Source organism: Manacus vitellinus, unplaced genomic scaffold, assembly GCF_001715985.3.
Source record: "Manacus vitellinus isolate BGI_N305 unplaced genomic scaffold, ASM171598v3 scaffold_2_pilon, whole genome shotgun sequence".
Taxonomy (NCBI): domain Eukaryota; kingdom Metazoa; phylum Chordata; class Aves; order Passeriformes; family Pipridae; genus Manacus; species Manacus vitellinus.
The window spans coordinates 38,894,203-38,966,291 of NW_021940208.1; the positions used below are offsets into that span (position 1 = coordinate 38,894,203).

Below are 72,089 nucleotides of genomic sequence, written 5' to 3' on the forward strand. Positions count from 1 at the left end.
TTCCAGTGGTTTGTTTAAGCCAATTTCCTGCTTAAGGTAACTATCTAAGCCCATACAGAGATCACAAGTTTTATGCAGTTTACGTAACCAAGAACATGGAATTAAAACCAAATAGTTTAAGAAAGGAATTTGAAAACAGTGAGGAAAACAAACACAGTCAGTAAATTCACAGCCTGCTTTCAGGTCTGCCCATGAGTAAATTAGGTACATTAATTTCACTAGATTTACACCAGGAAAAAAAGTATTTATTTCCCAATTACATCATCTGTATTAGAGGTTTAAAAATGCTAAAGATGTAAAACAAAGCTACGGAACCTGAAATTTTCCTTTTTTTTCAGTTTTTGGATAGGAATGTACAGCTTTTAGTTTAAATTCTTTATATGGTACAGCAAGCAAAATATGACAGTAAATGTAACATTTACTTAAAATAGTATAAAATTGTAGAATAGTATAAACATGCAGTATTGGTTTTATGTATGTTTATTAGGATAAAATTAACCTAGTTCTGAAATCTATCTACTCTAGAAGTTCCATAAGAAATTTTAAAAATTTGAATAGGTTTTTACAGGTGAATAAATGTAAAGATAAATACCTTGCTTTCTTATTTGCTGGCCACTGATTCAATAATGAATGAAAAACAAGATTAAAATTGCTAACAATCCTGCACTGCTTGCCTTTGTGCAATTACGTTCAGACTTGTCTGAATTCAGATCCCATCCTTCAAGTCAACTTTTCACAGAACTGTGCTTGCAAGAACTGTTATTACCAAGAAGATTCTTTTCTTGGCTCATTTTCATAGTGGAGCAAAATTTAAACTGTTGTAAACTTGCTGACTAACAGCAATTAAGTTTCTTTTTTTCCTAAAACAAATCTGAAGCAATACTTTCTTTTAAATGTAAATTTAAAACTATTTTGACTACATGTTATTTAGAGCACTATTACTGTTTCTTTAAATACAGTTCTTTGACAAAAAACCACTTTTCTGCAGGATCCAGAAAACAGTGCTAACCATTACTGTCATTGCAGACCCTTAAGGTTTAAGAAGGTCAAACTGAAAAAGTAAATCTTAAAACTAGCATTAGTGTTTTAGTCAACAGAACTTGTTCATCTAAGTAATAAAGTCTGAAAAGTTCTGAAAGAAACATTTCTTACATTCAATATATATTCTGTACAAGAGAGTACAAGAGAGATATGGACTTACTGGAGAGAGTCCAACAATGGGCCACCAAGGTGATGAAGGGACTGGAGCATCTTTCCTTGAGGAAAGTCTCCAAGGTCTTGGACCCTTCAGCTCGGAGCAGAGAAGGCTCAGAGGGGATCTCATCAATGGATATAAATACCTGAAGGGAAGGTACATAGAGTATGGAGTCAGGCTCTTCTCAGTGGTGCCCAGTGACACAACCAGGGCAATGGGCCCACACAGAAACACAGGAGGCTCCCTCTGAACATCAGGAAACACTTTCTTTTTTTTTTACTGTGATGGTGACTGAGCACTGACTGCAGTTGCCCAGAGAGCTTGTAGAGTCTCTATCCTTGGAGATATTCAAAACCTCTCTGTTTATGGATAGCCTGCTCTAAGTATCCCTCCTTGAGCAGAAGGGTTGGACCAGATGGCCTCCAGGGGTGCCTTTCAACATCAACCATTCTGTGATTCTGTGGTTCTTTGATTTGAAGGAGCCTTAGTGCTTGCCAATTACTTTGCATTATGGATTAATATTATGCCATAATCAAAACCTCTAGAACCAGTTAAAATATACAGATAACACTGTTTTGAAAATACAAAGATTTGAAAGAAATGCATGACCTTCCTCTTTTAGCCTTTTACCAGTACAATGACATAACTTCCTATCCAATTACATAACTTTAAAAAAACCCTGAAATGTTCCAGAAAGAATAAGAACCAAAGAAGGACATATTTAAAGCCTAAATTAGTCACATGGCCTGTTTTGATATGTCCCATAAGTACACTGATAATATTCCCAAAGAAAAAGAAGTTGAGTCTCTGTATATAAGCTGTATCACCCATCCAAAATTTGTCCCTAAGTATGAAACTCGCTCTCCACATACAACTTCAGTATCTCTTCTAAATCTACCCCTGTCTCTACTGATTCTTTTACCAAGCACTATGGAATATTTTCTAATTTCCCTATTAAATACGTTCTGGTTCTTGCCAACTGCCCTTTTTCCCTTAAAAGACATGAATTGCACAAGTTCAGAACTGAAGGTTGCATCTTAATAAATGCTGACTCAATTGTATTCCAACATTTGCAGACTCAAATTCCATTTGGCAGCTATTAACTATAGCCCAAGTCAGAGTTTCTAGGACAGTGTATTCCACAGAACTGAGATACACCACTTAAAAACCCATGGAGATCAGGTGACAACTTGTTGGGCTGAGATGTCACATGTAACACTTCAGAAACAGTTTACTTTGGAGATATTTGTTGCTAACAATATAGAAGATGCTAGAAGTTAAACTGATTACACTGATTACATGAATGGTCCAATTTTCACATCCCATGAAATCTGGCAATATAATTAAGAGATTTTCTTCTATTTGGTAGCTGAAGCACACTGCAATACTCTGTACAAACTTTCTTAAACTCAAGATGACCCTTACTAATAACTGTTCCTTTTAAGACAGAATAATTAAACATAGAAACATTCATTATGTATAGAAGTAAAGAGGCAAAAGGAGAAAATCCTGTTAGGAAAATAATAACATTAATCCATTTCTAACCTATATTTCTATGCCAAGTTTGTTTCCTAACTGCTAGGGCTTTTGATGTGCAACAGGAACATAGCAAATGCAACAAACAGGATAAGCCTGAAATTTTCGAACTTTTTTTTTCATAGCTGTAGTAACTGCTGCATTAGCTAGATACAGGCTGCAAGCAAGGTCCCAGGCACACACAAAGTCTCACGCTTCCACCTCCTCCTCCCTTATAATCCTATCTTCAGTCCCACCCCCATCTAGAAACATAACTGTGAGCTCACTCTCCACTTCTCTGCCCTCCTACGCACACATATTGGGACTTCACTCTCTCAAGGCCTCAGCCAGCTCATCAGTGATGACTGCCTGTACACCACCACTTTACCCTGCTGCTCAGGTCAGCCTCCACGCTGGCAAGCAGCCCACGTAAAGGTGATGACCTGGGCTGCAAGGTAAAGTTCTGCATGCTGGTCATTAGAGAGAGCGAGAAGCCACTTTCATGAGAGTATTTGCCTTGAAGATCAGTTATGCTGCATCACAGACAAACACTCCACTGCTGCCAAGAGTTGCATCTATGGCTATTCTGAAATTGTTGCCTACCACAGCTACACATCTGGCAGCCTGGGAATTTAGAAATGAGTCAGCCTCCTCTAATATACCTTTATGGCTGAAGGCATTTTTCACTGGTTTTATTCCAGGAGGCCATAAGCATCTAAACATTTAGAGTTTTAGGAGGAAGAGAGAAGAAAATCACATTTCTTGTCACAGAACGGTGCTTTGCCTTCACAAGAACAGCAGGCAAACGGCCTCATGACCATTAATTACTTGAGGTAGATGCCTATTCAAAATCCTTCTCCGGGTCCCCAAGATGCCTTCTGTGCCATATCGTACTTCTTCTCGCCCCGTGATGACAAATATACAGGCAAGGTCCTGGGCTTGGGACGCAACAGCCCTCACAGGACAGAGCCGAAGCGTGAAGAGCCGGGAAAGAAGATGACAACGACCCCTTCTCAGCACCCCCGAGAGAAGCGCGGGGAGCGGAGCGTCGCCGGGGCCGTGCGGAGGAGGAGGAAGAGGCAGAGAAGGAGCAGAAGCAGAAAGCAGAGACGTACGGACGCCCCAGCCCTGGGAGAGCGAACGCGGCCGTCACTCCGGCGGGCCGGGCCGGGCCGGGCGGGGGGCGGTGCCTGTGCCGGCTCCGCGCCGCGGGGGCGGGCCGGGGGCGGGCACAGCGGCACGGCCGGGGCGGCGGCGGCGCCCGGGCGAGCGGCCGGGGGAGGACAGGAAAGAGGACCGAGTGAACGCGGGGCTGGGTCGAGGAGTTGCGGCCAGGACCAGGATGAATCACCACCAGCCCGCCAGCCCGCACGCAAGTGTTGAGTGCGGAGCCCCCGGGAAAGGCCCCGGTTTTCTCGGCCCCCGCCGCCCCCCCTCGGGCCGGCGGCGGCGGGCGCGGTGCGGCCGGGGCGCCCTTTGGTCCCGGCCCCCGGTTCGCACGCTCCCATGCTGCGGCGGGTCTTGGCGGATCACTCCGGCGTTCCTCCAGCGCCGGACCGGGACCGAGCGCGCTCCGTCCCGCCGCGCGGGGTCTGACAGCCGGGCGCTGCTTGCCCGTGGGCGCTGCCCCCGCCCGCCCCCCGGCAGCCGAGGGGGCGGCTGCCCGGCTGCTCGGCAAACGCGCCTTTGCCCGCCCCCGGCCCTCCCAGAGAGCTCTCCCGCGGTGCTCGGTCCCGGCCGCGGGGCGGCGGGGTTTCCCGAGCGCCTCCCTGCGCCGGGGAAGGGGTGTGGCTCCCGGGAGAGGCGGCCGGAGCAGGACAGCGGTGGCGCGCTGGGCTGGTGCGGAGCGGCTGCGGAAGGCAGCGTTAGTTGTCTCTGGTTAGTACGTGCCGGGGAGCGAGGCTCTGAAACCCTGTGGTTTCTAATAGCCCGTAGCTGTCTGGCGTAGGGTAGAGTGTAAGGCCTGGATGAAGGTTGGATGGAGGGAGCTGTAAAATGCAGGAGACTGACCTTCAGCCGGGCTCTGTGTCTGTGTGCGTATGCACATATACGAGCACACTGCCTTAAGAACAGTCTTCAGTGCTTTGCAGTTCACTGAGGCCAATTTAAATGCCCGTTCTTTCGTTCCTGAATTTCACTCCAGAAATAATCATTTAGGATGTAAAGATTTTCCTCCCGCCCGAATTGACTGCCCTGGTTGTTTCTTGCAGTAATTAGTTTAATGTCAGTTATACTCAAAATATATAAACTTCTTTGATTATTGGGTGGAAAAATGACTTAGGTGCAGTCAGTGTCCTCAAAAGCTTCAATTTTATCCTTTAGTTCCTTGTACTTGATGGCTTTGCTGTCGATCTAAAGGTATGGAAGTCTGAAATCTTTGCTGCTGTCTGTAATTCGAATGTCTATTGCAACCTTCTAGCTAAATCCTGATTTATTTATCTTGGGGCGTTCATGTTTTACAGATCGAGCAGTGAAAAGAGTGTCCACAAAAGTAAATCACATTTACTTCTGTGCATGTGTAAATACTTGTATTCAGATTCTTCCTAGGTTAAGATTTAAGAAAAAATACTGGCAAAACCCTTTATTATATTTGGAATATTTATTTGGATAGTCTTACAGCATTGGAAATTTCTCTGTGCTTTTGAGCACTTATATACAGAGATTGTCATATATCTGATGTGCACACCAAGCACCCCGTGACTTCTCATGAGTGATGTGTGCCTTAAGATTGCCTCTTGGTTGCCAACTGCTTTACGGGTCAGTGCTTTCTAGCACACTTCTTTTCCTGCACCATGCTTCCGTAACTTGAAATCAGTAGGAATTCTAAGTCATTCCTTCTTGCAACGGAGAACGAAAATGCTGGCGGAGCGTTTTCTCAAGAGCCTACTGACGCTATTTTCCCTGAGGCCTGCGTATGTGTTAGTAAGTAACCTGGGTATGTTTTAAAAGGCCTTAAAAGCATATGGTATTAAACTTCAGGCAGATAAAAGTGAAACCTTAATTCAGTTCCTCAGAGGAGTTAACAAAAACATGGTGAGGTGGAATGAAGAAATAATATGCCTCTGTAATATTTCTGTGGTAGCTTTGTTAGGAACTTCCAGTGATAGTGCTGGTGTCCAAATCTGGGTAAACGTGCTTTGATGTGGCCTTCCAGAAGTTCTTATCTTAACGTTTGACTGCGTGAGTTGGCCTCCCCAGTTCACTGTGTATATTAAACTGCCACTGTGGTCAATTTGTGGCATGAATTTTGTTATGGAAATGTTCTCTGAAGCCTTCACAATTACAGCATGTGAAGTTTCATCAAATTTTTTGTAAATTAGTCTGACGTACTCCAGAGTTTTAAACCTTCCTACTTACTGTCCCATAGGAAAGAGTATGTTGTTTTATTTGCTTGGTTATATCTGACTGCTAGAGATTGAGATTTTTGTTATGTTATTTATTTACTGTTTTGGGCCAGAGAATGGAAGGAACAAAGCAAATGCAGATATACTTAATTAGCACCTGATTATTCAAGCATGTGATCTTAAGTGTTGTGGTGTATTTACTTAGATAGATCATTTCAGATTTTGTGGTTGTGTCCTAGTTGTTAAGGACAAAATATAGAAGAAAAAGACGATTTAATGTAACTAATACCACATTTTATGAATGTTTTATGAATTTAGTTTTATGTCTATTCAGCTCCCTAGTGCTAAGGTTGTGGAATCTGGCCTGTTCTCCTGTGCTCCCTGAATGTCTTTTTTTTTTTCTTTTTCCTCCCATGAAAAATAATAAACACCTTTTTTTTGGTTCTCTTTGTACCCATTCTGCCTTTACTTCTAACTGATCTGCTTGGTTCTATTCAGGGCAAATTCTCATCTAAATAGAAAGAATTGCAGATGTATGTTATTATGGAAAGAATTACTGACTTAGATTTCTGTGCCTAGCAGTGACAGTAGCACTTCAGAGAAGCTGAAGGAGCTATCTTTCTCTTTCTGTTTGTGGTTTCTTCAAGTAACTTAAAGTCTTAAAGACTGGCAGGCAATTTGGTGTTGAGCTTTAGCACTAAAAGCTAGTTTTATGACTTCTTACGAAACAGAAAATGTCTGATCATAAAGCTAACCCTCCTTTTTTTTTTTTTTTTTAAACTCTGTCGGAAATAGCTCTGAAGCTTCATTCTAACATCTTGTTTTTCCTGGGGTGTCTGCATTTTATTTACAAAGCAGTGTAAAAATGTTCAAACCAGGCAGCTGTTAAAAGCTGGTACTTGGAATTGGAGCAAAGTAAGTGTTGTGAGCCAAGAGCAGGCAGTACGTCAGCATTACGTAACTATTTGCCGCGGGCGTGTGTGATTTGTATTGCTTTCTGCCCCTCCTTTTTTGTCCTCTCTTCATAGGACGAAAAGACAACTAATTGACGGGTAAGAATTTGTAATGCTTCCCTGCAGGAATGTGACATTAGAAGTAAATTAGCCAGCCTTTGTCTTGCTTTACTTCCTTTTCTTTCGTCCTTAGACAGTTGCATGACTGCAATCCTGTTGGTAAACCTTGGTAAACATTTTGCATTCCACATTCCTTGCAGGTATAGTCAGTTCAGCTGTGTCATTTCCTTATTGTTGTATTTTTCTGTTTCTTCTCCGATTCTGCTTTTTGTTGCATAAGGCATCAACTTTAGGAAAATTATAATAAAAATTCTTCAGTGGACATTCTCCTGATTGTTTTTACCTTCTAGCTCTTTGTCATCCGACCTTAATTTGTCCATTACTATCTTGTTTGAAATGTCTGCTCCTAGTCCACTCTGTTTGCCAAAAAAGTGATTGGAATGATGCTTTTTGAATCTATACTGAAACAAAGAAAAAGAAATGCAGCTGTTTTTTCCAACGCATAAAAACTGGGTGAGCAACCGAACATTAAAGCTCAGGATTGCCTTTTTTACTGTGAAATGTGGTTTTCCAGATAACTGAGTCATGAGGGAAGACTACACGTGCATACGAGTGATTCAGGCACAGAAGTCGTATTGAAGGCTGCAGGACTTATATGCTGTGCTGCTCAAGAATTATAACAAATTCTTCGCTCCCCACAGTCTTTCTTGATTGAAGTTTTGGGCAACCAATTTGGGGTCAGGTAGTCATGAGTCTTTGACTTAGAGTTTTGTCAGAGCTAGATAGGTGAGTGATAAAATGGGTAGGTAACAAACCAGTTTGGATGGAGTCAAAGGCAGGATGTCAGTTTAGCTGCTGCTGAAGTTGCCATGCTGCTGTAGCACTTGGACCTGGTGGGATTTGTAAGTGATGTGTGAGGCAAGACTGAGATGACAGCCTGCTGTTGTACAGCACGGTACAGGGATAAAGAAATTGTGATTTTTTTTTTTTTATTTTTTTTTTTAAAGGCGTGTTAATCTTGTATGAATGTAAGTTGTGTGTGCTTTTTAGAAACAGGGTTAAGAGGTGAAAATTTGTACTGTAAACACTTTATAGCAAAACAGAAACTCAGATAAGGTTTTATTTTCTGTAGCTGTTAACTCCATTGTTGCGGACACTTTACTCTCGCAAAGTTATCTGGTTAAAAACCTTTATCAAAGTCAAATTGTCTTTGTAGCTCTCATGAAAGTCAACCTACACAGGAAATGTGAACAAAGAACAATCTCTTCCTCCTTCCCTTCTTTTCAGAGGACTTAACCTAATAGTGATTGGCAAATAAACTCACAAATATAGTTTATTCTATGCCTTTTATATAAGACCACTAGCTTATATCTAGCATATTTTCTACAGTATTTATTGTCTTAGGAAAACTCTTACGTCATTGGTGTTACTGAACAGATCAAGCTAGCTTATGTTAGGGAAATTCTGTTGCTTTACACAGACATGAGATGATGTAACTGGTAGATAAAATACTGCATCTAGAGGACTAAGTTTATAGTGCTGAAAAATACTGAGTAAAGATGCATTAGCTGATAAACGTTACTGTAGCCTGCTTGTGACGGTTGCCCTGATATTTTTAGTGAGCCTTAGTTATTGAAGATACAATTTTTTGTGGCACTGACTATTTGCATATGAAACACCTAGCATAGACTTTTAATAGTTTAGAAAAGCACCTGAGGATCTCCTGTAATGAAATAAATGATGCTTTCAGACAATGGTTTGCCCATGCTTCTTAGTTGCTTTTTTGGAATGTAAGAATAGACATTTTAAATTCTGAATTTATTTTTGTAACAAATTTTATCTGTAACAAATTTGTCTATTAAACAGTAGTTTTACTCTTGAAGGAATACCTTTAATATTTTCACCAACTTTTTAATGTGTTTTTTTAATGAAGAATCCTGCTACAGACGAAGAAGAAAAATTATAAATGTTGAGATATGTTTGCAAATACAGTAGTGATGCAGTTAATACTTAATGGAATACATTTTAAATTTTTTTCACTTTTTAGTTGTTTTTAATACATTTTATACAAACAAGGAAATAAACCTCAAATCTCTGTGTACTGGACAGGTACAATCCTTTCTCTCTATTCTTGTTTGTTAATTAAGCAGGGTGGTTTAACTTTGTGCGTTGCCATCACGAATTTTTGAATTTCTTTTGGAGGGCCACACACATGAAATATCCAGCTCTGCAACTGATTCATGGGAATAACACTGGCTTACTGGTACATCAGGAATATCAGTGTTACAATAGCTTTCTGTTTTTTTATATGGGCATAGGTTGTGGGATGTGGGCAGTTCCTTTTTTTTTTTTTGGTGTGAGCACACAAGGACATAAGCTATGTTGCACACAAATTGATTTAGTTATAGAGAATACCAGTTTTACCATACTGAACGACAACAGAAAAAAAAAAGAGTACATAGAACCAGCAAAGCACGCCTGGGTTACTCCATTTGGGTTTTTCTCCAGAGGTACTGGTAGGCCAAAATCTAAGGCTGAATCTGTGCGAGGGTAGTGCAGGAGGAAAGGTTAGGAACAGGAGTGGCCTTTGTGGTGGCAGCAAGCTGTTGGTGTGGCTAAGCCTGTCTTGTGAAACTGGGATTTTGAGGTTCTTGAAAGATGCATAAAGCCCAAAGAAAGAGGTACCTGATCTGTGCAGTTATGTGAATTCAGGTAATGTAAAAGGGCAGCTTCATGCTGTGGCATGCATGCTATATCTTATAAGTCTTCAGTCCTATTAGGAAAGTTCAGTAACATGAATAAAATGGCTTCAAATAGCAGGGTTCTTAGCAGAAGAACCTCTCAGCTGTGTTGTGGCCAAGCTGGATGTTCTTTTCATGCTAGTTTAAAAAGGAGAAACTGTAAGCCCGCTCTCAAGTTGTTCATATGTGAAAAATGTGGTAGGAACAGCATCACGATAATCCCAGAAATCAAGCACTATGCTAATATGAAATGTTAGTAGCAGTCTTCTAGGTGGGGAAAATGAGTTACTTTTGAGAAAAAGTTTCAAAATAAGGCTAGAATTAGCTTTCTACCCCATGACAGTGTTGACAAAACAAGGAAGATGTGGCAACTGGTTATGTCATTGCACCTAACTTTGTGAGATCTCAGTGCTCAATTTACAGTTATAGATTTGAGTATTGTGTTAAGTTTTGTAGCCTCGAACCTCCTCCTAAATTTCAAGTACATCAACTACTTTGGAAAGGGGAATGACCAAATCGGTGTATGCCAGTACACTCAATTTAGGCAAGCCATTTTCAAACAAAGAAGAAAAGTAACCCTGAGATTATGAGTAAAAAAAGAATAAAAAATTGGTTAGGTTGGAGAGGCACTGCCAGCTTTTCCTGCTGAAACTGAACTACTGCACAGCCAAGACTATGGGTTTGAGCTGCCTCAGGCTTAGATCTCCCACTTCCTGGGCAAGTACTGTTGCAACTAGCTGACTTTAGTAAAACGAGCACCCCCTTCACCAGCTGTGTTTAATGAAAATGTCTAACTTTTTCTGTTTGTGTTAAAGTCATGTCAGGCTTGCACAGCCTGCACTCAGAGCACGTCGAGGTCTGAGATTTACAGTGGAAGTGGAAAATATATTTCCGTTTTAACATTTAGCTGTTTATTCCACCTAAGCATCATTTCCATTGTTATAGGCTAAGATAAGCTTAAAACTGAGATAGTCTAACTTACTCCTCAGTAACTCTATAGCAAAAACATTAGATATTGAGTCATCCCCCCAGCCTCAGCCCTGGCTGTGTGTCCAGCTATGTTTGGAATGGACAGAACAATTTAGAAAAAAGTCCTCCAAACTTTGAGTGGTGTAGACAAAATAAAATCTGGTCAATAAGCTGTATGTGACTTTATTTTTGTTTGTAAACCTATTTTTCTTAGAGTTACTAGGTGCTTGGCAGAGATTTGTTATATTCCTTCTTGTAAAACATGGATTTTCAGTAAAAAAAAAAAAAAAAGAAGAAAAAATTTGGTCTCCTCACTATTGTGTGGTAACATATTCACAAACATAGTTTGTCAATTTTAGCTTTGAACAGTATTTTACCTTTTGACAGTAATCCTCTTAGTGTTCACTGATTGTTGATGTAGGAGAGGTCAGAATCATGTCCTTGGTAGATGTATATATAGCTAGAGCTATTGAATGTGCTTTTGCTTTTCCTGGGTTAATCTGAAAAGGTTATGTAGAACAGCCTTGAGGAAAGATTATTATTGACAACTGCTACTGTAAGCATGGTCTTATCTCCTCATTGCCGGAAATAAGTTAAGGGTTCTTTAAAGGAGCAGGAGCTCGTGGTTAAACATTGCTTTTGTGATGGTTAGTGTAATTAACACTTGTCATCTTTGAGGAATAGGTGGTGCCTTTGGTAAAGCATGAAACAATTGGGATAAGTGTCTTGGGTGATACTGAGGCCAGTTGTCTATTTTCATCCTGGTACTTTGAATTGATTGTCATATTCTGAAATTTAATAGAAAAAGTCCCTAAGATATTTTTGAAGCATTAACGCTCTTAACTGAAATCTTCGGAGTTGTGGTTACAAAATTGGCTTGCATCAAATGCATGAAATAAATGATTAGGAAAAAGATTTGTTCTTTACTGTTTAAAACCTGTTCCAAACTCTGTGTGCATAATTCGAACAACTGAGCTGGCCATGCTGCAGTGCTGGGCCACAACTGATATTGAGCATTGTGGTATATGTTCCTTTCTTGTGTGCCTCAACCTCTACTACTTTTTTTTTCCCCCTCCTTAAAATGCTTCCTATGATTTAGCAATAGCACTGATTTGGTCATGTTCTGCTGTCTTCCAGAGAGGTGAACTTCCTGGACTGCTGCTTTTTTATTTTGTTATTCTGGTTTTGTTTAGCTGCCTTATAATCAAACAATCTGCTGGAAAGTACCTGTTTTCAAATGTGTGCATCATCTATCTGGCAATTGAGAGGTCCAGAGAGTGGTTCTTTTGGCCACATATTTTGTAGGATTGCTTTAAAATGATGAGTCAGCACTCTTTAATAACAGGGTTGAAAAAACTCCATACTACCTGATTACACATAAACATGCTTTCTTTAAAGATAGGGCATTTAATGTTTATTGGTGTTTGTGAGTTGTGTTTGTCATTGCTATTTAACTTTATTAAAACTGTGAGTCTCACAATGGATGGAAGGGAAAGAAGATTGCAAATCAAAAAGAGAATCTTTTCAGAAGAGTCTGTTCTTGCAATACACAATAAGTGTGTTTAACTAGTGTTGTGTATGTGTGTGGTTTTTTTAAGCTGTTGAAATTTGTGTCTGTATTATTTCAGTAAATCAAGGACCTCAGGTACTCCATTTCCAGTTACTAAGAAAATGAGTTATGCTGAAAAAGTCAAGTGCGATTGACCCACTAATAAGAATAAAGCTTGCTCTTATTGATTAATAATATCCTCTGAATTATATTTTATTAAATTATTGATTTCATTTTGGGCTACTGTGTACTGTTGAGTAGGAAATTGTTCTGCTTGACTGGCTTTATTTATGTACATATGGGATAAATCCCTGGGTTATGGATAAACTTGAGAGTTTTGAAATTTTTCGTAGTTTTTCTGAAGAACTTTCAGGAGCACTTATACATGGTACAGGAGACACAAACTTGAGTCCTTTTTTTCTACTTCTCTCAAATCAAGGCCTTAAGGTGAAACTGTGTGCTGCTTCTGCAGTTCAGTTTCCATGATACTTCTTCAGGAAGAAACTGCTCTTTATCTTTGTTATTCCCTTGTACATTTGTCATTTTTAGCATCTTCCTGCATTGTCTTTGTACTTGAGCTTTCCCGCTCTACCTTAAGTGAAGTATGCATAATATATTTAGAATAATTCAAATGTTGAATTTTGCAGCTGAAATGAATGTAGGCTAAAATGGAAGCTGGAACTAACTGTTGAATACTGAATTGACTCTTGGTGACAGCCCTGTCCCATTTCTTAATTTTACAGGCCTTCCTGTTCCCTCTACTTTTACAGTTTATATGTTGTATATGTTCTGTGTGACTTCAGAGTGACTGGGATCTACTTTCTGTACTGGTTTCATAAAGCTTATGGTAAGTAAAGACATGACCTTTTGACTTGCAGTTCTGTCACTGGTGGCTTGCTGAAGCTGTTGGTTAGTGGCAGCTGCCAACAAATCCTGATGAAACATTGTCCATCATTAAGGAAGATAGTGAGAATGAACAGGAAGCATTGTATGAAACATGGGACCTGCCCACATGTTGAGTACTGTATGCAGTTTTGGCCTCTCATAAGAGGAGCCTAGAGGAACTACAGAAGGTAAAAGGAAGCAGACTTCTTAAAAGGGATGTCTGAAATGGGTGGTGGGAGTTGGAAGTGATCAATGCTTGTAGAGTCACGAAGGCACTGGATAGAGCAGTTGTGGAACTTTTATTCACCAAAGTGTGCAATTGTAAAACTGGAGAGCACTCACTGAGGTTTGATTTAGAAATTATGCAAGGAGAAGTGAACATATGCAGTTTGTTAATACATAAGATTTTAGAGGTAGATAATACTATCAGATTCAGGAAAACAAATTCACATGTGTCAAATCCATACCAGATGCAAATTGCATTGGCAGAGATGCACACTTTTCCAGCTGTAGTATAACTGCTGTGAATGGTGGGGAGTCTGAAGAAAATAGGTGGCAAATAAGTGACTAAGGCTCATGTGCTGTTCATCTATCTCTTGATGATTGTGTTGGAGACAAAGCACTTCCTTTGACTGCTGGTCTCAGTAATATGCTTCTGTTTTTTAGTGAGTGTCTTACTTCTATCTAGAAAGCGTTCAAGGAGGAGAGCCTCATTTTATACTTTGTCAAACAATGACTTGAGAACAGCTTGAGGAACTGGTTTCAGTTCTGTAAACAAAAAGAAGGCTATGTGATGGGTGGTAATGTCTTCAGTAACTTCTAGAGTAGATCAGAGTTGCGATACCTCGTTGTGTACAAGCTTTAGAGTAAGCTTTTAACAACTTCTTTCTAGAATTTTTTTATACTTATGAGTGAAGATCTGAAAATGTTAGGCCCAGCCATAGTCTTTATTAGTATTTAGAGATACCGGTGTTTTGTTGACAAATTTCATTATCCATTCGTATAACTATGCAATTGGAAAAACTCTAGGAAACGATGTCCAGTTTATAATTTTACAATCAATATGAAGCATATGCCCGTTTGGATCATACAAAAATTCCAGTACTAAGAAGTATTGCTGAATAATTCTTCAGTAGAGAAGACACCTAAAAAAAAATTGAGAGAAATGGATATATTTAAAGAATAAGACCACACTTCTAGTGGCATTAGTCTTAGAATATTTACTTTTCTAAAAGAGTTCTCATATTCACTTTACTAAGAGCTCCATTTTTACCAATAATATGGGGGATTGGAAGGAATAGAAGCCATAGGGAATGAATGCAAATGTGCATGCTGTGCTGCTAAATGTATAATTAATTGTTTCAATCTGGATCGTAATTCACAAAAAATGAACAAGCAAAATGCTATATATAACATAGCCATTGGGATGAAGAGACAGACACATCTGTCGACACACATTATAATGTTTTTATTTTTTCCTTCACAAAGTGTTGATAATCATTGTTCTTCATTTTGTTTTTAATGAGACTTATAAGCTTCTTTTGAAAAAAACTTGGGAAATCCAATAGACTAAAGATTCCTTGTTAAAGAGATCTGACTAAAATAATTTAACCCACTTGTGCATGTAAAACACTTTCACTTGCTACAGAATACTTTATTTTTATACCAGGAGATTCATTCTGGTAGAAAAGCCATTCTCTTGCAACTTATTTTTCACCAACATTTAGTATAAATCTCTCTGGATTCTTTTCAGTCAGAGTTTGCCTCCAGAGGTTGTGGGTTTCCATGGTACCTAATCCTTATTTAGCAGACACACTTGGTATTTCTACACAGCTGTGGAAGGGCATCAATGGATTTCTGTTCTTCCCTGGTTCTAGTGCAGATTTTACACCTTTGACCTTCTGACATATTAACTCTGGTTGAAAACTGTCTGCAGAGATGCCTCTGAAAAAAAAAAAAAAAACAAACAAAAAACCCCAGCAAAACAAACCAATCCACTCCATTGTCATGAAGGGACATTGCTAGATCCAGGCGTGTGATAGTTGATGCTTGCCAATTCAGGGGAAGTTGAGGAAAAAAAATAGGATCTACATCTGTTCTGTGCAGTCAGAGATTCTAATCAAATCTGGTCACTTAGTTTTAAATACATAAAAGCAAAAAGTAACTGAAAGTTGTACTGGAATATACTGAAGTGCCTTATGAGCTTAATTGCTTAGTACTTCAGTATTTGTTAATCTGAGGGATCGCTAGTCTTTAGAGGTTGCTGTTTGTCTGGAGTGTTGTGGCTGTGACCAGGTCTATATTTCAGGAGAGTGTGCATTTGGTACTGAACTGCAAAGAGTTGCCTTCCTACAAGTTGGACTACACAGGTTTGTGGTAGGTTGGTGTTAAAACAGGCATTTAAAAAAAGGGGCATGATGTAAATTACCGTATTGGTAAAGGATAAAAAACTGATAGTGAAGAGGAAGCTAGTAACTTACAATACAATGTGGTTTGTTGGGCTTATTTTCTCAAGAATTCTTGGATTCTAGAAAATTGTAAATATTTCTTTCAGAGACTGATGTGGATATGTTTGTTTTTTTTCCAAATAAACAGGAAAATGAAACATTTTTTTTGCGGCAGGATTTTTCTCTTCTGCTCTTCAGATTATTTGCTGAGTGTAATTACAGATTATTGGTTTTAGTTTTGATTTTTTTCTGTGACTACTGAAATTCAGTGGCTACCCGAATTAGAGCTGATTGATCTTAGCACTTGCCCTCAGCAAGCTTGCTAGTGACACCAAGCTGTGCGGTGCAGTTGACAAGCTGGAGGGAAGGGATGCCATCCAGAAGGACCTTGACAAGCTTGAGAAGTGGTTGTGTGCAAAAAAGAATTTCAACAAGGCCAATTGTGTAAGGTCCTGTACCTGGGCTGGGGCAATGTCAAGCACAAACACAGTCTGGGCAGAGAATGGATCGAGAGCAGCCCTGATGAGAAGGACTTGGGATTCCTGGTGGAAGAGAGGCTGGACATGGTCCGGCAATGTGCACTTGCAGCCTGGAAAGCCAATCATGTCCTGGACTGCAACAAAAGCAGAGTGGCTACCAGGGCAAGGAGGTGATTCTGCCCCTCTACTCTGCTCTGGTGACATCCTACCTGGAGCACTGCATCTAGCTCTGGAGTCTCCAGCACAGGAAGGACACTGACCTGTTCGAGTGGCTCCAGAGGAAAGCCACCAAGATGATTAGAGGGATGAAGTACCTCTCCTACGAGGAAAAGCTGGACAGTTGGGGGTTTGCAACCTGGAGAAGAGAAGGTTCTGGGGACACCTTAGAGGAGCCTTTCAGTGCCTAAAAGAGCTCTACAAGAATGCCGGAGAGGGATGTTTTACAAGGGTGTGTAGTGATAGAACAAGGGGAATGACTTTAAATTGAAGGAGGATAGGTTTTGTTTGGATATTAGAAAGAAATTTTTTTCTGTGAGGTGTGTGAGGCACTGGAACAGGTTGCCTAGAGAAGTTGTGGATGCCCCATCCCTAGGAGTGTTTAAGGCCAGGCTGGATGGGGCTTGGAGCAACCTGGCGCAGCTCCCTCAGGCTGGGGGCTTGGAACTAGATGATCTGTAAGCTCCTTTCTGACCCAAACCATTCTATGATTCTGTGGATGGTGTTTCTGGTTTGACAGTATAAGTTTTACGGTTTTTCTAAAAATAAAGTAATAGTTGATTAGGTGGCATTCAGAAACGAGAGGTGAATAGACAGAGGTCAAATCCATTTTCAACATGAAGTATTTTTGTAACAGGTTCAGAATTAAAATTTATTTCAGGATCTTTTTTTGTTTTGTCTTGAAAATCCCAAGATTAAGATTTTGCTATTTACAGAGAAATTAATCTATTTTTAGACTAGTAAAGCTGAAAAATGCAATATGTGGTTACAAAACAAGCATTTAATTTGCAGCCTGTATTTGTTTCAGTGAAATTATTTTTATGTAGCAAGAAATCTATGCTTTCATGCCTCATTTGTAGAGAGCAGTTTAGTTAAACTTACAAATCATTACCAGTAGGCAGGTGTAAAAGGACTTAGAATTTTTCAATAAATGAAAACATTGGGTGTATCACAGAGAGGTGAGAAGGTCTCTTTAAGCTTAATGAAGAAAATAGCATTTTTTTTTAACCTGCTGTTGGTTACACCTCTTGTATTTAAAACAGTATGATTTCTGTGGAAAAAATACCTGTGTATGGAAGATGTCAGGAATCTAATGCAGAAACATCAGACTTCTTTTTGTGCACTGCACGGGCAGTCTTGAGTCTGCCATGCCTTTCTCTCCCACACTAGAAGCTGCAATAAGTGGATATTTTCGGTTGGTCTTTGGTTATTATTTGAAAAATTGATAATAGAAAACCCAAGTGACTTGTGCAAAGTGAAGACGATGACCCTCTGTTGCCAAGAGTGTTGCTTTATGTGAAGGAACTGTATCAATGGACTGTACATAGAAAGGTTGAACTTGTGTGATGTACTTGGTTGTCTCCATAGCATTACTTAAAGCAGAGTATTAAGTTCAGCATTATGGAATTTCTGTGCATTATATTAGTTAAAATGCAGTTTGGAAGAACCCATGAACTGGTCAGCATGAGGTCAAAACTAGAAGAGTCAAAGCTTCTTCAGAAATGTAATATCATTTGAAAGGTAGAAGGGTTTGTTAAAAGTGCTTTGTAATTTATGATTGCTAATTAGAGTTCTGTATAGCTCTATGGTGCCCCATACAGAACTATCACTGCTAAAATTTACAACAGAAGTTTATCTAAAAGTCACATTTTGACAAGGTTAACTAGTAATAAGGGTGTTAAAGGAAGCAGGAAAAGAAAGCTGGCTAGTTGTTTGGGGGTTTGTGGTTGTTTTTTTTTTTTGTTTTTTGTTTTTTGTTTTTTTTTTAAACCTGTATGCATAATTTTATACTACGCTAAAGAAATTATATAAAGAGCATGAAAAAAGCATATGTTTATGACAAAGGGATTTTAAAAATGTATATCATGCTCTTAATTATGTTGCAATAACTTTATAATATACTGGTTTCCCTAAGTCATATTTTATGAAAGGATTAAAGAGCAGCTTTTGAAATGTGCATAAAATTAGGTGGCAAAAATTGTGAGTGGGGGTGTGTGTGTGTTATGCTATGACTAGATTAGTGTGCTACTTCAATATGCTTATCAGAAAACATTGTTCTAATCTGGTGTACGTATGGTAGACATGATATAAGACGTCCTTTTCCCATGATTTTTTTTAAAATGACATAATTTAATAGCCTGCTTGTATTGCCACTCTAGTACAGTCAGTTCATCAGAAATGAAACCAACTTTGTTTTTCTAGGAAAACAGAGTTTTGTGGGTGAAACAAAGTTACTATCTGCAGGTAAAGGAAAAGTAGAGAATGAGATCTTCCAGTTTAAGTTTTTATTTTGATAAGCCTAAATGGTTAAAGTATATGCATCAGTCCCCTCAGTAAAAGCTTCTGTACTAAGCACTTTCTCATGAGTCATGTTTCTTTGTAGGCCGTCAGCTGATTTCAGACAGTGCATCTGATTCCATTGGGAATAATTACACAAACAAAATAACAGGCTTAAGGAAATCAATTAGAAGGAAGTATTAGAATGAATAATTGTATAAATTGTAGAAGAATAATTTCTTCTTTAAAGAAATTATTACTGTTAAAGTAGTTAGAAAAGAAAGGTATCTGTATTTTACACAGTATTTTGGTGCTGAAAGGTCTGGCATTGATTTTAACTTCTTCTGAAATGAAGTAGCAAATCACTGTTTTGTAGACCTTTTGCTAGGAAGAAAACCGAAGACTGTGTATGATAAAAAAATCGTATGAAGGTAATTATTATATTACTGTACCCCCTTTAGTAGTTACCATAAGATTGAGTCATTGGTGGCAGAATAACCATTGCTCCTCAATTGAACTTTGAATTTTACATGTCCTTACATAGGACATCTTGAGAATATGAGCCTGTAATGTTCTGTAGGTTGAGGGCTGCAAAAGCAGGGATTGAAATACTGACATAAACAGTTTAAGAGTAATATGTCTAATAACAAAGTACTTCCTTTTTTTTTTTTTTTTTTTTTTAATAATAAAGCTCCATGTAGTCAGCTGGATACTGTAAGTACAGACTAAGATGTGAAGGAAAAAAAAATTTGTGTGTGACTTGCTTTTAAAATGGGAGGGTGGGGATCAGGGGAAGGTACTAATTTACACTTGTCTGTGGTTTAACAGGTCTTGGCAATTATTTTGACCATAATCTTGACAAAAGCAGTTGTGTTGCTTTGAACTAAATAATGGCTCAGTTGGGGCTTGGGAGGGACTGGGATGATGAACTGTGAGTTCTCCTTAGTCCTTTAAAAAGTAGACAAATAGTCTTACTATTGGAAAAATAAAATCTTGGATAGTGTTTGTATACTTTTCATGTTAAATGCTTCTTCAGGTGACATTTTAGTACATAGCCTAAGTAATACCTTGAAACAGATGTTTTCTGTTCCATTCTGGGTGTTTTTATCTTGGTTTCTATGGCAATGAAACCTGTGTGGAGTGTCAGGCCTCTTCTTCCCCTGTCTCCAAAAATAACTTCTAAATTTATCAGCCAGTATAAGCCAAAATTAAATGTAAATGGGAAGCTTAAAGGTAGACAGATTCCTACTGGTTTTAAGCAAACTGGTGACTCCACAGAGGAGAATCAGTGCCCTGTGAAAATGAGACAGAGTTGCTACAAGACAAAATTATATAAACCACTGCTATCTACCCTGCTGGCCTGGGCAAAATTTCCAGTTTGCTGGGGCAAGTTCTGCTGCAGTTGTGGGGTTTTATTACAGAATCACTGAATATGCTGAGTTGGAAGGGAACCACAAGGATCATTGAGTCCAAGCCTTAGCTCTGCACAGGACCATCCCCTGGAGTCACACCATGTATGTGCCTGAGAGTATCATCCAAACACTTTTTGAACTCTGTCGTTGTTTTACTTTCTTACCTCAGCGGATTAGTCCCCTGAGAAGAACTGAAATTACTGCCTTGAGGAGAAACTAGGAGACACAGGACACAGTGAGAACTAACAAAAGCTGGTTTCTGTTCACGGAACAACTTGTGTTTATTATTGTAGCTGGGAACACTCAAGCTACTTAATCCAGTTCTTGTGATTTTTTTTTTTTTTTTTTCAGTAAAGGAGTCAGGATTTTTTGTTAAATTACTGCATTACGATAACCTTGATGCCTTTCAGAATTTCTGAGAGGCTTGTATAATAGAAGAGAGGATGAAGATAAATACTTGGTTTCTGAATATGAGTCCTGCAAAATAAAGACTTTTTGAATCCACTAAAGACCATAATGAGACTCTTTTGTATGGAGCCCTTAGGATGGATTTTTTCCATTTCCAAACTGCCGTTGCTATAACAAGTGAATGACTTGTTGACTTTGTCTTTGAAAACAAGAAGTCTCATGTGCATATTCTTGTCCGATCCTCACGTTAACTTCATCAGTTCCTAAATTGCTCCACTGTTACTATATTAGAGATAATATGGAGAAAAGTAATTTTCAAGAAAGTACGCAGAAGACATAAAATTACAGTTCTTGTAATGGCAAAGTGTGGGGTTTTTTTAAGCAGTAATATGCTTTTTGACCAATGAAATGCTAGAGGACCTCTATGTCTCCAGAATAGTGACAGTACATACTGGCTTGGTAGGGAGAAAAAGTTGCAGGGATTGAAGTAGAAGGTGACAGGAGGGGAAGAATGGAGGTAACAGACAGATGTCAATTAACTTGCCTCTGCTGCTTCTCCTGCCTGTAGACCAGGTTGTTGTTGGGGGGTAGTCAGAACTACACACATATCCCATATGAGTGTCAGTGTAACAGCATCAGTGTAAAAAACTGTGCCAGTAATGTCTGGTTATTTGTATCTTTTCTAATCAAATGACAGTTTTATTTAAGAATGAGGGTTTTTTTTTTATTTGTCCATTGCAATATTAGATTTTTCTTGTGAATGTACTGAATTTAGAATCATAACATTTGTAGTTCTCAGGTTGTTCTTCTGACCCATTTGACCTTTTTAGAGTAGAGTGATTTGTATTCTCACTTGTTTTCTCTTTCACTAAATATATTTTAGTTATTTTGAAGTACTTTTATTTTCTTTGGCTTTAACTACTCTAAATGGCTATTCATAGTTCTCTGATTACTGCTACTTTTGGATCACTGATTAGCCGTTAAATGACCTGATTGCTCAGTACCCAGAAACCCTCAAAACCTCCAGTCAGTTCCATTGAAGATGACCTCTGAACATTAGGAAACTTTTTTCTTTTTTTTTGTTTTTCCCCCTCCGTATTTTTAATAAAGAGAGGGTAACTGAGCACTGGAACAAGCTTTCCAGAGAGCTTGTGGAGGTACTCAACAGTCATCTGAATGTGGTCCTGCACAACCAGCTGTAGGTGTCTCTCATTGAGCAGGGGGGGGCTGAGAGGCCTCATAGAGCTAGATGGCCTCAGTGATCCCTTTCAGCCTCAACCATTCTGTGAACTTTGATATAATCTACATGTTGAAAGAATTTTGGTGTGAATGTTACACTGCTTAACAAGAAATTTAGCATTCTTTCTTCTCATAATGTGCTTTTTCCAATAATCTGATTGCACTTTGCCTAATAGGAAATTAATGTAGTTATAGACTTAATATTTTTGTTATTGAAATGGTATTTTTCTGTCGGGTATTCATAGAAACCATCAATTTGAAGCTACAGAATTCTGCTTTTAGATTTGTTCAACTTCTGGTCTGGGTTTTACATGTGACCCTTCAGTTGTTGACTTCTATGTATCTTGTAGTTTGCACTACTAGGAACTATCATTTTTTTGTTTAATTCTAACACTCTTTTAAAAAGTTTGATTCATATTTTAAGCACTACAAATCAAAAAGACCTTCTTTAAGAAAAGATATTAGTTGCTGGATCTGAATTCCACAGTTTTAATCAACATTCTTGCTTATCCAAATTTTTATTTCTGTATATGCTTAACTGGGCATGTCCTTATAAAACTTCATCTTAATAAAACAAACAAACCAACCAGCAGCTTAAAGTTTTATAGGGAAAAGATTGTTTTCAGGGTGTAAAGAAAAGCAGAATGTTTTGAAAAGTCTTAGAATTTGCATGGAGGAGCTCTTTGACAAGTTGTAAGAGAATGAAAATCCCAGTTACAGAACTAGAAATGTGTCTTAAATTTTTATTTCTTCTAGATCAATACAATAAATGATAATATTTCTCACCTGTTTTGTTTTAAAATGGGTTAAGACATTTTATGAATGTATTTAGGAACAAAAATGTAATGGTGTTAAAATAGTCATACAATAGTATTTTCCATTATAGTAAACATTGAAAAACTCCAGATTTTTAAGACTCTCTGAACATCTCTGATGAGAAGAAATACGTTTCTGGGGGCGGGGGGGAAAGCAAGGCAGTTAAGACTATCTTTAGCTGTTTGCTTAAAAGAATTTAGCTGGACTACTTGAAGTAGTCACATGCTGGTTTGTAAATATTTTTTGTTTTGTTGATGAGAGTAATCTTCTCTCTTTGAACATGCTTCTGCATGTATTAGGTTGTCGTGGAAAGTATTCCCTGAATGCCTCTGAAATTCTGAAATTTTTGTTTTTCTTCTAAGCTTCACAATGAGGATGACCCACCAGAATCTTCAGCAGCTGAGCAGCCCTCGACGTCTACAGAGACTACGCAGACTCCCCAGACAGCAGCCTTATCTGAAGCAGATACTTCCCCTCCACCTTACTGTAGCATAGCTGTGGAAGCAGCTGCAGCTTCAGGTATTTTACTCACATAACAGCTTGTCAGGGAGGGGCGCGTGTGAATCAGTACTTGGTTCAAACTGGTACGTTTTTTTTTCCTAAGCACACAATCACAGTAAAAAGATATCCTTTCATGCACAGTCCTGTGGTTTATTCAGAAGAAGCACACTTCTAAATTACACTGATTGTTCTAAATTGCTAGACTAATGGATATTCATTAATTAGTATAATAGGTTTTATTTAAGTCTGCTCTAGTTCTGTTCCACATTTAATCTACATCTTTGAGTAGTGCTCCATTATTAGACCTCATTAGCACTTTTCATTACCTCTTTATAAACAAAACCCTCAAACTTCTAAGTATGTAACATTGTTCCATGAAAATATTGCCGTGAAAAGGTTAATTTTTGTTTAAAGGCTCTTGGTAAAACTTCTCATGAAAAATGAGGAACAGGAGTCTCTTTATCCATTTGTTCACTGCTCCCTTTCTCAGTGAGATTGTCACTTTTCTTTGGGATATGGGAGACTTAAAAACAGGCTACATCCGAGTTCCTGTTTAAGTAAAGTTGCATGGATTTGTGTCTCCCATGTGCCAAATAAATATTTTAGAAGTAATAGCCAGCCTAATGTTTTTAATGTTGGTTAAAAGAGCAGTTTCCTGTCCCTGTCCTTTGAGACAGTATTTGCAAATATAATACATAGCTGTGCGGAATTATCCCTATATATAACATCCTTGTGTTGCTGTGCTGACAAATCTGTTGACCATGTGACCTGTGCTGACAAATCTTTACCTCCTAAGCAATCTTGTTACAAGCTACTGCTGGCTGTAGGAGGAAGATCAAGGTGTATTTTGAGTATTTTTTAATTAATGTTGTAAATAATTCTTTGTGATGATATTTTGCTCTTGCAACATAGAAGAATGAAGTCTGTGGTCCATTTTGATGGAAGGAACATTTTTAAAAGAATGTGTTGAAATTGGAAAAACTGATTTTCACAGAGCAACTGGAATTAGCAACAAGGCCACACTGATAAGAATACAGCGTGATTTTTACTAGACTGAAGTAACATTGATATTGATATTTAAAGGCTCTTTTTTTTAGGATGTTTGTGTGCATGTCTTTTGTATGATTTGATAAAAAGCCTTTGGTTGGAATGCCCAGGGATATAACTGACATAGTATGATTTTTGTTCATAAATTTTTTGCCAGCATCTATGTTAAAATTTCTGTCTTGAGTAGCAGCTAAAAGTACCATCAAGCTGCACTACTTTTTATAAAAGTATTTAAAACCCCCCGAACTTATTTGAAATGCAAATATCATGAATTTCAGTCTCTGTAAAAAAAAAATACTTCAAGGATGAATGTGCATGTAAAAGTTAATATTCTTGACATCCTTCTGTTTTAAGAATACATAACTACATAACTTCTTTATTTTGAACAGAAACACAAAATGAATTTTATCCTGTACCACCTCCATACAGTGTAGCTACCTCTCTTCCTACTTATGATGAAGCAGAGAAGGCCAAAGCTGCAGCAATGGCAGCTGCTGCAGCAGAAGTTGCCCAACGAGTAAGTGATATAGTTCTGCTTTATTTCAGTTTTGTGAAACATGTTAAGATAGTTAATTATTTATAACAATTGAGCCCATATTATGACCTATTACTAAAATAACAGTGGGCTGATGACTTAAATATTTTGGATGCTTAGGTTTTGTATAGACAGTGTAAGTTAGTTGTAAAGTACTGTGAAAAGCATATCATATTCACCTTCTTCTGAGATGTAGCTGTTGTCCAAACAACTTTAAAAGCCAAATTTTACCCTGTTTTAATAGTTTATCCAGTAATTTGTCAACTTTTAATGAGGTATCCACTGCTAATGTTACTTTGTAGAGTTATTGCTGACATTTAGTGTTTTGTATGGTAAAAAAAATGACCAAAGACCTTTAGAGAGGAAGGGCTAATTCCAACAGTGTGGAAGGGGCAAGACCCTAAATGATGTAGATCTTTTTTAAAAGGAAAGGTCCCTGTTGTTTGTTCCATGCAAGTTCAAAGAAATGCTCCAAGTTCTTAAAACAAACAAAAAAACCATACACCACGAGTTATCGTAAACAGTAAATTAAGTAATAGGCATATATTCGGTGTTTATAGTTTTGAAAGAATTAACCTTATTTAGAGTACAATCTTCAACACAGAAAACTGATATCTGCAATTAGTAATAGGTGTTAGTTTTGTAAGCAAATTTCTTCTTTTCTCTTAAGATTTGAAATGTGGAAATTGTGCTGCTCGGTAGTATTGACCATAATATATGATACCCAAATAAGGCTTCTAGTGCTTTCACTAAAAATCTCCTTGAGATCGAATGTGATTACATTTGATATATATTTAAAATCTTACTGGCTACAGAGTGCTCGTGACTGGAAAAAACCCTCTGCTCACCCAGCAGGAGGCTGTTCCTTTCTTGACTGCAGCACAGTACTCAGTGCACAACACTCATTCACTTCAAGGTATGCACAGCTAAAGCTAAAAGTGGATTTGTGTAACATGGTCAGTGAAGGTGTCCCACAAATCTGTTTTACTAAATGCGGTAGGGAACCAGGGAGATCTGAATGGCTGCTTGCCACGTTTCAGCGGTGAGCTGATGATCTCCAGCTGTAACATTTTAACTGCTATGTAGTCTGTCCTTCCTTACTGTTCAATACATAAGTAAAATGTTTGGTGAAATACTGGTCTGAGTGAAACCCTCAATCTGAAGTTACAAACTTGGAACATTAGCAACCCACACCTAACTTCTAGAGTACCTGTGGTGCGGCAGACAGGATGTGCAGCTCTCGCAAGATTCTTGTTGCTTTTAACTTCGTATGTCTAGAATCCTATGAAGCACAAATTTCAGACATACAAGGAATCTTTCTTGACAACTCAGCCTGGGGTTCAGCCAATTTCAAAAATAAAGCTAAGCAAAAAAAAAAAAAAAAACAAACAAAAAATGGGTTTTTTTATCCTGTAATTTTAAGCTTTTTTATTTTTACTTTGGAGAACTCTTTCTTAAAAGTTCAGGTCAGTGCGACAGAAATATCTTTTATCCTTCTTCAGACAGTCTGCCTGGTTTTGGTCAAACAACAAATTTTTGAAAAGTGAGTTTCCTCAGTTGATACATATGGCTTCAAATTTGGTGAATGTGTGGAGATTGTCTTGCATGAAAAAGTTGAGGCTGCTCATAGCTCTGAAGGGGATGGGACTTCAGATGTGCTGTTCCCAGAGAGCATTCTCAAATGTTTTGTGTCAGAGTGGGATTACAGAACTAAAAGTAGATACACCTTATGGCTGCTTTGACTGTTTTTGGTGAAAACATTGGAACTGAGAAATAGCAATTTCTGGTGTGCTCTGAAGTAGTTTTATTATTCTTGCCCTTCAGTTAGAATTGAAGAGGAAAACCACTTGATTCAGTTGTCATCAATGGTAGGTGAAGAGAAGGACAATAGCTGACCAACCCTCTGAAACTAATGTGTTGTGGGAAATTGGTTTTAGTTGAGTAAGGAGGTAACTGGCTCAAAGTGGACACAGGCAGCGATCAGAGAGGATGGTCTAAGTCAAAATACGAAGAGGCAAGGATGAATGGAGAGCAGTGGTATGGACAGAGTACAGAGATTTAAATGAGAAACGGAAGGGAAAAGCATAAACTGGGATTGGTGGAGAAAAGGACCGAGTGGGGCTAAAATGTGGTACTGGGAAAGGAACTGAAGCTGGTGTGTGAGAAAAGAGGAGTAGGGAGAGAAAAGAAGTCTAGAGTTAAGAGGCTCTAGGAGAGTTGGATACGGTGATGAGTTAGAAGTAAACTTTTACACAGTCTGCTTTGCTAGAACATACAGTAGAACTTGACATTCAAGAACTGCGTGCTGACACCACAAGAATTTCACCTGCTTATGAAAAATCTGTAAGAACACACTATCATTCCCCCAAACTAGAAACTGAGTAAAAAGTTCTAGACTAATGACATTACTAAGTTAGTATCAGTAGTTTAGTCTACACAGTGTATCTGAAAGTCACATTCTTGCTGGCTGCTGAAGAGCTCCTTTTTTTTTTTTTTTTTTTTAAGCAAGTGCATGCACACACACACAAGCTATATTAGAGTATTAAGGTCACAAAGTTGGGATTTGGGGAAAAAATAGGAAATGCTGAAACTGAATTTCAGTTTTGTTGATGATATTAAAATTATGTGCAAGTGCAGTTTTAATTATTACCATTTTAATTACTTTACCATGTGATACTGCCAGAAAATCCCTGCCTTATTTAATAACTCTGGACTTACACTGAAATGGACTAAGACTGTATAATAAAACTGTCTTATACTGGCAGATGGCTGGAATAAGAAAGAAGGGTCTTGTTACGGTTAGAGTGGTGGCTCACCGTCTTTAGGGGAAGGATTTAGTTCTGAATACCTGTGGAATAACAGATAAGTGACTTAAACTGTGCACTACTGTTACATAGTTGTTTTCTCACTTTCACAAGTAACAACTGCAGACAGTATCTGACCTGTACATTACAGACTTTGCAAAACATACACAAATGATACAATGTAGATTTTTCAGTTTTTATTTTCAGCCTTATGAAATGAATACTCTTACAAATCTGAGCTCTACAGTGTTCTGTTCCTCTGGTTTCCTCCTTGTAAACTGAGGATATATTGCTTCTTTACTGCAATAATATGAACAGTTGGAAAAACTTAAATGTCATTTTGTTGCTTTGAGTGATACATGAAGCTGATAATTTTCATGGTATAGTCCAAAGTGTCCAGTGAAGAAGGTTACAAATCTACTCACTGAGCAAAAAAGAGGAAAATGGCAAAAAAGAGGAAAGGGCAGCACATTTAATAACCAGCTTTTGTATTTTTCCCCCAAATCATGTAAGGATCTTAAAAAAATCTTAATGTGATCATATTATATACTTCATCATAGGCCCTGCATTCACAGATATCATAGATAATATATTCATATAATATGAACAATCTAAACCTTTACTGAAAGTTTCAGCACTTGTTTTTATAGTTCTTTGTGTAGCTTATCTTACAGGAAGAGATTGTGTATTCCTTTCAAATGCTCCCAAATGTCTCATTGTATCAAAGAAATTGTACCAACCTTGTGTCATCAGTAGCGATAGCATTAGTTATCCTGGGTTTTCCTTTTCAAATTATCAAGGTCAGTTTTGAAAGGTCAGTTTAAATGGACAAAAGTATTGCTAATAGTTAAATGACTTGTTTGTATGTTGCAATGAATGGCTTTTACTTAATGCTTTTCAGTTGCATTTGTCTTATGTTTTTCTGTTTTTACATGCTTAGCACGCCCAGTTTAGGGAATCTAGGAGTCTGTTTGATGAAATATTCCTCAGTCGTCCAGAGGTATGGTATAGTTCTCTCTAGTTTAGACTTCGCTATGAATTTTCCTGCTGGCAAACAAATGCTTCTGGGATTCATTCACTTTTCCCCCCTACTGTTAATTTCTCCATATTGTTTTGTATGTTCAAGGTATCATTTATGGGGTTTATTAAGTAATTTGACCCTTTCGTAGAAGTTTTTTGCTGTAAACATTGCATTGGGAAGACTTATATCAATTTAGTGGTTCTTTACTTGATTAAAGGTGGTTGTCTCACTATATGCCATACCAGATTCTGTTTGTACACGTCAGCTTATTTAGAAAGCAAGAAATACTGCAATATGAAACAGTGTTACATACCATATAGATTTGTGTGTTGTGTTACATTCTTCTCATTAAGAAGAAAAAAATGTAAAATATGCAATCTCATTGATAAAAAGGCACATAAAAAAATAGAAGTATTTTATTAAATTATGTTTAGCTCTAAGCATCAGCAGAGAGGACAGTAATTCTTCATTACCCATTTTCATTCGTGAGTGCATGGTGACAAACAACTATATGTTGAAGAAAGACTCGGGCAGTTGACACCAGCTAGATCAAATGAGAGCACTGTGAAAGACAGCCAGTATTAGTGGGACTTGAGCAGTGGTCAGGTAGTGTTTTCTGTGTGCAGGACTGCTCATGAAACCTCATAGTCTCAAGTGATGTGGGTATAGGCTGAATGTAATTTAAGCACGGGAAAGTATTTAATTTCTGAAATGTTCTGATAATTTTCGTATGCTAGTTTTTGGAGACAGTAAATAGGACTCAGTTTACTGCTCCCTTTTGACATGGAATGTGATAAATTACAACTTGTTTCCACTTAATACAACAGTGCCTACTTGCAAATGTCTGCTCTTATATTTGTGGGCTGCGTATTGACCTGTGTTTCTCATATGTGTAAGCCTTAAAGAAGCCTGTGCATACAGAGCAAACTGCTTAACTTGTTACCGTAGTTGAGCAAAATTTTCTTATCTCTGAGGCAGCTTTTTGCATGGAGTATAATTCACAAATTGTTTTGGAAATGCCAGTATGAAGTACAGTAATTGGCAGACAGTTTAGAAAAAAGTCCAGAATTATTATATATGGAGTTTTGTAGACATTGTGAAATGAAAACTGAAAATATTTTTTGTTGTCCTGACTTAAAAAAGGAAATTTTGTGGCATGCATTTCAGATATAAACACATTCAAATGCAGCTCTTTGTTTAATGCCTTTTCAGCCCATCCTCTCCTTCCCTTCCCCCCCATCAGTCTTGTAGCTACAGCAAAGTTGAGCTAAATAAACTAAAGCTTTCATAGTCACTTATGATGACCATTTAGGGACATCTGAAATTATGTACTGTTGAATTATAGTCCCTTAAGATTGTTGTTCAGCTAGCTTGTTGTGCTTTCATTGGAATTGTCTATGTGAATAGCAGTGTTTTTAAAGTAAGTTACCTGATGCAGTGTCTTCATTAATTAATCTGAAATACAGAGCACAGCTGGAATTTCACAGCCACGTTACTCAGGGTAAAGCTGATTGCCTTGAGTTGTTACAGGTTGTTGTAGGACATTTTTTACTTAATCTCTATACTCTGGTAAATTATTTTGCTCTGTTGACAAAAGGGAACATGGGGATCACTTGGCAGAGCTTTAGATCACTGTGATTGTTTAATGCCCTGAATTTTAGTCATGAATGTTATTTCAGTAGTAAGTGCTTCTGGGTGAAATAGACAAGTAAATTTCACTTGAATTTATCTCTCTTGATTTCATTTGTTTTTATAGGTAATTTCTTGTCTCAGTTCTAATAAATAATGTTAATTTGAGCAAAAAATAAGAAAAGAATATTACTTGTGCTTCTGTTTAAACCATATTACTGCTGCTACTGACAGCATTATTTAACTTGTGTCATCTTGCATTGTTCTAATGTTACTCATTTAAATATAAAAACGTTGTATAATTTGTCTTAGTTTTCAGTAGACTCTCTTCAGTAGGTGCTGTTATTGTGCAAACTTTTACATTTGTCAGTCTGCAGTCAGAGCAATGTTTCACCTGTGCGTAGAACTGACATATGTAATGTCTGCCAAGTTCTGTTGAAAATCGAGTCCTGAGAAACAAAACAAATTCTTACTTTCAGTATTTTATGACCCAGTATGTTAACACAATGGGAGAAATCTTTGAATCATTTTGACTGACATCTCTGTTCTCTTTTGTTTGGCTTAAGTAATGTGCTTTTTGAGTTCGGAAGACTTTTAGACACTTCTAAGATGCTTGCGCCCTCTAGTGACCCTAGAGGTTTTCTTTGCGTTGCTTATGTTTTTGTGTGGGCTGTAAAATTGTTTAGTGCCGTGCTGTTGCATCAGCAATTTATTTCTAAAACTTTTATTCTTTATTTAGGGAAGCATTAGAAGATTTTTATGGCAAGAAATATATAGACTGTACTATGTGATGACTTTTAAAAAAAATATTTAATAACTTGGCTACATATCAAGACAGTTACAGTTAAAAAAAAGATTTATGTTGGTTTTGACTGTCAAAGTACTAATCTGAAATAACTTTTAGCTTCACTTAAGATGAATAGGCAATATGTACGTATCTTCTACAGAAAATTTTACAGACAGTTTGGACTTTGTCAATATTAGCAACAAATAAGACTTGTTTTATAGTTATAAATTATTTTTCTTTTAAACTTCCTTGATGTGGACATGTTACAGAAATGTCAATTTTCTTCTAGCTTTAGAAACATGATTAATACTTTCTCCTATAGATAGTTATTCTAAACTTTTCACTAAATTATCACTAACCTGTAAATCCAGGAAGAAGAGTATCCACCACGGGATGATTTCAGTGATGCAGATCAGCTTAGAGTGGGCAATGATGGCATCTTCATGTTGGCATTTTTCAGTAAGTTATCTTGTATCCCAGACCTACTGAGGTATATCTTAATTGTACCTTTTTTCTGTGGAATATTAAAGAGAGCTGTGATAAATTGCATTAATGTACTGTAATGAACACATTTTTCTACCTGTACCCAGATATAAACACTTTGTGTTCCAGATGTAGCAAATATGTTTCTTCTTTTTTTTTTTTTGTGGCATCAGTGACAGATAAGGGGACAAAGCAAAATCATAGTAAATACTTGGAAGCCTAGCAAGGCTGCACTGTTACCTGTGAATTGTGAAATTCTGTCATCTTTTAGTTGGACCACTAACTTGAATTAGAGGCTAGATCACAGAAATCTTGCAATTGATTTTTAACTAGAAAAAAATTGAGATTGGTGATGTGCTGTATAAAAGTTGCTGGTGTTAGCATAGTGAGTTAAATAGCCATCCATCCATATGGTGGATTTTTGGAAGAAATCCAACCATACTCATTTTCAGGTTGAACTAACCAGTGGCATATAAAATGCACAGTCTTCAGGTAACCTCTGATTGCAAGCAGCCCTGCTGTAGCACTTCATTCGATACTGCGTGTGCATGTCTTGTAACTTACATGATGCATTAAGCAAAGTTAGATTTAGCAACTAGAAGTTATTTCTAGAAAAAAGCTACCTCTGTTTTGTCCAATTGCTTATTTCCTTCTGATTTGTAAGGATATTTTCCCTTTCTGAAATAAATGTGCTTGATAGCCTGGATGGAATCTTGGTCTTGAGGATCTATATGTTCTTTTTAGAATTCATCAGGATGAAAGCTGATTGATTATCCACTGAAATCTCCTTTATGTCTTTCAACCCATCTCATATTAGTTCTTTTTTCTGTAATGTTTTTTGCAATCTCTCTGTTTAACTGTTACAGATGCAGGTTACAAAGCTTTCATGAAAGTTTTTTTTCATGTTTGGCATGTGATGTACTGGGACAATGTGGTGTTTGCATCTCAGGATAAAAATATGTGTCTGCCTCACATAGCAAATCTATAAATACATTTATAGGTTAACAAAGTGGATTTTGTAGACTGACCTCTTTCTGTAGTTGGACCACAGAGAGGATATATTCTTGGGGCAAAGGGAGGTATGACTTCATTTTTATTTTTCCTTTATTTCCCTCCCCCCTTGCTTTCCTATGTGCTATTACTTTTTGTATTTAACCCGTTTAGGTTCTGTATTGTGTGAACTTGGTCTTGCTCTTAAATCCTGGTTCAGGCCTTCATTAGCACTGCAGTTGGAGGTCAAGGGAATTGTTGGCTTTAATGTGTCTTAGGTCCTTAAAGTCACAGTTGTCCAAATCTACATGTCGAGAACCTTGTGTCTACCTTCAAGAATGCAGATGTCTACATGGATAAACTGGCAGCTTTCTCTTCAAATCAATGTTTAGCTGAGTCTGACTGCAGAGAGCACTAATTTTACACTTTTGACAAAAATACTCTGTAGATCGTACTTTGTCTTGATTATTCTGAGACTGTTACTGCAAACTTCACTCACATATGGAAATGGATAAAGTTTGCTTTTTGTCTGTTCTCATAGTATGAGGAGTTCACAAAAAACTCATGGCAGTTAGACCTGTAATACTGATTTTCAGTAGTTTTTCTTAGGAAAGTTGGAGAACTAGATGAAAAATGGGCTCAACATAATGAGGGTATATTGTAAATAGCAGATAGTATATTCATATCCTTCCAATAAGGAGATAAAAGTCTCCATAACGTTGATGTATGTAGAATTACGAGAGCAGGAATTAAAATGAAATTTACAGTAAGGCTATCTTTTTTTGGTTTTTTTCAGGGTGGAGTATGTTTAAATGCTGTGAGTAGGGGTGGCAGATCACAGGGAGCCCCAAATAAGTTCCCTCACTTAGCTAAAATGTAGGAGAACTGGATCAGGAACTGTTCTCTAGTGAGAGGAGCATGAACAAATGGCTTGTTCCAGATGTGTACTCCCACCTTCACTGCTGACTGTCAAGTACAGCGTTGGTGGAAAGATCTCAGGGTTTGGGAGGAGGGTGAGATGCCTTTAAGTATAACAGTAAGTTAATATTCTTTAATTTCATTTTATTCAAGTGAAATATAGTAAGATAAACTTCTTACTGAGCTTACCTGCATATTGCAACCACTTACTGATATGTAGCCACCATCTAGTGGTAGCTGCCCAAGTTGCATAAAATTGCTGTCTAGAGGCCATCTAGTGGACAGGTCTGTTTGTTGGTTTTTTTTGGTTTTTTATTTGTTTTAGGAGCCAGTGCATGTGAGTTAAAAACCTGTTTCCCATCTAAGTTATAAAGTACTGTTCTGTTTAGCATAACTAAAGAGAATGAGACAATATACTCTAAAGAATAAAAGTCCTTTGTGCGAACAGCTGGGGTTTTTTCTACTTGATTCAGAAACTTGCTGTTAAAACGTGGAAAACAACCCATTTTATTTGTAATATGTGGTAAAATTGTATTATGATCAATTATTCGTTGTTGTTGCTCTGAAGTTTGGTTATGTTGGTGAGACTCCTCTCTAATGGTCAGGGCTGGTGTCTGTCAGTTTCTCATTTTGATGTAAATAAATATTTTAGTGAATATATTCATTTTACTGTGAATGCAAAATGCAAAAAAAGTTCGCTATCAGACCACTTCATATATTTTTTATATTATGTATTTTTAAGTGACCTGTGCCTTATAGAGCATAGTAGAAACTTTCCAGAATGCCAGAGGAAATGATTAATAGATGAGTTTCTCGGAGTAATTTTTTTTGTATGCACAACAGAGAGGAATTTCTGAGCTCTTTCTTTCCGTTTTGAACACAGATGTAATTGTGATAGTACAAGTAACTGTCATGACCAAAGGGTTTGTTTTCATGCTTAATCTACCTTTAGTGGAAGTTTTTTGAATTATGTCTGATAGGCTCATCCTGGTACATTATCTGAAGGAGCTCCTTTTGGATATTAATAAAGGTCTTATATGGTTGTCTTTTATATTTAAGGAATGCTTTAGAAATATCAACCAGCCTTTTTTCCTGTGGGCCCCAAGAAGAATTGCAGAGCTCATCCGGATTCTTGGAAACCATGTAAGGGAGTTTTGGGTTGTCCCTGTAATGTAGGAAAAATTAATATTAATTTGAACTCCATAGATGGGTTAATAAGGAGGAAGAAATGGAGAAAATTGGTCAGTCATGCAACCGAAGTCGAAGTTCTCATACAGAGGTCTGATTTGTTCTTTTTGAGCATCTGGGCAATTTAAGCACTGTATACAACTCATACCAATAAGGTCTTTCATGGGGAAATGTAAATGTACATGTTGCCCTAGATGCTATATTGGAACAGATAATAATCATACCGAGATTTTGTAAACTAATGTTCATACAGTTTTCAAAGCTATTAGATGCTTGAAACAAACTTCACACTACTAGGATACCTATGTTGAGGGTTTCAAGAGGGCCCAAGATGGAAGGCAGAGTTGTTGCACAAGCTTAGGGTGAACATAGCCTCCTGGTGTATGCTTCCTGAGGAGCGGGAAGTGTGGTTAAATATCCTGTGGGAGGATTCCTCTGTGTGAATTAAGGAGACCTGACTTCTATATGTCTACATCCCAAACGTTATGCAGGTTTCCCTTAGTCATGCAAGAGAAACTGAGGAGAAGTCACTTGACTAAAATTTTGGATGTTGGAAGGAGATAAAGGAACTGTTCTGTGAGTGCTTATTTCTCTCTGGTTATTAGGAGAGCCTGGCTGACCTTCATACACAATCACCTAACATCTCTTACTGTAGAAAGAATTTGACTTATAGTTTCTCCATATGCACTGGATACAATACAAAATAATTGGAATGAGGAAGCTTCTAGTTGGGCATTAAGCCAAACTTACCAATAAGGGTAATGAAGCAATAGGAATAAATTGACTAGGAAAGTTTCTGAACATTAATCGCTAAGTAGAAAAAAAAATTGTCTGTTATCTGTGGAAGCTGATAGCCACTACTTCTAGTGATCATCATCAATATGTAGGTGAGCCCTCAGGAAGAATCAAAAACATGTTACAGTTGAAGAATGGAATAAATTCTGTGCAGGAATGGGAAGAATAATTTCTAGTGGTGAATGAAGATCTGGAGAGTATTATATATTGTTGCAGTATACTTAGTAAGTCTAGGCCAGCTATGAAGCATTAAGATCTTTGGTGTTTGCTATATATTCAAATAATAAGCAATTGGACAAATTGTGGAATAAAGAATATAACTGAGCATGGTTGCTTTTTGAATATGTAATTACCATTATAATCTTATAATATAATCTTTAGCCATGGATAAAATTTGGAACCAGCATAAGTCCGCAGACTAGTTTTGCTAGCTTCTTTTCATGATGCTGAATACAAACTTAAGGTAGGTGATAACTGTGTGGCTATGGAAAGCTGAGTAAAAAAGATCAGCAAGTGAAGTGCAAGAACAACTGGGGGAAAAGCAGATTTGGTGTAGTATGCTTGACATTGTTTCATCTCCTGATGAATTTCAATATGTACAACTCAAAACTCTTATGCTTTGTATTTTGGCTGAAAACCTTAAAGGGAAATACAGCATAAATATGAGTGCTGCATTGGATATCAAGACGACTTTTTATTAAAAGAAGCCTTTAGTGCAACCCTCCTCCCAAAAATCCAACTTACCTGTGTTTCATCATGAGTTTTGTGGTCATGAGGAAATAACACTATTGTTTATATTCTTCTTATGTCAATTACATTGATATAGATTTACTCTCTCCTATCGGTGTCACTTCAGGAGTGACACTCAAAAATGATACATTTATCAGTCTCACTTGTCTGTATGGTGGTAGAGTATCAAAGGAAGATACTGAAATCATGATGCCAGTGCAGTCAACTTGAGTTTCATGTAAATGTCTGAAATTCATTAATGGAAAGTCAACAGTAGTTCAAAGTTGGGCTCAAGTAGGAATGTAATCACTCTTGGGATAAGAAACCATTCTTGTTGCAGAGTGGTGTGTTTTGCAGTGGGTGTCTAGAAGATGCACACAGAACCTGGCTGCAGGAAGACGATGGGCTAACAGAAGTTAAGAATGCTTTTTTTAGATAAAACCATGATGTGGTTGTAGCAGCTCATTAGGCTTTATGTTGTTAAGAATGGCTTTCCTTATGGTAGCATGTGTTAGTGTCACAGCAGGTATATTGTCTGTGCGGGAATCTCATGGGAGCTGAAGTGATATGAAGGATGAGGTCATCTCTTTAACAACTGAGCAGTGTCATTTACATTTCACAAAGTGAGTGGTTGCAGACAAATAATGTCAAACATTTGTTACAGCTGTACAACTTAGTTGTTCCTAGTAGATAGAGAAACAAGTTGGTAATTTTAGAGAAATTAATAGGTAGTTCCTTTTACTAGTCACTGTCCTCTAGAGTCTATTTTCTCTCTCAACTTGGTAAGGGAAACTTGTGCCGTAGCTTCTCTATAGCAACATAGGGATGAAAATGATGAACAACTTTAACTGCAAGAATTAATGATCAGTTGAGACAGGAATTAACTGTAGTAACTCTTACCAGGTGCAGTGTAAGCGGTAAAGCTCAGAGAATTTACATGGCTGGCAGAAGATACACATGGATACACATGATGGAAAAAGATATACAGATAGGCAAATGAGGTTAATCGTGATGTAGAGAAAAGTAATTGGAAGGAATTTCAGTCTACTCAGAAGCAGGAGATGCATTTCTGAATGCAAATAGTGTCTTTTGCAACCAGAATGAGACAAGGAGGATGATTTTTGGAGTAGCAACAGGATGTGGATTGTGAGGGAGAAGTAATGGGAAAGACTGGAAACATGTAGATATTATTGTTGCCAATCTTAAGTTTGTTAAAATGATGCAACAGCAAGGCAGTGTTGGGAGAATCTCCCTAATGTATTGTCTGAGTTTTACAGAGGTGAAAGTAACATTCCTTATGCTGCTGAAGACAGGGAATTTTGAATAGGTCCTTACTGTACAGTTTTTCTAGCAGATGGTTACAAATAAAAACTTAAATAATGAGATTTTTCTTTGCCGTATGCCTCACTTTTACTGGGATGTTTGAACTTCCATAGTCTGCAACTTTCGTGTAGTTTGTCTTGTCTGCTTATGTTGGCTGCTTATATAACTTGATGGAACAGCACACTGATTAAAGGAGAAAAAAACTTACTCTGAACAACATTGGAACAGGCTGATGCCTCTTCTTTCAAGAGCTGGGCAAATAACTGAGTGTTAAATATCCATCAAATACTTCTCCAGTGGCTGTAGATTCTATTTTGAATATTCCTTTAGCTCAAGTTGAAAGGAGAGTAAAATTGTCATTGTGTTTGACTTAGATTGTAAGAACTAATTTTCTCCCCTCATGTATTTATGATTGGGAAATCTCTAATTTTTATAAGGCATGTACAAATGAGTTCAGCTACTATAGATTTTTTAATATATAACTATTAAATATATAGAATATTTAATATGTAACTATTATAACTTATTATTAGTTATATAACTATTAAAATTGTACATATTCTTTAGTCTGTGTAGTCCATTTGAAGGACATCTGTCTTCTGTCCTTTTTAACATACATGTCTTTGGAGCCATAATCACAGTCACCCTTTGTAGCTTGAGTAGTGGGGAGAAAGAGCAGTGAACTCTTGTGCTGAGACAAGAACAGAGGGTGCATTCAATAACGTTTGGAGAGCTTGCTTAAAATAGGGAAATCCTATTTTTAAAACAGCGTAATCAGGCTTTTTCAAATATAAGTACTTTATCTGTGTTTTGGAAAGATAGGTAAACGTTAGGGTCACAATTTTGCTCTGTAGTTTTTTTTTTTTTAATACCAATTTGGATCAGCATTTATTTAAAGTTGTTGTTGTTGGTTTTCCCTCCCTCCTTTTTTTTTTTTTTAAGATTAGTAATTAGTATAAAAGTAAGAATTCTCATCGCCACCATCTATTGCCTGTGGCTCTGACCAAAGCAAGATGTTTTCTCACTTGTACTACATGACTGTGTTGATGTGAAGTCTTCTAAAACTTCTCTTGGAACTTCAGTGTCTTTACAGTTCATGGAATTCCACTGCAGTTTTACAGACTAATTCTGCATTTGTGGGCAAATCATGCCATCTTCACATGGATTGTTGGAGGAGTTGTAACAAGATTTTAAATTATAAAAATGGTGGTTGTTTATAGATTATGCTTCAAAATTTACTTAAAGAAAACTACTGAGCAGTTTTCTGTTCTTAGTATTCTGCATTCAAACTTTAACTGAAAAGACAGACTTTTTTTCCTGTAGTGATTTAATGTCTGAATTTTATGTGGCTAAGTTTGGGGATTTAAAACATTAAGGATTTGTATGCAGGGGTTTTGTTCCCCTTTGCCCCTCTTCCATTCCTACTTTCTTCTTCTGTGGTTTTTGTGTTTACTGTGGAGTTCCCTACGATTTTTAATTTTCCAGTGTCTTGTTCTCTCCAGAACTCTCCTGAGTTGTCTTCTTACAACAGCTCCTGCAGTTCTTCTGTTTGGTCGTTTTCTTTTCAGATGCCCTCACTGACTCCCAGAGCTGGGACATTACCCTAATTGTGAATTCCCACACCTTGATGTAATACGTGCAAACTGAAGTTGATACAGATGATGATGATGTTGATTGCCAAGTACATGTGCAGATATGAAACTTCAAGTTATTAAACTGCTGGGAGTTGTATAAAATTGTTAATTGGAGCAATAGTGGTAGTTATGCTCAATATTCTTTTTGGTTCCTTGATTTCTTGAGCTTCTGTGTAGAACTTCTAAGGCTTCTTATATCTTATGCTTGAATATAGATCTAAAGGAGAAGACAGTCACCCATGAAACATCAGCTTCTCACCTTATCTTCATTTCTGCGCTATTAAACAGGGCAAGAGTGAATACTTTTATTTCATTTGATCCAAACTGAATAAAGCTGAATATGCAGCCTTGGTACATGCACGTATATTTTTGGTTATAAAAGTGTAGTGAGGGTTTTTTTCTTTGTTTTAATCCGAACCTTGTATGTTAAAATTCTTTGTGTGAATTTGCCCTTCATCTCTAGTGTAGTCTGGTTAGGTGTGTGTTGCAATGTAATGCTTTATTTTATGTTGGCATTTTCTCTTGTGTAAAGCAGTAGGTTCCAGCCTGTTTACCATTTGCTTTGTCATTAAGTGACTACACTATGGGGAATGTCTGGGTTCAAAGTCAATCTCTGAAAGCCTGAATTACTGGAAGGGAATTAACTGTGTAAGCATGTCCTTAGTAGTTTAAAAGTGAAATTACTGTTAAGTCTGTTTGCTTAGCTATACAGATTAACATAAGCTACTGTTTCTTTTATTTTATAGTGGCGTTTATTTTCAACTGGATTGGATTTTGTTTATCCTTCTGTATAACAAATACTATAGCTGGAAGGTATGGTGCAATCTGTGGATTTGGTCTCTCCCTGATCAAATGGATTCTCATTGTACGGGTACGTTTCTTAATTCACAGTGTACAGACTCTGTTTGTAGAACAAACCCACACAATTTATTCAAGGCTATATGATAAGAGAATTAAAAAACAGTATGTTAAATGCTAGTGCTTAACAGAGAGCCTAGAATTTTCCTAACTTTGTCTTTAGAGAGAATTTACTTGCTATATAATATATGCTTACTAAAGATGAAGCTTAATCTATTTTTACGTGACATAGCATTTGATGTTCACATTTCCACTAAAATAAATGCAGAATGACTCATTCTTTGCACAAATATTTAAAAGTCTAGAGGAAGTGGAGCAAGTACCTAAAATATCACTGGTATTATAGCATCCTATATGAAAGATTTATAAATGTCTTGGCCTGTTGGGAAGGAATATTTCTTCCTTACATTTGATTCTTCTACTCCTTGTAAGATACCCATCAAATCAAGTCAAAATTAAATCTGAAGTTAGTCACATTTTTACCATCTTACATGTTGGATTTCTTGATGTTTTCACTGCAAGACTAGATACTTTTCTGGAAGGTGCATTAGCCAAATGGAAGTTACTTAGCTGACTAAGTGGATGCTAGACGAAATGTAATGATTCTTTCTGAGCCTGAATTCTGCGTATCTGAGACCCAACATTTAAAATCTCATCTCTTTTAATGAAGAAAGAGATCTTGGATAACTTAGTTATCTTTTATGTTCTGCCAGTGATGAATTTTTTTTTTTAATTTTTTTCCCCTTTGTGTGTGTTAGTAACTGAAGTTGATTTGGTCTTAGCACGATAGTACGAAGATAGAGAGATTATGTGATCCTTCTGGGACATGTACTGCATCCTTCTTGGAGGTTTTTTTTGTTTTAATTTCCTTTTTGGTCCTTTGGAGCAGGGGAATGCTATTGGACCAGATGTAATTCTGGTGTGTTTGTTGGAATTCAGGTGTTGAGATGGAATTTATCTTAATGGAAAGAAAAGACATGAATTTTTCAACTATGCATGGGGATATTTTAGCTTGCCTTGAAACATATTAATCAGAGGGCAGAACTTGCTCATTATGTCAGTTTTATTATTCCTCTCTGCTTCAAAATGTACTCATAACAAACACAAAAATTAATATGTGCTAAACTTCCTGAAGAATTACTGTGTTCTAGACTATAATTAAATAGGTTTTTTATATAATGTTTTATAATGGTTTTTTCTCATAGTGAAGATTACCGTTTTCCTGTGTTGTCTCCCTTCCTAGAGACAATAGCAGAAAGCTGATGAGGTGTATGTCGACAGTTGTTTTAATGGTGACACACAAGCAAGCATATGTGCACAAAGTGACTTTGTTCCTTTGTTTCAAACTCCTCCAAAGGCTTGTACTGCCCTTTCTCACTCAGGTTCAGTAGTACAAAACGTTATAGTGACTAAACAACGTGAGTTCACGTATACTCTCTCTATCAGTTTTTACTGGGTGTGGCATGGATGGAGAGAGCCTGGAGAATAAAAGCACAATTTTGCTGTTGGGGAAATTCTGCAGCCATAGCTGATTCTGCCCACAGAGAGTGTGAGAGTAATGCACATAGACCAGTATTTGATTGTTACAGTAAATCTTCTTTCCAACTAAATGAAGTTGTAATTTTTAAAAAAATGTATTGAGATATATATATATCATAGAATCAACCAGGTTGAAAAAGACCTTCGAGATCATCATATATGTGTGTGTGTGTATATAGAGAGAGAAAGAGAGAATTGAAAATACTGGTTATCAAGTAAGATGGAATTAATGTTGTTATCAAAATCCCGGGAATTGAGTATTTATATGGGGATAATGTGAATACCAACTCCTTAATTGAACTTAATAGTTCTCTTTATTAATATTTTTTTATTGGATTGATGATAGAAATGAATACAATACAGGATCAAACCTCAATTAATTCACATGAAATCTGGTTATTCTCGGAAACATGGTGCATTAATTGCGAGAAAACGCTATTTAGAGTTTTTTAAAATAATCTTGGATTTTTTTATCTGGTTGCATATCGTGGCGGGCAGTATCCATCCCATCTTTCTTCCCCCCCCCTCCTTTTTTCCCCCCCCCACTTCTTGGTTGATATACTGAAGTGTCCTAGAAATGGCAAATAGGAAGCACTCTGGCAGAATGCAGTAAACATACTGAATGATATCAGAATGGAAGCATATGAAAAATGTACAGAGCTACTAAGTAGATTATTGTATTCCTTCTGGCAACTTTTCACACATCTCTCCGTTTCTACTCGTTATGTGAGTTTCGGAGACATTTGATTAGCCTTTTTATCAGTGAAGCGTGAAGTCTGGAGTCTGGTAAAGGCACAGATACCTGTCTCCAATACCATCACACCCTGCCCTCCAGCTGCCTCGCACATCACAGGGAGGACAAAACTGTCTACCATGGTCACTAACAGGAACAGCTGAAATGCCACTTCAAGGTTCATTTAGTTGTGTTCAGCTCACTGCTGGGAACTGAATGCTGGTTTGAAAATGAAAAGACTTTAATGAGTTGGGGGTCTTTATGGGGCTGGTATTCTTGGCAGCGATTAACAGTAGGGGGTATACAGAAGGTCAAAAGCTCTTCTTTTGAGGGGTCAGAAGAACATCCCTGTCTGATAAGATTAAACTAATGTGGCTTTTCGTGTTAATATCTAAAGCAGCAGGCTGCTGTAATGTGTTTGGGATGGTAGGCACTGGGGGGAAAAGAAGAAAATCAACAAGTGGCAATTCATTTTAACAGAAAATGTAACATGACTAGCAAGTAATACAAGGTTTTTTTTCATATATATATTCTTTTATATACACACACACACAAACACGCGTTTTTTAGACATTTTAAATAGCTTTACCACAGACCAACTGATGCTGGATGAGTTCTTTGTGTATTAAATTGCTGCACAAATACCAGTTTTGCATTTTAGCAGGATGCCTTTTATTTAAATTTGCTCTTTCCTCCATGGTTTATGTATTTGTGTAGTGTGTTAAATGTGTCTTAGTCATCTGTCTTACTGCTGCTAAGCCTCGTATGAATTTCAGTTTTCAGATTATTTTACTGGATATTTCAATGGACAGTACTGGCTTTGGTGGATATTTCTTGTACTTGGTAAGTGGCAATTGAATTCATTTATGTTTTGATGTGGAAGTATTCAAAGATGAATCATGTCATTGTAAGTAAGAGTTCTGTAACATGTTTAGCTATGTGTTTTTCTTTACCTGCTGATAGTTTTGTGTGTTGTTTTTATTTCCATAGTATTCACAAGGTTATTGGTTACCATAGTGGTGTTATTATGTGAACTGCGGACTATTCAAATAACCTTCAATTAAAAAAATTTCGCTCTGCATAAGTGATTATGTATATAACTGAGACTTGTAATTTATGCTTTTTAAGCTGCTTCTGCTGATCTAGGGGTGCAGAACTGTGTAACAAAATTTTGTTTTTTATGTAGAGTACATAGAGAAAAGTGAGTGATATATACTTAAATGTATAAACCTGTATGTCAAGTATTAAATTTTAAGAATTGGGACTGATCTCAGGAAGGTGGAGTCTGATATTTTGTGCACAGGTCACAAAATGTCCTTTTCAAGTCCTTTGAAATGCATACTGCATCAGTAATTTCTCAGTAGGATGAGAGAATGGCTTCATGCTTGCTGATCACAGTGCTCCCATGATGTCAGCTTTCTCTTAAGAGGTCTGTCTTCCCGTGTTCAAAGTCTTATGTGCATCAAATTCTGCTTTTCTCTCTGTTTTTAGTGAGGATATACCAAACCCCAAGCACTATACCTTTTCTCCTATTGTGGATTTTGTAATTTGAATATGGCATCTGAAGTTATTTTCTTTTACAGAAATGAATGCTACTATCTGTTTTATTTTCTGTTTCCAGCTCTGGAAGCACAGTAAACTGTTGCTGATTCAGTAGGTGGCACTCTTCCCTTTGAGTCAATTGACTTAAATGGCTAATAGTGAATGTTAGAATGAAATGCTGAGTAAATTAAAAAAGAAAAACAAAACAACCAACACTGAGATTTTGAATGTTTATGACTCCTTATTTATCTTGAAAGAAATGCTAGAAGTCTTAAAGGACATTACCGTTATCTGCCTTTTTAGTAGTGTTTGAGGCCATTCATCAAACTTCCTAATACTCACCTTGCTCTACTGTTGTGCACTTTATAGCTTGAAATATGTAGAAACTGCAAATATTCAACACATCACAGCATCAGTCCCTTGAACGCTTTCATATTGTTTGAGGTGATTGTGTTGAAGTAGGAAGTGAAATGACTCTTTGCAGACACAAACATCTCCAGTTAAGACTTTGATCAGGCACCTTGTGGTGCCTGAGATTGAGGTTTGACACTTTTTTTCCACTAGGACGAAAATAGTGTGTTCTTTCCCAACACCTTCCCCCACCATGTCTATGGAAAAAGCTATAGCTCTTCTTTTCACTAGTCTTTTGCAGCACATGTTCAGAAAGAAGCTCACTTTAATTTGGGAAAGCCTTTTTTTCAGTCTAAAGTGTTTGAGGATTTTTTTTTTTTTAAATCACGAAGTTTAGGATATACTTTGTAATAAAAGGTATTCATCCAGCAGTCAGTGTTCCCTTGTCTTACAAATGTTTTGCATGAAATACACCAACAGTGTTTTTAAAGTGATAGAGTGGATATACCAAGATTGCTGGAACACCATAGAAGGATTTGACCCAACAAAGCTAGTTAGCAGGACATGAAGGAGTTATTATCATGCCATGGGAACACTGCCAGCCAGATCTGCGTTTTGTTGGTTCGGATAAATTTTCCATTAGACCACGTGAAGTAGCATGTCCAGCATCTCTTCAGAAGTGAATGAGTTGTAGTCTTTTTTTATAGCCCTTTGACATACTTGAGCCCACCTACTGCCATCTCCTCTCTTCTGGTGTTCACCCATCGGTTTCTATTCCCTTTCCTTCTTTCAAAATCTGACCAAATCTGCTAACATGTCACAGAAAAGCGAAGTGGTCGATTTCCTAGGAGCTGTCATGTACAGTGAACAAATTGGAGAGAGACAATTCAAATTTTCAAATTTAAATGTTAGCCAGTGTTTCTTTTTGAGGAACACAGTGTAAAGTGGGATGGTTTTTTTTCCTTCCCTAAAGAGAGAAATATAAAATATGGGTTGAACTTGGACTGGTTTTCCAGCATGTGTAATGCAGAAAATATGCTATCAAACACCTTAAGAGCGGCCTGCCCTCATTTTGCTGTTTCAGCTGCTTTTCAGTTGAATGTGGGACTACCTCTGGTAATGTCTGGGCAGCAGCTTTTCCAGTAGACTTGTGATCCACATCTTACGGCTTTCCTCTCTGTGCAGAATTCACCTTAATCACAGAAACATGTCTGGCTTAGGTCAAGTTCCCCTAGTTAGCAGATCATTCTCTGTCATTTTATTGTTTCTCTGTCTGTCCTAATGAAACTTTGGCTTAAAAAAAACAACCAAAAGGAAAGTTAAAAAAATCGCAAGCAAAAAGCATTTACAAAAGAAATTATCATAGCAGAAAATCAGGGGCTCATCCAGGACAGCATAAAGAAATAGCATCATGTAGGAAAGAGGAAAGAATTAAATCCTTTGCTAAACTTGTTAAACCTCAGTTTGAATTTTCCTTTGAACTTTTGGAATCTTAATACATACGTGTATCTATACACATAGGCATATATCTCCAAGATACTGTTGTTGCAAATGAACTTCTCTGTGTACATTTCTTAGCTGAAATTTGCTTTCAAATGCAGTTAAATGTAAGTATTTTAAAACAATTGTAAATGTGGAGTTAAGAAAAAATGTTGTCTTAACACATTTTGAGTAATTTTCTCTGAAGTTGTTCTTCTTCCTCTTGGAGAAGTGTTTTTTCCTGAATGGTTAAATCTCAAGTCATAATCTACCATATCTTAGTACTGGCTTGCTTCTAGAGCAATCCCTACCTTCTGTCTTCTTTTTTTTAAACTCTTTTGACTTGCAAGATGTTTATCTTACACATGTCTGGAGGTACATTTTGTGGTTCAGGTAGTCTTCTAACACACTAGTAATTTATTTTGAGAATTCTAATTGAAAAGAATGTGCAAATCATATCCTTTTGTTTTTCAGGGTTTTTTTCTTCATTCTAAGTATTTTCATACAGTCTTTTTAGCAGATGATAGTTGAACCCAGAATAACTGTAAAATTTCTGGAAAATTTTCCATAAAACTGAATCCTCATCACAAGATAAAAGCTGACTTTTTTGTTGAATTTGTGAACGATACATAAAGGCCTTGCTTTACTTTGTATAATCTAGGTTTAAAAAAATTATGTTAAAAAATAACATGGATAGTGTGTACTAATGTTAATATACTTTATTTTGTGCATTTTCTACACTTTCAGGACTCCTCTTGTTCTTTCGAGGCTTTGTTAATTATCTTAAAGTCAGAAATATGTCTGAAAGCATGGCAGCTGCTCACAGAACAAGATTTTTTTTCTTGTACTGAAGGTAAGCATCTTTTATCTTTCCCAGGAAAATGGAGATGAATGAAATATTAAAAATAAATAAACTATTGTCACAAAACAGCAATTACATGTTTTTTAACATTTGTCATGAATACTGCATATATCCTTCATGGACTCGGAGGTACGTGAAGTCTCTTATTTGTAAGTAAATAATGCATCTTGTTGCCTCCAGTCCTCCCTTGAACTAATGTTCAGTAACAAAAATGAAGAGGAACACTTTTTTTTTTCCGAAGCAAGAAACAGTATCTGCTGCCTGTCAGGATACTGTCCTTTGTGTTGGAAAACTGGCTTTAGTAGTCAACCTGTTGTCAGCAAGTTTGGAAGCACTAATCTGCTTGCATATTAAATCTGATTGACATGGGTTTGAACATGCAAACAATAGATGAGCATTGTCTCTCTTTACACGACTGGATTACGACAGTCATGTACAAGTATGATTATTGTGTATGCAACAATGTGCTTTATGTATCCTTCAGGTAGCTGACTAATCAGTCTGGCACATATCCACTTTTTTTTTTTTTAATACTTTTTATCTGTTAAGTGGATTTATTGGACTTCACTATGTAACTTCAACCAGGGGTCTTTATTTATGTTCAACTTTTTTTATTTAAATTGCATGATGAGATAAATTTAAGCTTAGAAATAAGTACTACAGCATTTTCATTGCTCTGCACTTTGCAAAATGCTTAAAGACTGTTTTGACTTACCTGAGAAGCTATGTTTGCTGTAAAAAAAAAAAAAGTTTGTGTAAATTTTCTCCAGGATTGATCACAGGATCAATATTAATTAACCAGCAACACATTATTGAAGCATGTGAAAAAAAAAAAAAGGACTGTATATGTCTAAAAAAACCTAGTTCATTTTATTCCTTTTATATAAGACAGTGATATATATTTAAAAACAAGTAATGATGAGTATCTGTGCTATACAATATGCACTTGATCATGGAAAAATCTGTTAACTGTAGCATAATATTTCTCTTTCATGTGCCATTTTGTCAAAATTATGTAGTAAGTTAATTAACTGAGGCATATATTGCCTTTTAGTAACCAATCTAAATTAGCAACTACATGGAAGTATTTCCTTCTTGCAATAGTTACATATGACTTCTTAGTGCTGTGTATAATCTCTTCAGAATACTGAAATTTGTAGAGACAAGGCTGAAAATATCTGTTAACTTTCAGTACAATAAAGTTTTAAAATGCTACTTTTAAAAAACAGTTGTTGGGACTAAACGGTCTTTGAGAACTGTAGCTTGAAGAGAATAATGAGAGTGTAGGAAAATGTCCTCTGGGATTCCTTGCTCTTCTGCGGTTAAAATTCTGCTTTGGGACAAAACAGTCTTTAATCCAGCATAAACTGAAGTTAATGAGTTGTCCTATCTAAGTTCAGTGGCTTTGAGTTTTTCCTTTACCTGTCACCACCACTGAGATGTATGGGTTGTGGGCTGATAAGATCTGTGGAGTGTTTGTAGAGCTGATATTTACAATATTTACAATATTTACAATATTTACAATATTTACAATATTTATAATATTTATAAATATTATGTTTTTGAAGCATCTTAAGTACTGAAACAGGAAGTTCAAATTAATGGCTATCACACTATAATGTCCTTTATCTTGCACAGACAGGTAGCTTCATCTACAGTGACTCCTCTACAGTGACTATTAGTTTTAATAAATAACAAATACAGTTAGAAAATATTCTCAGTTATTCTTTTGAAATCATAACAAAATAACAGTAAAGTTTTGGGTTTTTTCTCCCATCTTGACATGGGGGAGTAGGTAGGTTGCTGTTTTGCTGAAGTTCAGGTTTGCTAGTCACTTAGCAATGCTATTCTAGTGGATCCTGGTGGTGAACTGAAGTACAACTCTTTCTTTATCTCTAAACAGCATTGAACAGACATTCCTTTCCAGTGCTGGTGTGAAACTTCCAGATGATGTGTAACCCTCCAAGTTAATAAGACAGAAGACTACTAAAACAGGAAGACAAATTAGTGAAGATATGGCTTTAAGAATGAATGACAGGATGCTTTATGCTCAAATACCAGTTCTGGTCATTCTAGTAAATATTTATTATTGCTGCCTTTTTTTTTTTAGCACATTTGTATATGTGCTTATTAAAAAGATAATATTGAAGTAAGAACAAACTATCTGTAAGTATAGATTAGGTACAGTCAGACTCAATCTGTGCTTGTTGTGTCTGAAAGATTTAAGTGGTAACTTGTTTCACAGCTTCTATGTACCACTGACTTGGTGATCTGAACTTTTGAGTACAATGAAATGCATTAAATGATTCAGATTAACCAGTTCAGACAATTTTTTTTTATATAATTTAGATTCATCTAATGATTGTATAGAACATTTTTAAGTTTACTAAACCCCAAAGTTCCTTGTTGTCACAAACTCGTATTCACCAGTATTTTATCAAATTCAAAACAACATACTGGTTTGCTCAAAAATTATAGACTTTGAGTTCCCTGTAAATAACTACATAAATGACTGTTGGAATTGCTTCTTAGAAAATATGTCAAAATATATTTTGTAACAGCATATTCTCTAAATTTTGTTTAATCTTAGAGCTATATACATATTTTTTGTTAATTGGCTATTAAGGGTATAGTTATTATTAGATGTAATTTGGGAGGTTTGCATTCTTGAGTTCAGTATAAATACAACATCCACACTGAGGGCTTCTCAAAAAAAAATCATATCGCTATCTTATAATGCTTGTTTAGAGTAAATACTTTGCCATTTCATAAGAATAAACTAGTTTAAATGCAAGGTAATTTGGGAAATAATCTATGAGAGGAAAAATATTTCAAAGCTCTGAAAGTAGAAAATGTGTGTTGCACCTCTCCCAGTATTCATTTAAGGTATACCATTACTTTCTTATAAATATCATCTCTTTAAGGGGTACTGTCTACTGTTCATGCATGTGTGGTTTCTTTTAAAGTTTATGAAATTTATGCGTCTCATTAAGTAGGAGAATACATCTCTCAGTCCTTTGTACAACTGGAATCTCAGTTGCAAAAATGCATTGGTTGTTGGTTGCACCTTTGAGGGGAAAAAAATACAAATACTTTCCTGCAGTTTTTCTTTTTATATTAGAATTCTACCTTTTTATTACTAACATTAAAACCAGTGGGGTTTGTTGTGTTAAGCTAGTTCTGTATTGACTTTTGTATCTATAATGAATGTTTAAAATATATGTATGTAAACTGGTCACATTATTTTCCTAATCTTTCAGAGATACAGATAGTGACTAAAATTTTAGGGGCACCTCTACTTCTCTAGGGAAAGAAGAAAGTTAAGTATTACATTCAGTATCCTATTGGGATTTCCTTCTAAACTTATCTGTTTTTCTCTGTTACTTTGCATTCACTGTCCAGATGAAAAAGAAATGGATAATAAAGCATTGCTTTGTTTTGCTAATTAAGACAATGTTTTTGGGGATTTTTTGTGTACTTCATGTTGAAAAATACACACTGCAGTATTTGTGTCAACATGTAATAATAGAAAAATTACTTGGCAAAATAGGTGCTGACCAATCCTCTCTTCTCTTTCTCATCTCATATTTTATGTGAAGAAACTGTTAGGATGTTTCTTTTAAGAAGTTAATGTGACTCTGCAAGGCATGCAGTATCGCCTCATTTTCTGTGCTTACCAATATCAACTAGTACTATCTTCCAACTATATCAATTTTCCTTATTATTAAGTAGCAGACTTCTGATAGAATTATTTCTGTTTGGTCCACTGCACTCTACAGAAAGCTTTATACAGATATTTCGTGTACTACCTTGGAAAAATTGTCATTTGGACAGAAAGAATATGTAGAGTTAAAAACGTACATGTTATCTAATCCTTTCTGGTTGATGCAGCAGTTTGGAAGCCTGAAATCTCATCAGCAGGAGGAAGGGAACTGGGACACTGTTTTCAAAGACTCTGCAATCTATTCCAGATGTGTCAAATGCTGCATATTTTCCTTGCTATTTCCTGTGAGCTCGGTTTGGAGCAGCTGGCTCTGTGGTTTAGAGACACCTGGCCAGCTTTTCTTTGTGTCTTGTTGGGGGCAGGGGGAGAAGCTCCAGTATCACAGTGAAGTTGACTGTAAACAGATTTTGTATCAATGCAAATAAATAAGGCTTTGAAACTTGGGACAAAAACAGCTGAAGGAGGGGAAGTGAGGAGAGAAAATTCCATTTTATTTGAGCAACAGGCATTATAATAATTTTTCTAGTTTTGTCACCTACTTTTATTGATGTAGACACCACAGGAAGATTGACATCTTAAATATGATTTAGATAGCCTGTGGGCCATTTCAGAAATGATCCATGACTCACACTTCAGTCTTCTTACAGAGCAGAGGTTGTCTCCAAGCTTCCGCTTTGCTGTCTCATCCTGGAGTATGGACACAGTCCTCATCCTGCAACACCTTTTAACCTGATTTCAACACCCTACTCTTTCTGTATCTGCTTCCCTCCCTTTGAACAATGACAGCAGGTGAGGAAAAGTGGCTTTATTCATGTGCTACCGTAACATCAGAAACCTTTTAATCTCTTCCACATTTTGAGAATGTTTTCCCATAATACTCTACATTAGTTCCTCCTGTGTTGTTTGCTTTGTTCACTAAAGCAAAAAAGTTCATCTCATGGAGTAACTATACCTTCCTGGACTTTTGAAGAGAAGGTGAATAACCTCTGGTATGGAAACAAATATCTCTCAATAAGGAAAAGAGATATTCCTATCATGCTAAAACACGATTAGCATATGTGCACATTCCGCCCAGAAACAGTGGAGTCCAGTGTATTGTTTCTTCTGCGTACATTGTTTTTTTCCACCATCCCGAGATATTTACCTTTTTTTATATAATTCTGAGGATACTTTTACCATCTGTATATCCTCTAATTAGCATATGCTTTCCAGTTCCACATCCCTTCTCCTTTCTCTGTCCACTGGCTATACATCCAGCAAGGATAGGCAGAAGGCTTCTCTACTGATGTTGACTGCAGTTAATAAATAAAGCACTTAGCAATTTCGAAGAGGTTTTTCTGTGCTGTGCAGTGATGGTTTGTGTCCTCATAAATCCATATTTTACAGGTAAGCGAACTTTTAAAATCAATGGCTTTCAGACAACTGAAAATGCTTAAAATACATAACTGTGCCATCCACCTGTTGTAAGCATTGTGTGTACAAGTGGAATTAAAATGATGGCAGAATTTGTCTTGCATATGAGTCTGAATAGAATCGTAGAACCATTTAGGTTGGAAAAGACCTTTAAGATGATCTTGAAATGTTTCCCTGATACATAATTGCCTTCACCTCCACAACCCTTTTAAAATGAAACAAAGTGAGTTTTCCTGGATTTTTACCTGTGGTATATTTTCTGTGTGAGGAAACTGGCACGCAGTGAGGCTTTGAAGTATTGCAAACAGCATCAGCTCTCCAGCTATTGTTCCTTTTTTTAATGTGTAAACCAGAATGGTGTCTGTTCAAAAAAAAAGTAATATTATTTGGTTCTTTCATACTGAGGGATGGTCACAGTTATCCCCATGTTTTTACTTTTAGTGTTCACTCTTAATTTTTCTTGTGATCAAAGAAACTGTGTGTTTGTGGGGGTATCCTTGTTGTACTATGAGAAGTTGTTCATTGATTCTTCATTATACATAGCTGCACAGATGCCAGTCCTTCTTAGTTTTCTAGGTTGGTGTAGTCCCATGACTCCCAAATGCCCAGTTACACATGGACTCCTGCTGCTGTAGGCTGTCTATGAGTTAACTATAAAGTGTGCTTCAGTTGGATGCATTCATTAACTGAGTCTTTTCGTTTAATATGATTGCAGTACCATTTCTGATCAGTCCACTTCTCCTATTGTATGCAGCTGGTGAGAGCTTTCTCCTGGGGTCTGAGGTCTTGGGTGTATTTTGTGCGGGTGTTAGAGCAAAGTCTGCAGGTCTTACTGGTGGAAGTGTTACTGGAATAAAGCCAGTGTGAATCATCATGTAAGTGGTAGCATGACCACCTGTGAGACCATTGCTTACTTCAAGCAGGCCTACAGGAGAGCTGGATGGGTACTTTTTATAAGAGTGTGTAGTAATAGGACATGGGATGATGACTTCAAACTGTAAGAGAGAGAACAGGTTTCAGTTAGATATTAGGAAGAAATTCTGTGAGGGTGGTGAGGCGCTGGAACAGGTTGCCCAGAGAAGCTGTGGATGCCCCACCCCTGGAAGTGTTCAAAGCCAGGTTGGATGGGACTTTGAGTAATCTGGTCTAGTGGAAGGTGTCCCTGGCTACGGCAGGACGGTCAGAACTAGATGGTCTTTAAGCTCCCTTCCAACTCAAACTATATATGATTCTATAATTCTTTGATTCTTTGACTTCTAATTAACTAATTTGACACTATCTTTTTTTCATAGAATTTTCATAGGAGGTTTTTATGGGGATTTTCATCTTAAAGAATGACAAATTGTTTTTTATGGACTAAATTTAGCTCTGTACCTCTTTAAACAAGGAACTTCTGAAGACAACACTATCAATTCACTTCTCTGTATACACAGAACAATGGAAATAATTTCTGCAGATTAAATCAATAAACCATTTCTATCTGAAATGTGAATCAGATCCCAACTTAGAAGCTGTTACTTTGAGCGTAGTCTCACTGTGGTTAAACAAAAACCAGGAATTTCTATTCTAAATAGTTATCAGTCAGTTGTAGTGTTACTGTACTTTGGATTCTCAAGTGCTGCTATTTTTCCCCTGAGAAGTCAGAGTTTTTGGGGGTTTGATGTTGTGTCTGTTGGTTTTTTGCAGTTCTTTATTTTGTAGTAAAGGCGCATCAGTTCTGCTGGTATTCATCATAATGTGGGCACATAATCCTGTGGTTATGAAACTTGTTAGTTTACACATTCAGGAGTTAATATGTTTCTGAATTGACTGAAAGCTGACGTGACCTGTTGGACTTGGCAGGTTACATATGACTTGGCTCAGTTCTCTGCCTAATTCCTCCTTCATAATGATGCAGTGTGCTCTGGATATGTCATAGATTCAAGCTGAGATTGCTACATATTCAGCAGAGATTCACTGTGAAGGGAGAAAGAGAAAAAAGGGGAGAAGGACTGCTTGGACCTTTAACCCTGGGTTTGCAACAGCAGTCATAGCAGATGTTTCTGGTAAGATGACCAGAGTACATCTGAGTGCAGTCCTCATCCCCTTCTTCCCCAGTTGACCAGCCACTTTGTGTACCTATGTAATCTGTGAAAGGGACCCTCAGGTTTTCTTTCTGAGACAACTGAAACAGCAAACTCTCCATCCTTGGACAGGGAGAAGGAGGTCCCAGCTGGCTGTCAACTACAGCACTTGGCCAGCAGTTGTTAGCCTAGGTGGCCTCACGGGAAATGCCTCTCCATGTTATTCTGCCTTGCCAGCAAGAATGCAATCTGCAGCCCTGTCTTTGTACAATCTATGTGGCATATGCAGCCTTCTCGGCTCTTTCAACACTGAAATTTACATTAATGAAGAAATCAGTGTTGTCAACTTTGTATTTTGCCACAAATCTCATGATGTTGAGTACCTTTCCTACCCTTTTTAGTGTGGTACCTACACAAGTTTAGGGTTGAAAAAGGTGTGTTCCCTCCCAGCATGCTTTTTAAAATCTCATAGATGAATGTGATGCATTCATTAACACTTGTTCCTGAGGTCTGCTCAGGTCTGCTAATATCCTGAGCAGACCTCTGTGCAAAGGGGTTACTAAGATTTGTGGCTGACTGCTTAGGAATTACTCATAAAATTTGCACTTTTTAAAGAGAAACTGCTGCTTACTAGAAATGTTATCTATCCAGTAACAGCAACAGCTGGAGGGGGATCAGTCAGAACAATAATAGTTCTTAGTAATAGTGTCTAATAGATTGTTTTTCAGTGAGTAAAAAAATTCAAGTACCATGTTAAAATTTTTATGTTGCAGTGTTTTTTTACTTGTTTCTAACTTTGATGTTCACATTTAATGTGAATGGAGGATGTAGACAGCTAAAGTGTGAGTATTACAGTTCTCAAAGGCTGTTACTTAATTTGGTTGTCCTTAAAGGGTTGTGCATCTTTGAACTGAAAACCTGAAAATTACTTGGGGAGGTTTCAAGAGCAATAAGAATTTAAGAATCAAATTGATAGAGGAGGTACACCCAAGAAATAAAGCAAAAAAAAAAAAATTCCCTACAAAGAAAACTAATTATTTTGAAAGTTGAAGAAGGTATCTACTCTATGATAATAATTAGCTTGAAATTTTGTGCACTTGCCATTTGCTGAGAAATGTCTTGGGTAAAGTACTGTTGGGATTTTCTTTTTACCTCCATGATTATGCTCTTCAGTGGGATGTCATGAAGCCAGTACAGTTCTTAAGACTGGGTATATGTGTTAAATCTGAGCAGTATGTGTGATACAGGATAATAACGATTCTTGTGTACCTCAATTCTCCCAAAGATGTATAATACAAGAAGATCCTGCAACTCTGTTGATTCTGTAAAATAAAAATTAATAACTTGATAATATGGGAAGATACATTGTTCTTTATTTGCTTTTTGCTTTCAGAAAGTCAGATGACTATACAAGGTCCTGTACCTGGACTGGGGCAACCTCCAGTATTCAGCAGTATAGGCTGAGGGGTGAAGGAGTTGAGAACGTCCTGCAGGAAGGATTTGGAGGTGCTGGTGGATGAGAGGCTGGATGTGACCCAGCAATGAGCACTTGCAGCCCAGAAAGCCACCTGTGTCCTGGGCTGCGCCAAAAGCAGAGTGGCCACCAGGGTGAGGAAGGTGATTCTGACCCTCTACTCTGCTCTGGTGAGACTTCACTGGAGCACTGCATCCAGCTCTGGGGACCCTAGCAAATGAAGGAAGGACACTGACTTGTTGAAGTGAGTCCACAGGAGGGCCATAAAGATGATTGAAGGGATGGAGCATTCTCCTGTGAGGAAAAGCTGAGAGAGCTGGGGTTATTCAGCTTGGAGAAGAGAAGGCTTCAGGGAGACGTTATAGTGACCTTCCAGTACCTTAAAAAGGCCTACAGGAAAGACAGGGGGCAAATCTTTTAGCAAGACCTGTTGCAATAGAACAAGGGGTAACAGTTTTAAATTGAACAAGATTAGATTTAGACTAGATATAAGGAGGAGGAAATTTTTTATTATGAAGATGGTGAAATACTGGAACATGTTGCCTGGAGAGGTAGATGCCCAATATATGGAAACATTAAAGGCCAGGTTGGACAGGGCTCTGAGAAAGCTGATCTAATTGCAGATGTCTATGCTTATTGCAGGGTGTTTGGACTAGATAACCTTTAAAGGTTTCTGACAGCAAGCTGTTTTTAAATGTTATCACACACCTTTTTTGTTTGTTGGTTTTTCTCTGCAGATTTTATAGAATCTTGCTCATGATTGTATCTGTGCTATATAAGTACTATATATAGAATTTGATCTCTCTGTGGTCCATACCTGTAAAGTGATTTACTGTGTTTTAAGTACATGCAGTATACATTTCAGTTATGATATCAAGAGAAAAAAATAGTGTGGGAGGTATTTTTGAAAAATAAATCTAGTGAAGTTTGCTTTTGGTTTGCTTTAGAAGTTTCAGCAGACCATTTATTACTTCTGCATCTTAGCCCCAAACTGTTAATTGCAGTGATAATGGCAATTTTTCTGTCTTTATTTCCTTTGATATTTTCTTATTCTGTTTTTGATGCCTGTGCTAATGCTTTGTGCAGTGTTTAGTATACAGTCTCCACTCCCCATCTTTTTTAGAGCTGCTCATTATAGACCATCTGTGTTACAAAAGTGATTAAACAGCTCATGTGTGTGATTTAATCCAGATTTGGGGCTTGTGAAATGCATAGGATGCAATCCAGTAGTATTTGTACTTCTAATTAGTACAGAATTGTTTTTCAAATGAGAAATACCATACAATTAACTCTCAGCTATCCAGAGGCAGCTTATCTGTGTGGTGAATTGGTGAATCCCACGGCCTGACACCTGTACTGGTCTTCTTTGGCTGCCAGGTCTGTGCTGATCTGTTTAGTCACGGCAACCACACTGCTAAGAGCTTTGATTTAGGGTTGAGTTTGGAAAAGTTGCCTTCTTTTTTCATGATAGTAAGAAATTAGTCTCAGACTGATGTATATTGCACTTAAGTTCCTTTATGAGACCCGTTTTTGGTGTATTACTTGGTTATACAACAGGTTGAAGCTGAAATCCTGCTTTCAGGTTTATTTCTACATTTAGTGTAAATAAAAATCGCCTTTCCCGGGTATCCCAACTCCAGGTTTCAACACCTTCTTACATGCTTTCCTTTGGACCAGTAGTTTCCACACGAAGTGCACAGTCAGGTATTCGGGTTGAAGGGAACCACAGGAGGTAATCTGGTGCAAGCTTCTGTTTAAAGCAGGGCCAGTTCTGAATTCAGACTACATTGCTTAAGACTTTGTCAGATGGGTCTTAAGAACCCCAGAGCACAATAATTTCCCATGTGTCTTGAGTGACTTCTCCCAGTGTTTCATTATCCTCGTTCGTTGTCATCACTGACCGAGTTTTGATGAGGCACATGCTCAGGGCCTGCTTCCACAACACCTTGGTGTACCAAGCTCTCCCCTGACAGGTGAATCCTGGCATGAACAGGGGTGTAACTTGGGTCTCTGAGCTACTGAGCAGCCCTGCAAACTGCTCTGCTGTCAAGTGACAAAGGGGAGAAAGCATTTCGAGAGAAAGTGTCCAACCTCTAATGAATTGCTCACATTTCCAACACTGAAAAGATATGGTGGGTCTTCCACTATTTCTTGCCAGCTTGTTTAAGCATCTTAACACTAAGGGCATTGGATGCTGTGAGTACTCTGAATCATTCCTAAAATTATCTCCCCCACAAGGCCTCTTCCTCAATACATGGCATCTGGGTACTCTGTGATTCCTATTTCAGACTAACTGATTGTTTAAGTACCTGGATCATTTGCTGAGGGACTCATGTAATCTAATTTCGTTTGCTTAAAAGTTCACATTTGTCATCTAGTCTAGTTAGTCACCAAGGATTACTCTGTAGTCAGACCAAGAAATGCATCTTCAAATGATGCTTTTTTCCACCCAAAACCGTATGTCCAAAATGGAGTCAACAGAATCAGTGTTGAAAAGTATTGGAACTGCAAACTGCACTTTTCAGTACCTTATAAAAACATGCCCTGCAGGAAGAAAACAATAGCTTTTGGTCACAATGGAGCTTGCTGAAGAGTTCCTCGTTTATTTCTTTCTGTGAAATTCAGCTGTGCAATTTTCCCCAGCTTCCAGTGTTCCTGCCCTTTGGGACCATCTGTCCTATGGCTGAGGATACCACGACTTCCAGAGTTGACAGTCCCATGGGTTCCCTCCGGATCCTGCCTTGTATTTGGCAACAGACTTAAGTCTGTGGTGTTTTGAATGGAATGGTTTGGGCTTTGTGAAATCCTGTTTTCCTACGGAACTATGTTTCATAAGAAAATAAGGATCAGCTGTTCACTCCTTCTGATCCAAGAAGTGTCGGGACATAATGGACCAAGTATGTAGATGTCGATTTTTTTTCACAAAACATACCATTGAGCTGTGGGACTCATTCTCCCAGTATTTTGGTATTTGTTGTGATTAAAGTAGCTAAGTTCTTTACAAAGACCAAAGAAACCAATTTACATGGTGAGGCTCCTTTTTGGTATGGCTTGTGGGGGCTGTATGTTTTCACGATAGAGCTGGCAAGGTGTGTTAAATATGCCACACAGCAAGCTGCTAGTCAAAATGACTGTCATGTTCCCAGCTCAATTATGTAGTTTATGAACAGTCTTTCTAGTTATTTTGGGATTAATTGCTACTTGAGTGATTTTGAGAAGTTTCCCAAGTACTCCGAGGCCTACAGCTCCATTTGATTCTTGACTCCTCCTGCTGTGATAGCGAGAGCTTTACCAGTTCTGAGTCTTAGACACTTGGCATGAAGAATTACAATCCTGCAGCAGGACTGCTACTCCACAACTAGGCAGCACTTTCTAGATGGGGCTTAGGGACTTGCACTGACACGAATTAAGCAAATTTTCTGAGACAGCCTGGGACACTCAGTGCTCTGCTGCTACAGAAAGAAAGGGATCCTTGACACGCAGGCCAGTGGTGCAGAATGGCTTCCATCTGCACAGATCTGGCAGACCTGCAGCAGACTGATTGCATCCATACTTCATATATGTGCTCAAATGGTTCCAAGGCTTCTGAGATAGTGTTTGGAGAACTGAGACAGTAGAAGAAGAATGAGAGTCAAACCTGATGCAGTATTAGTCATATTGCCTGTTGGGAGCCTCCTCTGGAGTAATTTCTTGCCTGAATTGCATCCAGGTTCAGTCAATGGGGAGGGAACTTATTCAGCAAAATAGCAACAGAGAACAACCTAACAGCACCTCTGTGCAGAAGATTGGGGCTCCAGTACTTGCGTTCAATCCATGACACCTTCACTGAGCAATGTGGCATAACCTTAAAACCTGTTTTCATGATGCCATGAATTTACTTAGCTGCAAGCTCAATCAAATAAAGCTTGAGGGAAGCCTCCATATTGTTTAAGAAGTAGTGTAGATTCCCTCTCAGGTCTGGTAAACTGATTCGGTTGCTCCAAAATAAGCAAGATTTTCTAGTGAATTGGAAAGTCAAGCCTAAACATTTCGATTTCTTGTATGAAATGAGAAGTGATCCAAAACAATGCAGTAAGATGAAGGATTTGAGGAGTGTAGGACTGTGGCCACTGAGGAACTGGAGAGTATAACACGACTTGAGCTCAAACTTGCACTTACCACTGCTATACAAATTAAAATACTGTGACTGTGTGATTTCCAGGCAGGTAGCAGGTGTATGTTAATATTTAATTGTCATCCTGTATGATGTAGGAGTGCCTCCCTGCTCCCCCCTCCACTCCACATCTCATCTTCTGGCAGGCAAGTTTCCATACAAAGGAAGGAAGTTGCAGCAAACTCTGAAAATATCCTCGGTTCCAAACAACTATAAAAGGAAGGTGTGTTACTGAATACACTCTCCCTGCCCAGACAGAGAGACCACACTTCGTGGTTTCACAAGCTGTAAGGCCTCAAATCCTGCCAATGTTAGCATATAGTCTCTTGGCATTTGTAAGTGGTCCCCTTGCTCTTGAAGAGTGGGGGAGTTTAAAAGAGAGACTTCTCTTTCTAGGACTGAAGTTTCATCTGTTTTTTAAAAAATCTCAATCAGTGTCTTTGATTAAAGAACAAACACAGAAAATGTGACCTGTTTTAATATTTTAGTCGTGTTTTCTTTCTTTGGATTTCTGTCAAGATATATGGAAAGGGTGACAAAGCTGTTGACGCAAACAAACATAAAGGATAACTGGCTGCTCTCTGAGTGGCTGGATGGGTATCTGGAAGGTAATGCTTTACCTAGGCTTCACCTTCAGCCCTGGTGGTTGTGCCCACCCAGAAGGCTCCATAAAAACCTTTTTTCTTTTTTTTTGCTTTATCATTATTCTACTGAGAGGAGGCTTCCTCAATTCATCTATATAAACTTTTAATGAGTGACCAATTTGTGAGACTCCTTTCCACATTAGCAAACAGCGGGGATGGGAGGGATGCTCTCTGCCCTATGGCCATGCCATCCTCCCCGTCCCCTTTCGTGGGGCCTAACTGAGGCAGCAAGAGCTTGACCCGAACTCGCTAGCTGAGGAATACAGCAACTGGACACCCTGTTTCTGTACCTTGCTGTATCAACACCAAAACAAACAGTGACCTTGTTGTGAAACTGGTGGTGTGTACTGTCTATCCTGGCTGATGAGAAACTTCTCAGGTCCAATGCAAACAGCTCTTGCTAGATGCTGGGGCCCATACTGTTGTTGACATAGTGACAAAATAGAGTTTGCAGCGTACAGTGTCCTTTCTTTCACTGCTTGTGAAAAGTGTAGTGTGTCCAAGCACAAAAAATGCAATGGGTTTGGATCTGGCATGTTGCGCTTTGCAAGGAGAGACTCCAGCATCTGTCTCCATGGGGCATAACATGCCCTTCCTCTTCTACCTGCTACTCCCAGGGTTGAAGTTTTTCTACAGACATAAGGAACTCTAGATTAATTTGTCCATAAAAAGAAAAGACACTTCCTTGAAATAATACTTTTTGCATGTTGATTAGGCTTAATGTGTTCCTGAAAATGGGATTAAGAACTAGAACTGGGGAGAAGCCCCAAGCCTAGATCAAAATAATCAACAGAAATGATTGAAAAAGTGAAGAGGTAACTTCACACATTCTTTGAAATCCAGGTGACTTCATACAATATAAGACAATATGGCAGAAGAAGTTTATAAGGAATAATTCAGTTCATCATATGATATTCCAGTAAATACTGAGAAAGAGAATTTTTGCTCAAGGTTATGAAGCCAGGTACTTTTTTTGAAAATAGTCCTGAGTGAACTTCTATGGACAACTCCAGTCAGATTTGTCCCACAGACAGTTAGCAAAGGCTTTTTAAAGAAAATGCCACCAGTTAACTTTAATTACATAACTTTTGCTTTGAACAGAAAGGAGTTCATGGTCTATACTGATGACAGCTTAGTCCTCCATCTCTGACAGACTTGAAAAATATTCATACTGCTACAGTGAAGATGAAATATGTACATTATGTAAGTTGTAAAGAGACAGGATACATAAAGAGGAGAAAAAGCAAACATCAATTAACATCTGCTTTCACCTGAGGCAGATGTGGGTTTCACATCTCAGATTTGGTTCCATTTTAGTGTTCACATACAGGCTTTGTGAGAGACGAAATGCACATGTCGGTTGCAAGCAGAGTCCATCCTTCGTGTCTGTGGTACCTGCATACACTGTTTAATGCTGTATGCAGGGAGGAAGAAAAAAAAAATCTATTTTTCTCTTGAAGTTGTACTTGGAAAGTGAAAGAAAAATGCCCATTTCAAATCTGCAGTGTCGCTCCCTGTTCCTGTGGTTTTCCAGTGAGCTGATCTTTAGACCCTTCTACAACTCTGTATGAAATTGTCCTTACAGTTTGCATCTCAATATTTCAGCTCCTATTTCTCTACAGTAACTAATAAAAGCTACAAGATTGATATCCAGTTGAGCATGTGTTCTTGAAATGTCAAAATTTGGTTGCAGTGAAATTCAAGGTTTGTATAAGTATCTTAATCCTGAAACTCAGATTCAAACATTGGTTAATTCAGCATGTTGGATAGTTTATTTGTATGCATCTCAAAACTGCTGCATAGTTTGGCCTGGGAAGGGAACAGCAGCCAACTGGTGGGTCAGGAGTGAGGTCAGCTGGCAAAATGATGCAGAAGCTGGCACAATACCTGCCTGCCATTTGTTTTACTCCTGGTAATGCTAATGTCCCTTGACATCAGGAGCTCTAAAGTCACCCACAAGTCAAACAACATTAAAAAACCATTGTAGACTTTTGTATAACACTGTAAACATTAATCAATTTTATTAATGGAGTGTACTTTATCAATGGAAACAGGAATATGAATTTGGGGAAAAGAAAATTGATGTGGGATGGGATGTTTTCTTGGGGTGGTGGGAAGAGAAGTCCCTTCTCTGAAAAGGGTGAGACTCATTCTTGTGGAAGGTCCGCACCAGGTGTTTTGGTGAAGTCCTGGAGAGGAATGTGCAGTAATAAAAAATTGAGATTCAGTGAACAAACCAGGAGGCAAGGATAGATTTATGTCCTTGGCAGCACAGGCCGGTCTCCATATGTTGTGAACATTAGATGGTGAGAGAAATTAACTGTATTGTATGCTATTGCACAGCCTGCATTTTAAGCCTCTCCTGTTTAAAAACAACTTAAAACAAATGGAAAAGATAAAATGGGCATTTTTCTCAAGTGAGAACAGAGGGCAAAGTTTTCAGGCTCTGGAAGGCAGAGGGAAACTTCTCCATGACCAGGAAGAGGTGGGACAAGGAGCTCTTCTCAGGGCACCATCTCACCACTTTTTACAGCAGAAGTGTCTAAGTCCTCCAACAACATACTTTGTGTTGCATTGGCTTACTTTTTTTAGCAAGCCTACTCTGCTTGACTGGGGTTCAAAGCTGCAGATATTGTGGGCACAAAGTTCCTTGACAGACATGGTCATTACTCCTGATGAAACTTGGTTTATTAAGCTGCATTTCCGAGTTCCTGCTTCAACAAGACTTGGGGCCTATAATGTGGCACTGTCAAGCATCTCGGTCTTCTTCCTTTCTTATATATCAGGAAATGTGGGAGTTTATTATTAATTTTTGTGGTGTCTTAAGTTGCTCTCAGGCCGTCTGCCCGCCCAGGTGGCACCTCCAGCTTTTTCTGGGCTGTGGTGCCAGGAAACAAAGGAGCTGTGATAGACATTGGTGGGACCCAGAGGCACCCTGCCTGGAATCCAGAGCCTCCAAATAAAGCAGGGAGGATGCTTTTAAAACAATTAGCTCAGGAACTCTGCAGTTCAGCCCTAAGTTTATTTAATTTATTAAAGATGTGGTATGTGGTCTGACTTGAGTTCCTTAAAAGCCTTAGGTTGTAATTATTTTCTTTTAAGATATGAACCTTTTCAAGCCTCTGAGACAAACAAACCTCACCTCCCACTTTGTCCAAAAGTTCTGTCACTAGAACACCTGTCTGGGGAGTATTCAATTCTCATTTCACCTGCAGGGGATTTTTTAATCCATATCCATTTGAAACATGACAGTTACCCTGCACCAAAACAGTACTCCCATGTGACAAGGTGTCTGGGGGCTACTTTTCCAGTCCTTGATGACAACTTTTTTCTTCCCCAATAAAGATTTATTAGGTCACTGACATAGCAACATCATTAATGAATTATTTACTGGTTTGCTTTACCTCCCAGCAGAGTGCCCTAACTGATAGGCCTTAAAGTAATTTCCCTCTCTCTTTGTTCAATGTATATTTAAGTAATTACTTTATACAAAGGAGTGGAACAGCTCCAAGAGCAGAGCTTGGTAGAGCAGGGCTGCTTTGTCAGGGCAGGCAGGATCCTCTCCCAAGAGATGACTGCTGAGGATTCCATATCCCAAACCAGTATCTCCCAAATCCTGCCTGCAAGCTGTTGAATAAAAGCACTACTGCCTTCATTTTGCAAATGATGCTGAAGCGCAGCCACTTGAACGTTTTGTTTGCCCTGAAACAGCTTGGTTGGTTTGGTTTAGTGTTGTTGAGAACACTGCTCCTAAGATCCATTTTGCTTTGCAAAATGCCTTTTAGTTTTTTTCAGTGGCTTACTTCCTAGACTTAAGTAAAATGAAAAAACCCAAGGAATTTATTGACACATCTGTAACTCACTGGGCCTTGTAGAGAAAAGGCAGCGAGGGAAATGCAGCTGCAGGTTGATCCCTGCAGGGCAAAGAGATAGCTTTTCATTTTCTGTCTACCGCAAGATGATGAATTTCGGTTCATCTGGAAAACAGTCATGGCTATAGGATCTCTGTTCATCTCTGACCTTCTGGGCGGTTCATATCGTTGTGGAGCCCGGGGGTTTGGTTGGATTTGTAATCACTTTTGCAGTGCCTTACACTGGGTAAACATTTTGAAAGCTGACTGCAGCTCCAACTGCTAAAGACTTTATTTTCCAATATAATCTGAGATCTGAGGCATGTTTTGCAGAAGGGTTGAGCTGTGGGCACTCATGAAATATACAGCAGAGGCTGCCATTGCTCCTGCTTGTATTCCTAATTGCTGACAAACCTGGTAGCAACCAAATCACTTTCCAGCCTCTACAAATGAGAAACTGAAATACCAGGCCAGCCAAATGTTGTGGTATGACTGCAAATAAACTCCAGTGTCTGGGTGATTTTGAGGTGGATTATCTGGCTGATCAAATTTGTAAGCTGCATTCTACAGTACAGAATCTAAATTTCTCAGCAACGTCATCAAAAAAATTGAACAATTGTCCAGGAAGTCATTTGTTTACACTAAAACAGCTTTCTTTCAAGACTTTGGGTGTGGATGAAACATAATATTTATTTAAAGATGGAGATAAAAGTTTACCATTCTCACATAATCTTGTATGTACATCTCTGATGTAAATACCTTCTTATCCCTAATGCGTCTGACTGCTGTAATTGTGTATTGCACTATTTATACAACCAGTAAAAGATGAATAAAAAAAGAAAATACTGTACATCTTTTATATTGGGGCACACAAGAGCACTCAAAGCAGGGAATCAGAACCTTTGTTTTTATATGGATTTTGTGGTTTTTAGCAAAGAAAATGGCTTCTAAGCACACATATTTTGCTCTTGCCACATAGTTTCTAGAACTTATGGTATAGGTTATGTCTAGAGAAGATCAATCAACTCTTTTGCCCTGTCTCTGTAGTAACAGCAGAGCAGTTGGTTGTGGGTTTGGTACTCCTTCCTTCACCTCACCCTCCTTTGGCTGCAAGCACAGGCTCAGTGCTGCAGCAGCCCCGTGAGCAGTTAATGGCAAAGTGATTGCTGTGGTGAGGAGTTGCTTAGCAGGCCAGTCCCAACACGGTATATCTCCCTTACCAAGGATTCTAAACTTGTTGACTGGGAGAACCCTACTTGCCAGAACAAGATCTTTTTACACACAGCGAGAACAATCTCCTATTGTCTCCAGGCATAAAATGGTGCCAATAAAAGATAAAAACCCCATGCCAACACGGTGATGCATAAAACTATGTTAACTGCTTCACCATTGTATTTAACTATGAGGTAAAAGCTTCTGAGAGGTGTTTTTTTAATCGCACAAGCCCAAATAAATGGAATGTAGCAATTACACTGAAAAAACCCCCAACGTTACATTCACAACTCCATGCAACTATGAATATTACCATTTTTGTTTGTTTGTTCTTATGCCCTGTCTGAATGTCTGTATGGTGGGGTAGGAGTGAAGGTGGAACTGTTCTCTGCTGCCTTCCCAGCTTTGTGGGGCTGCTGTCAGAAGTGAAGCATTTGTATTTTAATTCTTCATGTCTGGAAAGAAGATGTTCTGACACACTTCAGTTATTCATGCAAATGTGCCATTTTCTGTGCTTCCTCTCATGGTGCTTCCTCTCTCTGTGGAAATGGAGCCTGCCTCAGTCTGCCCATACTAGAGCAGCCCAGCTGCCTTAGGGTACCTGTTTAATGTAGCTGGCAATTTTCAGGGAATGGAGAGAGACTGGGGATGGGTCTTATCTAAGACATGCACTGAGTAAAAAACTATGTAAGCTGGGTCTCATATTTCTAGCTCTCCCCTCTCAGCTGAATGCCATGAAGATGAGCCTGTAGAGTTTCCTCTGCCCCTGCCTACTCCTTCTCCTCCAACTCACACTCTTGATGTCCTGTCCTGCCAAGTAAGGTGTCCAGGGGGCAGAGTAGTACAGTGGCAAGGTACTTCTGTGTACCACGGGCTCATTAGGTGGGCTTGTAGGTGAAGCCTGAAATGCCTTCTTCAGAGACATTGTGCACACAGGGCATGACAGCTACACTCAGAAGGGACTCCGGGTGCAGCATGCTCCTATTTCAAGAAGCAGAGCATTTTACCTTCCTGGGTCTGTTATATTCAGTAGTATAGATAAAGTCTGCAGGACATGAAGCAGGAGCTTGCAGAGCTTATGTGGAAGATGGGTGCCTCTTCACAGAGAGGAGTGTGCTCAAGACAAGGGGCTCTGGAAGCTCCCAGGTTCACCAGGGAAGCTCTGTTGGAGTTAGGATCCTCAGGCTTTGATGCTACTCTCCACTATAGATTTTCAGTATCCTTTGGCTACTTGGACATTGGTAACCTCAAGGAGAATTTTGTGATCTGAGTCTTGCCCTGTGCCTTTGCCTGATTTTCCCTACACAAATTGCTGACTCTGCTGATAGTTTTGAAACCAATCTACTGCTTTTCCTTTGATCTCCTGTTGTTCTTCCTGTCCTGCTCAAGACCATTTTGTAAGTTAGCTGGAGATATTTTTCATGATAATAATACTGGCATTGCCTTTGAGCAGTCTTCAGATACTTGCTGAGGGGTGGTTTACCTTGAACCATTCCAGCTCTTTCTTCTCTTTCTGTTCCCCCCTCTCCCCTGCTCCAACTTCCCTTCACTAAGCTCAAATAACATATCTCCTAAAGATCAGGTAGAGAAGCAATTTATATTGTATGAATGTACATGTACAATGCATGCGTGCACGTATGCACACAGAGTATCTATTTATATGTGTATGTATATATACGCATATATAGAGTACCACAGAAAAGCTCCAAATGCAGCACAGCCTCTAGATGCTACTGCATACAAACAACCAGCCCCTATTTCAAAATCTCTTTTTTTAGGTTTGGATGTGCTCATTGTAGAGAGCTGGCCCCATTATGGAGCTTGCCCTTTTCCATTGATTACATGGCACCAAAATGTAGAATTGAATGCAAGTCTAGGTTCATGCTGAGAAAACCCTGCTGTCCTCAGAGAGAAAGAATTAGTCGGTTCTGGAATTTTAATTTGGTCCCAACTGTATTTCAGCTTTCTTTCAAAAATCTGAAAGCATAACAATCAGGAAAACCATGCTACATAGATCCATGTCATTGAGTTAAAATGTTTATTTAGAATAAATAAATAGAAGTGCAAACCACTGGAAACAATCTGGTTGCAGATTGTTGTCAGAATTATATACACACTTGTATACATTTTCATTTCCTTCCTTCCCAAGATAAATTATTCCTTAAGCTTCTCCTGTGGAACACATGTGTCTCTGGAATTTCAGGAGACTAAAATGTGTGGAAATGCAACATGTGTAATCAGAATTACATCTGGTTATGTACTTCTTGACTCCAATATGGCTCAGTCCCTTGCTTCCCAACAATGTTTAGATTAAACCCTCCAAGATGAAAATTGATTCTCTTTATGTGTCTGAATCCGCAACCATGGGAATTAAAAAAAAAAAAAAAAAAAAAAAAGACTTTATGTGGTGGTGTCTTTTCCTGTATGGCTCTATGGCTTTTTTTAATTGGTAAAATCAGCTGTTATAACAGAGGCAGCGTCATAAATAATAAGCAGCAATAAGCAGCAAGCTATCCAACTAACAGCTTCTTTCTCACGCTATTTCCTGCAGAGTCAGATTGTATGAATGCCTGCAAATATGTAAACTTGGGGCAGTATTTGAACATCCCTATTACCTTTCTGAGCTTTAGATCCAGCTCTTTGATTTGTTCTCTCAAGCTCCTTAAAGCTCCCTCTCTGCCAGTTTGGATGATGTGTAGGAGTCTGTGATGAATACGCTCATTATCTAATACAAAGTGGCATAAAACACTCATGCCATGAACTCCGCCACACAGCTATACCCTGCTGCAATTCTCTGATTCATGCTGTACGAGATTAATAGCATTTATGTTATTCATATATCTTGGTTGACCTTGATCTGTTAGAAACTCCCTCCTTTTTATCTCTGTCCCATACTGGGGAGGTTTTGTCCCACATTAACAATGGAACTTTTGTACTTCAAAGCACATTCTCCCCACACCCAACATCCTGAGTTTTAATTTTCCTTACATATATAATATCTGTTCCCTTCTCTTTGCCTCTCATATTCTTACCTATGTTTAATGGGCTGATACTATCTCAGGAGCTGTAAGCTTTTATTTTATTATTTTTTTTTACATGGTAAGTTAACTCTTTGAAATCTAATTGCAGAAAAATTTTTAAATTCTACCAGGAGAAATAGAAAAATGTTCTAAGAATAAACACTATTTGTAGCTTTTCTCTGTGGCATTCGTAGGGCAAATACTGTCATTTCATCTGTGACAATACATAAGAAGACGTGTGTATGGGGAAAAGATGATACGGAGTTTTGAATAAGGGAAAAAAGGGTCACATAGTTATAGATGTGATTTTTCAGAATACTACGGTTCCTGAGTTTCTCCTTGGGCATATTACAAAACTGAAACATGTTCCTGCCTCTTGTGTTGTACGCAGAGGGATGAATTGGTCCCCATGATCCCCCACATCATCTCCCTGCTGCAGCACAATGCTCCCTGCTCATGGTGATGTGAGAGAATCTTTGTCTGTGAGAAAATCTGGGCTGCGTAGACAAAAAGCGTCCGATTGGAATTAGGTGTCCATGGTCTAATATGTTTTTGATCAATGGGTCTCCCTTTGCTGGTTGCAGCCTCCCACCACTATTGGCAATGCATAGGTTGAGGGGTAAGCAGGACTGTGGCTGGGAGGAGCCATCCCCTGCAGATGAGAAGCCATCCTTCTCCATCCTCTGTCACAACAACAGGTACCTTGGGGACAGTTTGCTGCCATGCTGGTGGGGAAGGAGCTCTGGGTGGGCCCAACAGCTCTCATCTCGGCTGAGCGGAGCAGGAGCTAACAAGACTCTGGGCAGGACATCCCAGGAAGAGACAGAGGGACAAGAGCAGAGCTGGGCAGGGGCTTCTGGCAGTGCAGCGGAGCAAGGAAGTGCAGAGGAGCACAGAAACAGATGCAGAGGGAAGGCAAGATAAGGACAAGATCAAAAGTGGGATGTGGTGACAAGCCTGAGTGTCAGTCCAGTGAAAATAAGAACAGAGCTCCTACATATGGTGCAAGGGGAGGTGCTGCCTGTAACACTGGTGCCAGCCTCACACCTCAGAGTCATGGCTCTGCTGTGCACTGAACATCCTATGTCCTTACTGTCCCTCCTGGCCATCTTCCACCATAGTTGGAAGTGGAATCCGGTTCTGTCTGCGTTCCAGCCTGTCAATTGCTGTGACACCATGACAGGTGAGCAGGGAACTTCAGCTACCACCTCGCTTCTTTTTCTTTTCCTCAGCACATGCTAAAACTTAGAGCTGTCAAAACAGGTATATGCCTGCATTCAGTAACTACAACTGGCAAGAACCATGTGATTCTTAGGCTTATAACAATTTTCCAGTCTATTTATTTATTTGCATCTCCCTCCAACTTGTGATTGGAGGGAGCTTTTATTTTTCCAGCAGCTTTCTGGAAAGCTGGATTAGAATGTAATAGTGAAAACCACTGATCTGGAAATACATACGAACCATGACCTAGCTGCAGGGAGAAGCAATGTCTTTTATTTAGACACACTGACACTGCTGAAAAAAATAGACAAATTCCAGATATAGTAGCTCAGTTTTAGGTCATGAAATCTTGTCTTTATTTTTTTCTTCAGTGGTTACGACCAATAAAAGATAAGATGTCTCCTTCCAGATTCTTCCTTATGTTCCTAGACCATCATCACTCCAGCAACACTTATCAGTAAATATTTGTGGCCAGAGCTGTGCTCCTTGGAGTGGTTTCTTCCTCCAACTCCCTCCCTTCTCAGCTGTTGTCTCCTCATTGCCCTGCTGCTGCTGGCCTACAGCCCCTGTGCTGAGTGGCACAGCCCCAGGAGCAGAGAGATGTCTGGCTCCGCTCTGTGTCACTAATGTTGCATTCATTCACAGGTCTGCTTCTAGGGGGTTTGATGAAGGGGAAATAAAACAATTGCATTTAACACAGAGTAAATAGAGCAGATCCTACCAACCTTTCTTTGCAAAGTATAGTGAGTTCTGCATATTTTTTCATGCTGTTTTTCTGGTTTTTTACAGTACATGAATTTCCATGAATCAGAAGTTTTAAAGCAGACATTGCTCTAAAATGCTTATGAGTTTTCCTCGTGCTCATGCTGTTGCCTAGGCCTGAAGAATGTTAAGATCCGTCTATGTTATAATACACTGATTTAGCTAAGGGAGAAAAAAGGAGAAAGCAAGATAATTTTTTCTAATTTCTGCTTTAATCCTGCCAAAAAACCTCCTGACACTTTCTAATAGAATTCTTAAGTGATAACAACCTTATTACTATTAGGGCCATGGTTTAACTATGCTGTACCTGTGTTAAAGGAAAGCTCTGTTGACTCTGGGTTTGTGACAGAGCATATACTACTTTCACAGGATTAGAAGCCTATATTCTCTGGCCTTGTGAAATTGTTTTGCTTTCTCAGCATGTTCAAACTTCTTGAGGAAGTGAAGGACTTCCTCTATGAAGGGCTGTGCTTACTTCATTTCTTTGTGCTCCAAATACTGAGACAGCAAGTTCCTCAGGACATCTGTTCTTTGTTCGCTTTGAGTTTATTTATGACATGCATCTGCCTGCCTTTTCCTCTCTGCATTCAGTACTAAGAAGAAAAAAGAAAGAAAAAAAAAAGAAAGAAAGAAACTCTTGGTGCTGCTACAAAACCATATCCCCTAGTCTTTATTCAGAGATAGACTGAGGCTTTAAGGTACAGTTTCACACTAAATTAAATTGCAGGGTGCAGTGCCAGGAAGTGTATCTGAACATCAGCCAGGAGAATATCCTTTTTTTTTTCTTTTTTTTTTTTTTGTAGACTATAATAAGCAAGCCGTGTACCAGTATGGTCAAACATTTTCTAACCTTATGGACTCCACCAGGCCAGAGCCAATTAAAAGGTTTATTTTCTGGCTACTTGCAAAGTTGTGCAAAACCAGTCCTTAAACAGATGGGGGCCTCAACACACTTTGGGTAAGATCAAGCTGTATTGCTGATGTCCTACAGCATCACATAGGACGTTGATTGAAAAGTGGTAAAAACTTTCTTATCATGTCTCCTGAAAAATCTGCACTTGAAAACTACAATTTTTTTTTCCTGAAGTAGACATGTAAAAGCAAAATTTGTGATCCTAGAGTTAGTTGCTACAGTTCAGGTCTCTCTCACTCCAAGTTAAACTCATCCTTTAAGGTTCCTCTGTGGTCAGGGATGATGGATTCATCCCACAAGAGGAATGGTCTGAAATGAGGATTCTTTTCTCTTTCCATGGATTCTTCTCTCCCTTCATTCAGGAGTAGCCCAAGCAGTAATTTAGGCTAGCTGACTATATGTTAAATGCTTAACATTTAGATGAGCTAAATCCTCCATAAGCAAACAAAGGTATTTCTCAGCCGAAAGTCAAGGCACCCAGAGAATGCTCAGGTTAATACAGAAACACTTGCAATGGTTCCTCAAAACATTCCACTGCAAAAAGCAACACATGGGACTTCTTTAAAAGCTGGATGGTGCTTCCACCTTTAATACATGACAGTTTTTACTCACCAAAACTAGTTGCTGATTCCCAGCATAACATAAGAAGATGCAATGGAAGATTGGAGGGTGATTATAGCATTTAAACTTAACCTCAAAAAGGAGGAAATTCATCTTATTTTCAGGTCTGTTGGGAAAATAAATAATTTCAGTTATTTCATTAAACTGGAGAGGAGATGATTTTGACCAAAAGCTTTTCTGACAGAAGGGGTGGCTAAATGCTAAACAAGACTAGGAGGCCATGGAAATCTGCCACTAGATGTTTCTGAATAAGAGGTTAAACAAATTTTGGTTTAGTTTACGTAAAGAAACAAGATCAGTTGAAGAAAGATGAACCTGCTCTGAAGTTACAGAATGCATTTCCTAATACTGACCTCTAGGCACTGAAGTCTCATTCCTACTGCTGCTGCAAAGGAAGGAGAGTTAAAGCAGCAGTCTGTCTCATACAAGATTGGGGAATGACTGAACTCATGACTCTGGACTAGGGGGAAATTTTAACACTGTGCTAAGAATGTGCAAATACAGGGGTTATAACAGAAGTCTGAATGGGCACTGCATTACTCAATAAGGACTGATGAAAAGTCATTTGAGTTAATGAGTTACATGACACAAACCTGGAAACCAGGCAGCCAAGCCCAGTCTGATGTGAATTTGTGAACTTGGTAAAACATCTTTCAGGATGAATGTATAATAGCTAAAGAATTGTAAGAAATTCCAGGAAATACACTGAAAGGAAGTAGAAGGCAGCATGAGAAAAAATTGATGGTATAGTGTTGTGTCTTGCTG

The 72,089-nt window shown here is 38.1% G+C and overlaps 1 protein-coding gene across 1 annotated transcript; it reads left to right on the forward strand.

The window, feature by feature from the left end:
- Window positions 1–13,123: 13,123 nt before the first annotated feature.
- NDFIP2 (Nedd4 family interacting protein 2) lies at window positions 13,124–49,702 on the forward strand. The gene is made up of 9 exons (XM_018071384.2): window positions 13,124–13,173; window positions 22,868–23,024; window positions 24,443–24,570; window positions 28,333–28,392; window positions 31,201–31,288; window positions 39,636–39,760; window positions 42,796–42,862; window positions 46,139–46,244; window positions 48,153–49,702. Exons 1-8 carry the CDS (start codon window positions 13,171–13,173, stop codon window positions 46,240–46,242), a joined length of 732 nt encoding a protein of 243 aa, XP_017926873.1. The 5' UTR covers window positions 13,124–13,170; the 3' UTR covers window positions 46,243–46,244; window positions 48,153–49,702.
- The last annotated feature ends 22,387 nt before the right edge of the window (window positions 49,703–72,089 follow it).

Excerpts from the sequence above, each read along its gene's own strand:
- NDFIP2 (XM_018071384.2), top strand. Across the intron at positions 23,025-24,442 it reads GGAAGCAGCTGCAGCTTCAG|AAACACAAAATGAATTTTAT; the intron begins GTATTTTACTCA and ends TATTTTGAACAG. Across the intron at positions 28,393-31,200 it reads TATTCCTCAGTCGTCCAGAG|GAAGAAGAGTATCCACCACG; the intron begins GTATGGTATAGT and ends CTGTAAATCCAG.